The sequence below is a fragment of the Akebia trifoliata genome, chromosome 12, assembly GCF_017979445.1.
Source record: "Akebia trifoliata isolate Shusen 1 chromosome 12, ASM1797944v1, whole genome shotgun sequence".
In the NCBI taxonomy this organism is placed as follows: Eukaryota; Viridiplantae; Streptophyta; class Magnoliopsida; order Ranunculales; family Lardizabalaceae; genus Akebia; species Akebia trifoliata.
Genome location: NC_141386.1, coordinates 24,723,464 through 24,795,552, shown reverse-complemented (window position 1 = coordinate 24,795,552; position 72,089 = coordinate 24,723,464). Strand labels below are relative to the sequence as shown.

Below are 72,089 nucleotides of genomic sequence, written 5' to 3'. Positions count from 1 at the left end.
AATAGCTCCACGCCAACTACACATCCTGTGAGGAATAATGAATAGAGCAAATAGAAAGCAGACGAAGACTTTTCAAGGGTTATAGGCGCCATTGACAAAAGGATGTAGATTGAAATATAGAAAGCATATTTGAAGACACGAGATGAAGACATTTTTTTCTTTGGATAGGATTAAATAGAGGAACAAGTTTTATGCTTCTGACCCCATACAGTTTGAATAAGACAGTCGATGATGCTTTTAATATGAACATTTTATTTTCAAAAATAGAAAGTACTGGGTTCTTGAAAGACCAAGTTTGCTATGTTGTTGCAATTCACATGATCTAGAGCAGGAAGTGAACTAAATCACACAGCCAGATCATGATCCAAAAATAATGAGCAAAGCCATACCTTTATTAGCTCACCTTCACAGTAACCATCAAACTCTGCTCTGCAAAACAGGAAGAAAATGAAAAAAGACAGTAAGGCATTAACAATACCTACACGAAAAGCATAAAATCATGTAATAAAAGGTTTGACGGCACGTACGCAGCAAGTTCTTTCTGCACACGCACTGCCTCAACTTGGACAACCATTTGTGCCTTCTTAACAGTCTCATACAGATTTTGCATATTTCCAAAAATTCCAGCCTAAAAGCCAAAATGAAAGTAAGGTTAGTTGGCCAAAGAAAGACTTAAGCAAGTTCTTTTTGTACATGCATTGCCCTCCCTCCCTCTCATCTTTTCTTATTGATGTGTCATGTTTGCATCATACCATGATGGAATAGCTCATATCATTCCATTACCATGGTTCAAGGTTTTGTTTCGTCTCAAAATGTTTTGACCAATATGTCCCAACATCGGAGGTGACCAAAATGATATGTTGGGGTTTGCTCACACTGTCTTTGCCGCGACGTCTTGGTCTTTCAACTGATCAGAAATGTACTTGATACCAAGAATTTAAACCATGTTCATGTCCTGTCGCATCATCTGAAAAAACTACTTCCTAAATGGGGTTTTTGGAGGTGTTACTTCCAAATTTTTGCTATCAATTGTTAAGTTTTGGTTCTCCATAAACTTTAGTCAGCAAAAAACAAAAAATTAGTAGGGTGTAAGTTTAAGGAAGTTTTCTTGAGGATATTATCCATGATTCTGTTACTGGTGAATCAGTATGGTATTCATGGTGATCTTATCTCCATTTTTGGGATGCAGGAAGGTAGAAATCAGTCATAGAGACAGAAGAATAGATTACAAAGTCATATTCAAAGTCTCTCTATTCAAAATGTGCCATCATAAAGAAAGGAAATCTACCAAGTCATAGGAGAATTAAGAGGAATCACATTGGTCAGTCATGAATTAGAAAAACATCATTTTCAATATGCGAGGTTAGGGTAACAAAGGCCAAAGAATTGTTATAAAAAATTTGATCAAGAGATGGAAAATGAATGTTATTATCCTCCAAGAGTCCAAGAAGCATGAGGTCGAGGTTTCAAACTTCAAGGATACGAACACAGCATTGCTAGGTAATTGGTTATAGAGGTATGCTGCTGAACGTGACAATTTAAGGAGAAGAATCAGAAACTAGAAAACGGTGTTGCTGGGTGAGAAAAACAGTATGCAGGATCCAGTATTAGTTGAACTGGCCTTTGGTAGCCGTGTTAAGGGGCCATTTGTAACAATAGGGAATTTACAGCTATGGGCTTTGACATTCAGGATTTAATGATTTATTTTGGCTAGTTCCAGCAACGTATAGTTAGTTGATGGATTATAATGGGTGGGTTCAAATAACATGGCAATAGGCCACTTAAGTTGTGTAAAAATGTTAGACTAAGGGTACTTTTAAAAATAAAAACAAAAATTGTTAGACTAAGGGTATTTTTTTTATTTCTGTGTTTCAGACTCAACTGAATGTAAGAGTCATAAGATCTCTCCAAAAAGGTGAATTAGGGCTATTGCTAATTTTCTTTTGCTGAATATTATTGAAAAGCTTTCTTCCTTGAAGAGAATTTGGTTCTCTTTGATGATTTTCAGTTTTAATAGTTATCCTTCTTCTGTTCTTCCTCTTTAGAGTTGTTTTTGTTTTGGTTGCATTATTATCAAATGGTACTGGTATTCGGAAAGGCATCTCCAACAAACATCAGTCGCTCATTTTATCAGGTATTCACTTCATTCATGAATCTAGCTATGCTGTTTGATTTTAGGAAGATTGGTGGTGCAGAGATTCTCCATTTTGTTGGAGCTTTCCTTCCATATATGTTTTTTACAACCTCAAAAGAAGCACCCATGGCCAATGTTCAGTAAGGGAGTAAGAGATTTGCCTAGAATCTTGCTCTGAAAAGGAACCAAAATGTTTGGAAAGTCAACATCCTTGCTTATATATTATACAATATACATAATTGGAAATAATTTCTCAAACGCATTCCAAAATGATTGGAAAGTGTGGATGTGGACCCAACGGCAATATTCTCAGCTCTTCAGATCTTCCCTCTTTCCCCACTAAGGCTCTTTGGCTTCCTCTAGTTTTGTCGAAGGCAGCATTCTTTATTTGGATGACAATGTTAGACAAGATCCTGAAGATGGAACGCCTCATTTGTAGGGAGTTTTCAGATTCGCAACATGTGTGATAAGTGTAAAGAATGCTTATTTGTGTCATATATAATATTTTTTATTTTAGAAATCAAGTTTTTTTTCAGGGGGAAAAACCCTAAAATATGGGTCAAATGCTTGCCCAACTTGTTTTGAAAAGCCAAATATTGCCTATTAGGTTGATCTTTGCAGTAGAGGTTCACCAGAGGTTGGAACAAACATCCGTGCATCAATGGCCCCAAAGAGGCTGACAGACAAGATTTAGAACCTATAAGGGTGTGTCTTGATACTTTTATTAGAGTTTTTCTTTTCTATTTGTTAAGTATAAAATTCATGAATAAGAGGTCGAGGAGAGCAGCAGATACAAAGCAAGAAACAACAAAAAAGTGACCCAAGAAACTCAAGAGTTACAAACTCTAACTATTTCTCCTTAAAACCTAAAGGAGAGTCGAGCAGTTTCCTATGCAATGAACACTCAAACCCTGAGATTTCTAGTGTGATTCCAATGTGTAAACACACTCCTGTAATCCATCTTCTCTTTTGAGAATCCACTTCAACTACTTGTAGAGTTACACCAAATAAATCAATCTTTCTACCAAATTTTACTATTTAAATTGATGAACTTTGGTCAATTTTCTGAAGTTTTTTGTTCATGATGCAACTCTTACTTTCACCCAATTAAAACTCGAATTCAACTTATAGGGATTTACATTAATTTTTTAAAACCATGATAATACTACAGACGGATCCAAGTAGAGGCGTCAATTTGTGGTTTGACCAAGGTGGTTTTTTTTTCTTCACAATATGAACCAATCATTAAAAAAAAAAAAAACAGAATTGTTCTTCATTCCACCTGTCTTCATTAGCTTGCGGACAAGTTGATGTAAACCTTACCATTCTTGTACGAATTTAATTTATATGATGATTCTGGCATTGCAAAGATTTTTAGTATAGTTGAAGAGCTATTCAAAATATATCCATAGAGCGACCATGATTTTGAGTTTGCACTATTGACATTAATTGGACTATAAGTTTTTTTTTTTTTTTTTTTTTTTTTTTAAAGGAAGAGAAAGACAACAAACAAATGAAATTGAAAGAAAAGTTAAAGATCAAGGCTAGAATGGCACTCATGCATATAAAAATAATAATAATAAAGAAATAAAACATACAATTTAAACTAAAATAAAAGTCTCAAATTTGCAGTGTCTACTATTAAAAGTTAAAAGACATACATAGTATTGTACTAAATGAATGCCTCAACTAGAGCGAAAGGCTTAGCTTACCTTTGATGACGCATCATCACTCTTATCATTATTTTCCTTCTTTCCTCCAAATAAACTATAAACTTGAGAAGACCTTCGGGTATGGCCAAATGTCCTACCAGACCATGATAAAATTGGTAGACCAATTGGATTCATGTTTGAGTTTAGTTTATTACCTGCAAAGCAGCACAAGAAGGTAATTTGCAAATAAGTTTGGAATACATTATACAAGTAACATCCACAATGGCTGCCACTTATCATTTTGTCCAAAAAGAAAAAGAAGAGAATCGAAGTAGATGAAAGGAAATGATGTCCAATAAGTCCATCTTTTATTATTTATTATTATTACTATTGGTTGACTGGAAAGCGGCGTGCAATCCTACGGAGATGAGCAGCCTTGGCCTGAGAATGCTTAGATTGATGAATGTAGGCTATTTCGGGAAAGTGTCTTTAGGGGTTTGGGAAAGAAACTACAAGTTTTATGGAAATCAAGGTAGGATCTGGGTATAGATAAGTTCATGCTGAAATGCAACCTGCATTGGTCCCAATTGGACCACATGACCAGACCCAACATCCCTTATTTTGGCCTAATCAGAACATGTGTTTTCAGGCTCATAGTCCATATCAATATGGGTTTCATTACACCCGCAATCAATCCTATTTAAGCCCGTTTACAGCAATTTAATAGATCCATCATCTAAGTTTATATTTTGATGTTCTGGTCAGTTTCTAAATAAGAGTCCCCAGTTTCATGTATTTTTTTTTTAGTACAATTTATTAAAGACAAAAGGAAAAAGATATCTAACCACCCTAAAGAGATTGAGGAGTCCTAAAAGGAGAAGGAAGATAAAATCAATAAAGAATGCCTACACTACCATTTACAATTGACTCCCATCCATAAACGTAAGCTTTCCCAAAAGAAAAAGCATCTAACCTTCTTTTATTTTCCCCAATAAGTTTCACTTTGGGTTGTAAAACATCTAAACTCTATAGCTACGTTTGACCATTTATACATTAGGGCTTTGATGTTGAGTGTGATAACTTGAACCCTCTTTACCCTAAAAAAAACTCTCTGGTTCTTTTTCTTCCAATGACTCAAAAATTATCTTCTCTTTTTCTTGGGAAAGGCATGGGGTTAGCCTGGTAGGGAAGCCAGAACGATAATAACAAAATAAAATGGAAGGAAATGCCCAAGTAAAAAGCCCATGATGAGAAAACAAAAGTGTGCCAGCTCCTAAAAACATCAATCCTGGATAGACATAAGCCATATCTCCCAAATTGGAGGCGGGAAGCCTTAGACATCATACAACGAATTAGGAGATGGTTCAATGATTCGACTAGTACCTTGCAAACAGAGCAGAAGTCGGCAATAATCCTTTTATGACTAATAAAGTGATTCACCATTACTAATATCTTATTCAAAGCCTGTGTCCATATGAAAAAGCCACTCTGAAGGGAACTTTAAAACATTACATGACAATAGCCAGTGAATTTGAGCTAGAGGAAATGTCCAAAGATGAATAAAATGATCTTATGAAGAACAAGCCTTGGAAAAACATGTAGACAGCTATTTCACTTCATTTGAACAAAAAATGGAGAACCATTGATAGAATGAGAAGGATAGCCATGAAGTTGATCTTCTAATCATTTAGGTTTCTTCTAATTCCAAAAGTCATTCCCATCCTAGACCATAAAATTCTGAACTAGAAGACCTTTTTTTACCCCCGACAAGTTGTACTAAAAGGTCCTTTATATTGGAAAGTTGAGAGATCATCATTGAAAGGAGCCTCACCATACCAGTGGTCCTCCCAAAACGTAACTTGTCGCCCTTTCCCAACTAGAAGTGAACTCCTTCAAAATATTTAGGTTGTACATTGAGAACACCTCTTCAAGCACTACATTCATAGGGGGGTTGAAAAGCACCACTCTCCCATATGAGGTTCTTTATAACATTTGACTACAATAATCCTCCATAGGCTATATTGTTCTTCCCCAAACCACCAAATCCATTTCCTTAAAAGAGTTGAATTCATGACTTTCAAGATCCTAATCCCCAAGTCTTCTTTGGAGTGCTCATTGTCCTCCAATCGACCAATTAATATGTTAAGACATCATCTTATGCACTCTATTGAAGTCTTTATTAAGCTTTTCCAACTTCTCAATGCTCAACGGAATGGTTTGTAAAAAACATGTAACATAGTTTGATTTGCATACATTAGCCTATTTATCCTTGATCTTACTCTGCTCATCCTTGATAGTTTTAGATAGAGCTTTTATTGTGTGCCTTCTCTTTTTATTAATGAAAACACTATTTACGTATCAGAAAAATAAACAAATACCGCAGGTTTTCCTTTCTCCCAATTTGAAGTATTCATACAACTTAAGACAATGAAAGCAAATTTGATCAGGATATAAAATTGAGTTCAAAGAACTAATACTTCTCCACTGCCACAACAATAGGTGGGATGACACCAACGCTTGTATAGTGGAGGATAGCCACAAATGTAAAATGTACCTTAATTGTGAAAAGTAGTTGTCAGGGGGCACAAACAATTCAAGTATTATTGTTGGAAGATCGTTTACAAAAGCATGAGCAATGGATTGAATTCACTTTGCTCAAGACATTTTCATAAAATTCTCCAAATATTTTTGAAAAATGGGAGAATAAGGGGTTGCCCGATTAATTCACCGAATTAATCGGCATTTCATGGTATTAATTGGCAAATCTCCAAATTAATTGATGAATTGTTGAATTGAACAAAAGAATTTATTTATTTTATCAACCAAATCACCCCTAACCTTTACCTTTCTCCATCTCTCGAAACCTTAACTCTGTAATACACCTATTTTAGTGCTTAAAGAATCATTTTTATAATGCCCAAATTTTTTTGGAATCTTTTCCAAATTAAATTGAACCCACCACCCCCACCCCCACCCCCACCCACCAAACTATTGCTAAATCTGAACTTGGTTTCTATGATTTAAAGGAATTTGACTCTCTAAAAAACACATGTAACCCTTGGGTCTTCATCCTCCCAACCTAGCATACTTATCTCAATAGATCCATGGAATCAATTTGCAATTCTCCAAATAAATTGGTGAATCTTTGAATAAAAAAATATTTCCTTTTTGCAAGCTAAATCATCCCTAACCTCCGCTCTCTCCATCTCTCAAAACACTAACTTTATAATGCACCTATTTTATTGCTTAAAAACCAGTTTTATAGTCACTGAATTCTTTTCTGAATCTTTCCTGAATTAAACCAAATGCTACAATATGAGATTTAAGGGGATTTGACTAACTAAACAACACATATAACCCTTGGATCTTCAACCTCCCAACCCTAGCACAATTATCTCAATAGCTCTCTGCCAAATGGGAGAAACAGCATCCTTCCTATTCATTTTCATCCTATTTAATTAAAACTTGTTAGATAAGGTAAATATTTCCAACCCTCCAAGTGGCAAGAAATACGCAGCTTCCCCAGTGAAGAGATTTGAAACAACACTCCAGAAACATTTTTCCCTACTTATATGATCGATTTAAGAAAATAAAACTAAACAACAAATGTTCAATTATAGTAATACTTCGAAAAATGTAAATTAAAAGAAAAAAAAAAACACACACACACACACACATGAATGTTAGCGAAGTTCAATTTACTGTCGTAATTCGCAATCTTGTGTTTAAAAATTACTATGTAATTAAACTGAGAACATATGTTCAACAACCTGAGATATCCTACAATTCGTATTTGAGGATTTTGAGATGAAATTGAAACCCTAAAAGTAGAAATCGAAGTAATGACGAGCTAGAAAGGAAATCAAACATCAAAGAAGAGTGAGAAAGAAAAAAAGAAGAAGAAGAAGAGACTTACAGAAGGAGATTGAAGAGGAGCTAAGGCCTCGTCGCTGATTTAGTCCATGAAGGCTTGAAAACTGCGGGATTAAAGCACTTGAAGACGCCATTGAAGAGGATCGAAGCAGAGTGGATGAGACGTACGTAGACACGAAGAAGAAAAGATTTAGGGAAATTTTATTGACACACCGTACAATTCTAAGGGCCCTTCCATTTATTTTGGCACCTCAAAAAAACTAAATTATTGTTAAGGGCACTCCATATTTAATGACCCTCCATCATAAACTCAACATAATAGTCTCTCTCGTACTACATAGGGAGTTTCAAGCTTTGAAACAATTTCGATGACCTTACGATTCTGACTCTATTGATTCTAGCGATTTCAACTAGAATCTTAGCATGGAGATTATCGAGTAAGAATATTTACGTTTATCCTCACAAGTCCTTGGTTTTCTACTCAAAGGTTCTTTGTTTGTGCGCGTTTATCCTCATATGTCATTTGTATTGATTATGTCAAAAGTGATAATCTAACATGCTTAGATTTATGTCAAGAGTACACATCTCAAAACAGATGAGGCTCATGTCAAAAGTACATATCTGACATTGTGAAACAAATGTAGCAAATAAATTTGATACATACCCGATATATTCTTGAAACATTCAATGTTTTTTATTGATCTTTATGGATACCGATACATATCAATCAATACATTCTAATATTTTAAATCATGGTTGTATTTATCTCATTTCAATGCATTGAATTATAATCATCTATTTTATTAACAAAGAAAATACAACATTAAATGGAAAAAAAGAAATGTAAAGAGATTTAAGGATGATAAATATAATCTAAACCAATATTTAAAAAAATGATTTATGGGTTTCAAAGGTTTACCACTGAAGATTCATAAATCTTTAACATATTTCTGAAAAATAACAAATTTTTCAATTGAATTTCGACTCCGATTACTAGTGTTGAACCTTGAAATTTTCGACGTCTTGGTCACCAAAAAAGAGAATGTGTTCTATATGGAGAAGAAAGAACATGAAAAAAGAACATAGAATGGGATGAGTGTGAGGTGCCCTTAAAAGTTTTCATAGGGAAGTTATATTAATATGTCACCAACCTCAATCGGTGGGCCAAAAGTTTTTTAAAAAAATCAATTTTTTCTTAGGGTACTCTACGAACGTAACCATCTCCACAGCCGTGTTGTCATATCCGGTGAACTGACACGCCAAAAAGTTTAGGCTTAACGTCAGTCACACGTCGATTAGTTCTTCTCTCCCCCCCCCCCCCCTCTCTCTCTCTCTCTCTCTCTCTACCTCCTCCGATCTTTCATATTTCTCTATTTTTCTTCTTCTTCTTCTTTAATCTCTCTATGTTTTTCTCCTCCTCCTCTAATCTCTCTTCCTCTCTTTGTTGTTCTTCTTCTCCTCCTTTAATCTTCCTCATCCTCATCCCTTTCCTTTGATCATCGTCCTCCCTCTCCTCTGATTCTCCTTTTTGTCAGAGTCATCAGAATTGTTGGAGGGTGAGACAAGTGCCCATACACAAATTTTCAATTTTTAGAGATACCTCTAAAAATTGGAGGGTCCTTAGAGTTTTATAGTGTGTCAATAAAATTTTCTTTTTTTCATTTTAAAGGTTTTTTTAACTTTTGAAGGGCCCTTAGATTATTTTGGTGTGTCAATAAAAAATTTCAAAGATTTATTTTGTTCTTTCGAGTGTGAGAAAGATCAATTTCACAAATCTTTCTCTCTCTGAATTGATGAAAATACCCTTATGATATGTATGATGGTTGAAAATTCAATTTTCAGGAAAATACCCATGGGAAAATGAACTTCGTCACTAGATTGCATCCAATAAAGTATAAAAAAGATGGGAAAATTATTTAAAGGACCCTAGTAAAGGGACTTCTTTCTAAATAGTCCCTAAGTTTTGGGCGGTCTCTTAATAGTCCATTTAGTAAACTTTTCTTTTCTTAATAGTCCCTACACCTCATTTCACATTGTAATGTTTTTGAAATACCCGAATTATCATTTTTCTCATCTTCTTCACATGATTAAGTTTTACAATGGCAATTGTAATCATTCTCGATGATTTTTATCGTGAATTATGAATGGAGAATGATATATTCTCAATTTTGAACATTTAGTTGTATTTTTTTAATTTATTTAAATGATTTATAAAAAAAAATGAGGAGGAAAAATTCTAAAATTGTATACTCAATTGTATATTTCAAAACTATGATATATGCATTTTAGGTATTTTGAGAAGATTTACCCAGTATCGAATTCAAAAAAATGAAAAAAAAAAAAAAAAAAAAAATCTGAATCACATTTACAACGTTGAGTTCACCACTTTTTTTTTAAAGTTCAATACTTTTATTGTTGAGCTCACCACTTAGTGTCGAGTTCACCACTTTTTATTATTAAGACCAATATTTTTATTGTTGAGCTCATCGTTTTTTATTGTCGAGTAATGGTAATTAAACATGACTTAATAGTGTCGAGTTCATCAATAATTATCATCGAACTCAAAATATTAATATCAATTGTGATGAACTTGACGTTTTAAAATCATGTTTAATTACCGTTGAACTCGACAATAAAAATGTTGAACTCAACGATAAAAAGTGATGAGCTGGACACTAAGTAGTGAGCTCAACAACAAAAATGTTGAACAAGACACTAAAAAGTGGTGAACTCAAAACTGTAAATGTGATCTAATTTTTTGTTTCTTTTCATTTTTCAACTTTGATAATGGGTAAATCTTCTTGAAATACCCAACATGCATATATCATAGTTATAAAACAATCACTCAAATCAAAGGTTACAACATAATCATCAAAAAAATTAGAATTTCAACTTTGTTCTTTATTTTTTTTATAAATCGAAAAAAAAAATCTAAATATTCAAAATTAAGAGCATATCATTCTCCATCCACAATAAAAAATAATAATAATAATAATAATCATAATTGACATTGGAGAACTTAATTATGTGAAGAAGATGAGAAAAATGGTAGTTTAGGTATTTCAAAAATATTAAAACATGAGATAAGATCCACTAACTATTAAGAAAATAAAAATTGACTAAACAGACTATTAATAAACCATCCAAAACTTATGGACTATTTAAAAAGAAGTCCTTCTGCCAGGGTCTTTTAAGTAATTTTCCCAAAAGACAGTTAGTTTTTAGATTTTAGGGGCCTCGGATTAGGGGTGTCAATGGGTCAGTTCCAATTATGTTCCTAAGGAATTTAGAATCATAACCATTATATTTAGTTTGGTTCCGAGTCCGATTCTAAATTAAATGGAATCAGAATCAAAATCGCCAAAAATCTTAGGTACCCATCGATTCCAATTCTTAAGAATTGAATGAGAAAAAAAGTATTTCAAATCATTATAACTAATAAAAAATTCTTTTAAAAAAATTAGCATAGTATCAACAAAATTATTAACTTAGTTATAATTTGTTATACTATGGATACAAATTAATGATTTTTTTAAAAAAATAAAATTTTATCTTAGTTAAAAGTAATAAATTTTTATAAGAGTAACTCATTTTAAGCTCCAATCAATAATTTATATGAAAAATTGAAGAATGTTATATAACATGCATTTATTTTGAAATAAAAAAAAAAAAAAAAAAAAAAAAAAAAAAAAAAACCTTAAATCATCTATAGTGTGGAAATAAATGACAAAATAAATCGGTTCAGGTACCCATTGGATAGAACCCAATGGTTCTGGTTCCTATCGATTCGGTTCCATTTTAGACTGGCTCTAATCAATTCTTATAAAAAGGGAATCGGAACTAGGGTATTCAGTTCTAGTGCCGGTTCGATTTCAATTAAACGGGTACCTATTGACACCCCTACCTAGGATTAGGGGTGGCAATGGGTCAAGTCGTGTCGTGTTGAGGTAAGGGTATTATGAAAAGTTACCAAACCCAAACCCGACCCATTTAATAATTGTGTCAAAAATTTAAATCCAAACCCAACCCATTCATAAATAGGTATACCTGACGCAACTCATATATAACTTATATAATAAAATTTTAATCTTTATTAGAAAATATAAGTTCCATTTCCACTACCAAAAATAAAACATCATTACTAAAAATAAATTCACACAATCATAAACTAGGTTTAATGGTAAAAAATAACTTTCTTTTGATTTTTTTTTTTTCAAATTTAATGACATTTTGTCCTTTACAACCATGTGACATCTGATCATGTTTTTAGATGCCATAAGGTGACGTGGTCAGAAAACTTTCCTTACTAACTTAGTAAGGAAAGTGTTTTTCATTATTATTATTATTATTTGCTAAACAAAGTGTATTTCCTTATCACATGAGACATTTTGGCCTTACTTAGTAAGATCATAAATGTTACTAAGGGTCGTTTTGCCCACACGGATCACCACATTAGGAATCAAACACTACATACCTCTAGATTTCAATGAAAAAAGCAGATTAAAAAATATAAATATAAATAAATAAATCACTTAGTAAGGAAAGTGTTTTCTTATTTTCAAACAAAAACTTAACTTTATTATTTGAAAAATATCTTAAAACCCCCTCTATATTTTATAGAATTTAAAAATATGTATTACGAAGAAGTTCTAGAAAATTATAGCAAAAAATGGGTAATTTAAAAAATTCTAAAATAAGCATTGATATATTTAAAATCGTATTGTGAAGAATCTTTTGTCATTTTCCGTGAAACCATGCGAATTTTCACTTTTTCGGAGCCAAATCCATATTTAGAATTTCAAGACTTAAAGGCAAAGGCACTACTCTCAGGAGTCACTTATGAAGGTAGATCTCCCAACAAACGGAGAATCTTAGGCTGACCTTGAAAGAGTCTTACCAGATCCTCTCGGAGAGAGGGTGGGAAAGGAATAGCAAGTTTAGTTTGTCATGCATCAATATTAGTGGGCATGTTCTCCCCTCAGTCCCATTCATTCTCCCTCCAACATCTCATTCAAGATGGGATAGCTTATCAATTCATCTATCAATCCCTCCCCCAACAATTGATGGCATTAGCCAATCGATGTCCTTCCATTTATCCCTTACCCAGGAACTTACATCAATAACTTTATACGTTAATGCTAGAAAACTAAATGTGTCAAAACAAGTTAAGTGGGTTGATGCCCCTAACCCATACCCAACCCATTTAATAATTGTGTTAGACGGATTGACATTATTATGACCTAAACACACTAATTTCGTGTTGTTTTGAAGTCGTGTCTACGGGTTATGTTAAGATTGCCACCCCTACTTGGGATAATCGCGAAAGAATAAAGTTTATAGGTGGGAAAATCATTTTTATAGAGGGAAGGGATGGGAAAATATCTTTCTCACAAGGTAGAAAATTGAATGCCAAGGAAAATGCTTAATCATACGTTTGAAAATCATATTTCTAGGAAAAATCATTTTTTTAAAATTGATTTCCTTGCCAATTATGCAGACCCTTAAAATCTCTAGAACTTTTTCAAAGGGATGTTTTATTTGCGTCGATGGATTATGCTCAGTGCACCCACTTATCTATGTACATCCCACTCCAGAATGTGTTTTTAGTGGGTGCAGTGAGCACAAAGGGTGGATGCAACAGTCAAATACTTATTTATTCATAACTAGGATTCATTAAATTGTATAAGGACTAATAATTCAATTATACTTAAAAGTTGTAGCTTTAAATTTATATATCATCTATTGCCACACCAACTTTTGCTAATGCCACCCCAAGATGTGTGCTAATTCTTTGTTGATTTTCATATGAGTTGGCGTGGTGTTAGCAAAAGTTGGTGGGGCAATAGAATCTCTCTAAATTTATATGAGCTATCCCAAAATAATTTCTCAATTAAGGGACCAAAGCCTTGGTCTATAAATACTTACTTTGGACAAAATGGATGGGAAAGAAGGGAACACAAATGAAAGGCTATTAGTAGTGCGTGATCTAAGCCTCATCGACCTTCTATCACATTTTCTTGTATTAATCATATATTCAAACACCTATGTCAATTTCTTTTCTATCTATATTTTTAATGACCCTATTTTCTATAATAGTGATTCAAAATATTGTATACCAAGCCACCAATATGTTACTTTTGCCCCAAAAAAAAAAAATAAAACAAGCAAATTTCAAAATAATAAGAAATGGATCCTATTGATTTTTTATCCTGAATATTATGGAAAAATCACTTTTATAAACATAACAAAATGTGACACCAAATTCTGAGCTCATATGATTACAATTCTTATATATTGCACATATAAACCACTCTAAAATTATACTCTTTCTGTTTTTAAAAGTGTCTTTTAGGCAGCAAATAACAAGACTAAAGACACACCCTAAAAAGACCCATAGAATTGAAGCTTACAACACAATTTTGAGGTAATCTTCAAGGTTTTGGTAAAAATTGGAGATATATCGTCGTGTTTTCAAACTTATGAAATACTCGCTTGACTTCGGTCTTTCATGTGAAACTAATATAAAAAATCAAATCACCCTCATCTCAAACCTCATGACACAAATTCTTTAACCCCCTCGTAATGACTTTCAAAATTGGATAAAAAAAAATCAATTTACCTAAGATCTATGTAAAATATTCGATTAGAGATATGGGGAATGTGTTAGGCACTCCTCTCTCTCTTCACCTTAGGTGGTAACTTTAAAAATATGGTCATTTTAAGAAATGTAAGAAAAATTGAAAATTCGAGAAAGCGCGACGGTTTTGTACCTATAAATGTAAGAATCTAAAGGGATTTGATGTTGGCTTAAATCATGAGGATCACTTCATTGAGAGAGATGAATCATTCTCATATTTTGCCTTATGTGGACACGAGATTTTTGCTTCCGAATATCTCTCCCACTTGGGATTTTAGAGTTGCCACCATTCTTTTTGGAAAATGATGTAAATGGTCACCTAATTGTATTTTTTGAAAAACATGTTATTTTGACATTTTAGTGACTCTCGTACGGATAGAGTTTATTGGTCCAACTTTGGATCTAGGTAAAAGGGGTCCATATTAGGGAGTAGGGAAGGTGTTAGGCACCCTACTCCTTCCACCATTGGTGATAACCTCGGATTCAATAAAAAAATAAAAAAATAAAAATCAAATAAATTTGATCTATGCCCTCGAGTGCGAGGGACTTTGATCTTAGTTTAAACCATTGAGAGCACCCTTATTGAAAAAATGGCCCTTCGATAATTCAAATCTTTTGTGGTGTGTGCATAGGTGCAGAGAAAGGGGAGAAGTAGAAGAGGGAAAGTGGAGATGAGAGAAGGGGAGTTATTTATTTCTTTTTGTTCAAAGACCACCTTGATCTTTTTTTATCTTCAAAAATGACTCCTCTTTGATTTTTCTCGATTTCCTTGAGAGTGAGTAGAGGGTTGAGTTGATAAGTTGGGAGAATTGAGAGTGAGTAGTGAGTGAAGTGTTGAGAGAGAGTTTTTTTTTGTATTTTTGCATGAAGAAGAAATTGTGTGGAGAATTGGGGGTTTTTATAGAGTTTTGGAGATTATTTTTAGGGGTAGAATTGGATAAAATGATGAGAAATAGTATAATGGTGTGGGGTTTGTGAGAGGGGTGTATGTAAATTGAGGGTGATGGAAGGACATTTGTGAAAAAGGGATTTAAATGGATCATTTGTAATACAAATGGATTGGATCATTTAACTCATTTGGGTTGAGTGTTAGGTGAAGTGGAATGAGTGGTGTTTGGTTGAGAGAATGATGGTGTAAGAGGGTGGTTGATTGGTTGAGTATTTGATTAGTTGAAGATGACTGGATTTTGATTAAAAGAATGGGTTGTGTAAAAGATTAGTTGATTTGATTTTGGGAGGGTGAATGGGGTGATGACATGTGTCAAAAGGGAGTGTGAAAATGGAGTGTTAGATGAGTTGATTGAAAATAATGAGTGTTTGATTGGAGATGAGGGGCGTGAGTTTGATTTGTAAAGATGGATTTGTAGGGATTGATGATGGGTATGTTAGATAAATGTGATAGATTGATATATGGGTAGATGATTTTTTAGAGAAAGGTGATGGGGGTAGATGATTTTTTAGAGAAAAGGTGATGGGGGTAGGTTAGTTGAATGAGGGAGGTGAATTGAGGTGGTGACATATGTCCTACCTTTATGATTTTAGTTGATTGGTTATGATATTGGGCTTGGGTTGAGAATTGGGCTTAGGTAGATTGGTTGGGCTTGGGTAGGATAGTTAGGTAGTGGGTTGAATAGGTATAGTGTTGGGTTGAATCTAGTGGGCTTGGGTTTGGGTAAAATGATTGGGCTTGGGTATAGTAATGGGTTGAGTTGAATTGGTATGGTGATGGATTAGGGTTGGAAGAGGAGTGATGAGGAGTCTTTGGTCCATGAGCCACATGGGAAGGGCCTTAGGCCATTTATTGAAAGAAAGATAAGAGTTTTTGAAGGTTTGGGCTTTGGGGCCCATTCTGATTTTTATGGACTTTAGGGCACTTTGTATCGAGGGCCCATTCAAATTTGAGTGTCTACACCTTAAAAACACACTTTTTGAAAATATATAGGTCTCAATGGTTATGGGCCCACTCTCATAAAATGAGGAGGGCCAAATTACCTTTAACCTCAAAATATTTTTAGTGGTGGGTATACAAAGTGTTTGTAGTTTAAAAATAATTTTGAAAATGGTTTTCAACCCTTACACTTTCAACTGAATCGAAGCCTGATCTATCGAGAGTAGGGGAGAGTGATCAGTACATCCTAAAGAATTTTTAAACAAAATTAAAAAAAGGAAATGAAAAGATATGAGAGGGAGATGAAGAGGGGAAAGAGAGGAATTACTACATTATTTCCTACTTTAACCCATCTTGAAGCTTGAGTTTCTCTTTTTTCTAGTTTTTCTTCTCTTTTTTTTTTTTTTAATGTTCTTAATGAAGTCTTTGTGTTAGATCCCTTTTTGAAGAAAAGATGCGAAGATAATAGAGATTTGTGAATAAGGGGTTTGGAGTTGGAATTTTGTTAGAATTTTAAGTTGGAGAGGGGGTTTGATAGCATGAGTTTTTTTTAATGAGAAAGGGGTTTTATAAGTGTTTGGGATTGCTTTTAGAGTTAAAAAGTCAAAGATAGGATGTGGAGGAAAAAGACATGGGATTTGTGGATAAGTTGTGTGGAATTTGGGATTAGTGGAGGGCAAATATGGTAAAAATGGGTCAATGAGTTTCTTTTGATTTATACCCATAGATAAGATTCAAATAGGTTGGTTTAACAATCCATACCCTAAGTTGAGTGGTGGTTAAATTATGAGGTAGGTTGTTTTGTTGAGAGAATAATTAATGTAAGAAATTAAGTGATTTGATTTTGAGAGGGTGAATGTGATGTGATGGTGACATGTGGTAATCTTATGAGAATGAACTTTTGAACTCTTATGGAGCCTTGACTTGAATAAATGGATCTTGATTACAGGGATTGTGGTCTTAGAAGTGGTATATGATGGGCTTAGAAGTGGATGCAATGAAAAATAAAAAGTGAGTTTTTGAGCTCTTATAGAGCCTTGACTTGAGTCAATGGATCTTAGAGGAATTGTGGTTTAGGATGGGCTTAGAAATTGATTCAATGAAAAATAAAAAGTGAGTTATTTGTTAACCCATAGGCCAAATGAAGGTGTTGAGTGAAAATTTCAGAAGTTGGGCTCTTAGACCTTTTGATTGGCAAATAAAGTAAAATACACTTTTTTATGGGCCTTTTCGAATAAGGTCTGTGCATATTAGGGTTTAAGATAAATCCTAATGTATTGAACTTGTGGATACCCTTTTTTCTGCTCTTATCAAAATAAGACACGTGCTTCCTTAGGATAAAAAAAATCTAGATATTTCACATATAATTCATTGTAGTAAAAAAAATAATATAAACACCCACCATCTACTAAAATACAAATGTATATCCTCATTTAAAGGTTAAAGGGGTGAAGTTCAGTTAACGATGAGTTCGTAATTTGTAGATATCTGAGAATCATCAATAGTCCTGAACTCGATACTCGTGAATATCCGAGATACATAAAAGTTGTATTATATACATAAAATATATCAACTAAAATATTTTAGAATAATACATCAGTTTAGAACATTAGCAATTTCAACCAAGAAAGAGAGTTATAACCTTTTCATCATAAGTATCACCTCGACAGTGTATATATAGGTCGGGAACATTTCGATTAAATATATCTTTAAGAAAATTGCGAAAAAAGGGGGTTAATATTTTAATTAATTATAAAAAACACAATAATTTAGAATAAATTATAAAAAAAAATGATTTTAATACATTGGACTGCCCAATTTATTTTTATTTTTTTGAACTCGCTAGACAACATTTTATGCTTTCACATATGTCGGATCCCTTATTTATCTAAAAAACTGGTCTATTCAATGCTTATTAAGATAAATGCTTTCCTTGATAACTTAGTAAGAACTCAAATCTTACAAAGGGTCGTTGAACTCAAATAGATTATCAAATTGGCAAATCCAACACCACAGCCCTCTAAATTTTCATGGAAAAACTTAGGTTCATAAAAAATTAAAAAAAAATATTTTCTTTTGGGCTTGATCAAAGATTTTGATAATGGATAACTACCAAACTTCCTAATTTAAAATAAAAATTTAATGATGAAAATTAATCTTTTTAAATCGATGGAATTTTATCCTCTACGTCCTTGTGGGATCAGATCATGTTTTTGGATGCACAAGGTGAGCTTAATGTCTGTTAGTGAGACTTGAAATCTTTCTAGTTTAGTAAGGCTAGCCATACGCTTATTCGCTACAACATGACTCAATATGGAAGCATGAAATTGTTGAACTGTCCAACATTTTAAATCAATTTTTATAATTGATAATTTTAATTTTTTTTTTTTAATAATTTAAAAATTAACCATATTTTTTATAATTATCTTAACATCTTTTTAAGCTTGTAGTTATATAAATAAATTAAATGTGACAAAACATTAAACAGAGCTGGACTCTTAATGATTGAATTTTTGTGCCCCCAAATCATAATATTAATTAAGATACAAATCAAAGCTTACCAAAAGAGCCAAGGATGGAACATTCTATTTCAGATATTTTAAATATCTCATCTATTTTGGTTTAATATTTGAAATTCTTACAACTCAAACATGAGTAAATTCACTCAATGCGATAGACATCTCCCAAGAACACTTGAGTCTCTCACAATTAATCTATGGTTAAGATCACGCACGGTACACCTAGACCACACGGTTGGTGCCATCTGTCAACATAAGCTTGCTCATAAATATGTAGATTTAAAGGCAAAGAAGGGCTAAGAAATTTTGCTCTCTTCAAACTATTTTATATCCTATACTTCTTTGTCTTCTTCATCTACTTTTTATTTCCTCCATTGTTATTGACTTAATCCTCGAAGTGGATTTGGAAGACACCACCTCTCTCTCTTTTTTATAGCAGCCGAAAGACTTTATGCTCAACTCATTTGTTTCTCCTCGAGGATGAAGAACAAAAAAATTCAGCTAGATAATCCAATGAAGATCTATGATCATTTAAAATTTGAATTTCCAAAAGTGTGTGGCTCAAAATACCACTAAAGAACTTATTGAACCACTTCTAGATCATCTTCACCCCAGATCTTTAATCAATAGGCAAAAATCCCTAATTTTTCTTCCTAAATATCTATTTGCTTAAACCTTGTTTGTTCATGATCTTCGATGGTTGTAGGATAGAGAAATTTGAAGTTGAAAATAAGGTAGCAAATTTACCTTATTAGTTGAATATGAGCTTTTTGAAAAGTTTAAAAGCAAGGGCATTTCTATCATTTTATGTTAGTTCTATGGAAGATTGAAGTCAAGGGATATCTCGTCAATTAAAAAACACAAAAGATTATCAATAATTTTTTATCAAAACTCAAAGGCTAGGGAATATGTGAGGTCAATACTCAATGTGTCATTAGTTTGGGGTAGGGCCGACAATGGTTCGATGTTTTATCTGATATTCGATCTGATTTGATAAAAAAAAAAAATAGAAAGGATTCAAATTAGAATTTTGGATGTTTGGATCAATTTAAATATCTAATAAATTTTGGTTCGGTTTCGAATTACCCTCAATTCAATTCATTAAAAATCCAGACCGATTTTACCTAACACTCAAGATTTAACGGAGAGAGAAATAACAAGTCTTATTTTAAGCTCTCACTCTACTTAACGGCGGAAAAGAAGTTCATGAACTGCATAATTGTTTATCAAACACTACCATTCTCTTAGATCTCCATTTCCAAAACCCGACGAACAGGAAGTGATGAATTGCATTGGATATTGAGTTACTCGAAAGGGATGAAACAAATCTTGCATTCTTTGACCGTGTTTGCAGAGGATTGAGAGTCTTAGAGCTCAAAGCAATGCAACTGTCTTTGTAGCCAGTTTTTTTTGGCTATTTAGGTCTCTTGTCCTTCAAAAGTGCCACTTAACTAAGTGGTAAGGCTTGTTCAAATCCTGTTGAACTAAGCACTAACCCTTTGCCTGCTTGACAAAAGAAAAAAAAAAAAGAAGAAGAAAAAAGTCTGATTAGTTTTGGGTCTAAGTAAAAAACTGAATCGGATTTGATTTTTTGTTCAGGGATTTATTGATCTGATCGGATTTGATTAGATATGATTCATAGGGTAAAGTTTTCGGATCTATAGCGGTTTGATTCTCTAAATCTCTCTCTTCTAATAAAGAATAATGATAAAATGACTCCCCAACGTGGCATACTCAATCGACTTCAAAAACAAAAGAGTTCCTTACATTCCTATTTTAGGAGCTGAATCTCTCTTTGTTGGTTATAAATTTGGCAGGTCTTGGGTTGGATGGCTCCAGGGCGTTTGATTATCTGAATCTCTCTTCTGATAAAGAATAATGATAAAATGACTCCCCAACGTGGCATACTCAATCGACTCCCCTGATGTGACATGTGTTAGAATCATGCATCTATACTGCTGAGAATACTCAACTGCACAAATGCCACGTGGGGACTAATTTTATCACGATTCCTTATAAATTTTCTATCTTAAAAAAGGAATTAGATTATCTACACTCGCTCTATCTAGAATTCTAGATTGATGACCAGGAATCTAATTTGACTAGAATCTGGAAGCATTATATTAGTATGTCTGATGGAACATCATATCATTTCTCTTCGATTTTTCTTATTCTGAGACCAAGAAAATAACTGATAAAAGATTGGGGCAACCCAACGTCCCAAGCCAACCACCCCAAAAAGATCTTGTGTTCCGTTTCAGACTGATAACGGATTCAAGTACTGAAAAACAGTCACCATGGCCAACACAGGAGAAGAAAACAGGTAATGACGTACCCATCTGCTCATTTTTAATTTTCTTATGTAAATATTGATATTCAAAGAGCAACCTATCTATCTTCTTCTTCTTTTTCTATTTTATTGGCTTAAGTAAGTGGGCAAAGGCGGGGCTTTGATTTCTCCATGTGAAGTTTTCTTTTATGTGCGTGTGATGGAGCTCTGTTTCTCAATGATTTGCACTACTAATGTAAAGTGTAGTGTTCCCATTGATTGTAAACCAACTCTGTTAAGCAATTATGGGTCCACGAGGAGAATAAAAAGTGGGAATTTGAAGGTTTTAACATATGGGTTTCTTGAAAATTGGAAGAAACATGAAAGGAAAAATGTGGGTTTTTGTGGATTTGTGTTGAAAAGTTCATTTGAGAGGGTGGTCAAGGGGAAAACCAAAAATGGGTTGTCTTCAGATGAGGTTATTGAGACTCTCAAGTCTATAACTGACCCAATTGAGGCCCTTTCTTTCTTCCAATCCGTCGCTCGACAGCCCAATATTGTCCACACCACCGAATCATGCAATTATATGCTTGAGCTTTTGAGAGGACATAGGAGGGTGGAAGAGTTGGCTGTTGTGTTTGATTTGATGCAGAAACAAATCATAAAGAGGAATATGGAGACTTACTTGATTATTTTCAAGGGTCTCCGTGTCTGGGGAGGGATTCGACAGGCCCCTTTGGCTCTTGAGAATATGCGTAGGGCCGGGTTTGTTCTAAACGCCTTCTCTTACAATGGGTTGATTCATTTACTTCTTCAATCCGGGTTTCGTAGACAGGCTATGGAGGTTTATAGAAGAATGGTTTCCGAAGGAATTAAGCCTAGCCTCAAGACTTACTCTGCACTAATGGTAGCGTCGGGGAAGATAAGAGATACTGAAACTGTAATGGGTCTCTTGGAAGAGATGCAGAATTTGGGATTGAGACCGAATGTGTACACATTCACTATATGCATTAGGGTGCTAGGGCGGGTTGGGAAGATCGATGAGGCTTATGGTATCTTGAGGAGAATGGAAGAGGAGGGATGTGGACCGGATGTTGTTACGTATACTGTTCTCATTGATGCTCTTTGCAATGCACGGAGGCTTGATAGCGCCAAAGAACTTTTTCGAAAGATGAAATCTACTAATCAGAAACCCGACCGGGTAACTTACATTACTTTGTTAGACAAGTTTAGTGATTTTGGGGATTTGGAATCTGTAAGAGAATTTTGGGTGGAAATGGAATCTGATGGTCATGTTGCTGATGTGGTTACTTTTACGATACTTGTGGATGCTTTATGTAAAGGAGGGAAGATCGATGAAGCATTCGGCACACTTGATGTCATGAGAAAGAGGGGTGTTTTGCCAAATCTACACACGTATAATACTTTGATTTGTGGGTTTTTGAGAGTAAATAGATTGGCTGAAGCATTGGAGCTTTTTAATTGCATGGAATCTTCTGGTCCTGAACCCACGTCATACACATATATCCTTTTCATTGATTACTATGGTAAGATGGGATATTCGGACAAAGCTCTTGACACCTTTGAGAAGATGAAGTGTAGGGGAATTGTTCCTAATGTCGTTGCTTGCAATGTGTACTTGTATAGTCTTGCAGAGTCGGGCAAACTTGACCGGGCCAAAGATGTTTTCCGTGGACTTAAGAATAGTGACCTTGCACCAGATGCCATAACCTATAATATGATGATCAAGTGCTATAGTAAGGCGGGGAAAGTCGATGAGGCCATAAAGTTACTTGCAGAGATGACACAAAGTGGGTGCAATCCTGATGCTATAACAATCAATTCTTTGATTGACACTCTTTACAAGGCTGATCGAGTGGATGAGGCGTGGAAAATGTTTGAGAGAATGATGGAAATGAGGCTTATTCCTACTGTTGTGACCTACAACACATTATTAGCTGGACTAGGTAAAGAAGGCAAAATCCAGAAGGCCGTGGAGTTATTTGAGGGTATGGGTGCTAATGGTTGTCCTCCAAACACGGTGACATTTAACACACTTCTAGATTGCCTTTGTAAGAATGGAGAAGCTGATTCAGCTATGGAAATGCTCTATAAAATGACGGAAATGGATTGTAGTCCTGATGTTTTAACCTATAATACTATTATTTATGGGTTCATTAGAAAAAATAGAGTCTGTGACGCATTTTGGATCTTTCATCAGATGAGGAAAGTTCTCTTCCCTGATTTTATAACTCTGTGCACTCTCCTTCCTGGTGTCATTAAAGATTGCCGGATTGAGGATGCTGTCAAGATTGCCGAGAGTTTTTTCCTTCAAGCCAAGGATCAAATAGATAGGTCCTCATGGGAAGCTTTAATGAGAGGGATCTTAAGTGAAGCTGGAATTGATCAGTCCGTTCAATTTGCTGAAAGGTTGGTCTTTGGTGGGGTTTGCCAGAATGACTCCGTACTATGCTCCATAATTAAATTTTTGTGCAAGCATAAGAAAGCCCTCAAAGCTTATGAACTATTTGAGAAATTTACCAAGAATTATGGAATTCCACCGACCCTCGAATCATATAATTCTTTAATTGATGGCCTACTTGAAGCTCGTCTTTCCGAAATGGCTTGGGGTCTATTTGCGGAGATGAAGAACATTAGCATTGCCCCCGACGTTTTCACCTATAATATGTTACTTGATGATCTTGGGAAGTCCGAGAGAGTTGACAAACTTTTTGAGCTGCAAGAAGAGATGCTTTTTAGGGGATGCAAACCAAACACCATAACTCACAACATAATCATCTCTGGCCTTGTCAAATCTAATATGTTAGATAAGGCGATAGATGTGTATTATGATCTTATGAGTGGAGGCTTCTCTCCGACTCCTTGTACATATGGCCCTCTTATAGATGGCCTTTCAAAGTCGGGAAGAGTGGAGGAAGCAAAACAGTTATTTGAGGAGATGATGGATTACAACTGCGAGCCTAATTGTGCTATTTATAATATACTTATAAATGGGTTTGGGAAAGTGGGTGATGTGGAAACTGCTTGTGAGTTGTTCAAAAGGATGGTTAAAGAGGGAACTAGACCTGATTTAAAGTCCTACACAGTGCTTGTAGATAGTCTCTGCATGGTGGGGAGGGTGTCCGATGCTTTGCACTACTTTGATGAACTTAAGTTAAAAGGCCTTGAACCCGATTTGGTTGCTTACAACCTTATGATTAATGGACTCGGAAGATTACAGAGGCTTGAGGAGGCTCTCTCTCTTTTCCATGAGATGCAAAGTAGAGGGATTTATCCCGACCTTTATACCTACAATTCCTTAATACTCAATCTTGGGAAGGTAGGTATGGTAGAAGAAGCAGGAAATATGTATGAAGAACTGCAACGAAAGGGACTTGAACCTAATGTTTTTACTTATAATGCTCTCATTCGAGGGTATAGTATGTCCGGAAATCCTGATGATGCGTATGCAGTTTATAAGAAGATGATGGTTGGGGGCTGCAGCCCCAACACGGGAACATTTGCCCAGCTTCCTAATCAATCTTGATGTGTGGTAGGTACTAAATATTCCCAATTTTGTTCCCATGTACGTTAACTTTGCTGTTGTGTTCAGTTTAGGTGCTATATTTCAGTTCCTTCCTCATTCTTTCCTTTGAATGTGTAGTATGTCATCTCGATTTACTTAACAGATTTTTTATCCTGATTTACTAAACAGTTTTTCTATCTTGATTCTTGGCAGGGGATGCTTTCGCCTGAGTTGAGCAATTGATGAACTTTTGGTTTACATTGTTCATGAGAGGACTTAGTTGGAGCCACTTTGGGTCTGATTCACGTGTCCTCGGTGTTTGATGCAGCATCAAGATCCCTTCTTTGTGTTTGGAATGCTTGCTAATCATGATGACTATCAAAAATAGAAAACAGAAGGGTCACTATCTGTTATTTCTTGAAGGCATGGCCTGAAATTGTCCATCCTGTTGTCCCTGAGTATTGTGAATTTGTTAATTTTGTCAACGATGCCCGATACTTAAATTATAAGTGTAAATTCTGTATTTATGTCTGTGTAATTGCTCCATCTATGCTGGATAGATGACAAGGAATTTTACTTTTGAATTTTTTTTTCCCATGTTGGGTGTGTTTCAAAGCCAAAGGTATGTTTTGATAAACATCTACATATACTTATTTGCTTGCTTTTTGATGCTTACATATTGATTGTTGTATGCCCATTTACATGTAGCCCTATATCTATGACAATGTGTGGGCATGTTGGGATCTGCTGAAATCTAATGTCTATGGTGACTGATGTGAGGTATCCGCATAAAGTGAATGATAGAAAAGTCTCAAAAACAGGTAAATAACTGGGTATCATCGGTCACCAAATCAATTATCAGAAATGAAGAATTGAGATGATAGCAGCAAATGCATTAGAGGAGATCAAATATTGGTCTCCACATAATGTTTCATCTATGCTGTCCACCATTGAACACACATCCAGAAGTTTGGGTATGGGGTTCACTCTTTATCCCTGCCAGACCATAAGTGATTTCTGAATCTCAATCTTATCTGAACACCATCTGTGTTGACACTTGATACCCAACCATGACATGGCAGCGGTGAGTGACCAATGCAGAGTTTCTCAAACGTGTTTAGGGTAATCGGATTCCAAGTTGTTTTCAAGAAAGAGAAATAAATCTCCAGAGTGGGTCAATTGAATGGTGGGTCTCAATTGCTCTTCATATCTGGCACCTTTGTGGAAGAATCAGAGAGGAAAGCTTTTTGCCTCCTCTAATCCTCATAAAAGTTTCTCCAAACTATTTCCTTGAAGTTCACACCAAATGATTACTAGACAGGCATAAGCAGCAGTTCATGGAGGTGGCGAAGCTTATTACTCATTTAGGCACGCTAGCTGATCCCAACCCAAATCTTTGTGATAAGGCTTCGATGATTTACATTAATATTCTCATGGATAATGAAGATCAAAACACAAGGAGACAAACATTTTCCAACCTCGGCTTCAATATTTAAACCTCTTCAGGACCTTCCAGCAATCATAAACTGTGAATTTCCAAGTCTTTTTACCTGCATGGTTGTTTGATAGATGGCTTGTGGACTAACAATATAATCCTCATGTATAGTGCAGATCAAGACATAAGGGGAACTCTGAGTATTTTCCAACTTGAAGATCGAATACAGACTTGAAGCATAAGTGGGCAAGCCATGCACCTTTGTGGGGGAAGGTCTTGTTGAAAAACTTCTATGCAGGAATGGATGCAGTAGCTTTAGGTAAGTCAATGTAATCTCGATCTTTTGATATTCATTTACAAGAATATATGCACTAAGAAGGGATTACAGCTTCTATTAGTTTTCCTTACTGAACCAAGCACTTGGCTCATATCTTACTTAGTAATTCAGTGTATAGAAAAAAAATATTTTTTTGTAAATTTTGAGTGTAATTCAGGGTTGTAATTCAAACATTTAAACTAATTTTTTTATTTTATTGGTTGAAATAAAAATTGTTAAAAAATTGGTATAATTTTTTCAATTATATTAAAAGTGATATTTTGAATAGTACATGTATAATATGATGTAGTCCTTGTATAATACCTCAAGTCCAAAATACATTATTTCAATCAAAACTTTGGAAAGCTCGGTTGAATCCTATGTTTTATAAGAAAATGTGAAATTTCTTTTATTTCCCAAACTTACTAACTAGTGCCCAAATGTAGGGATTTGATATCTCTCATTTGAAGACCCTCCCCACCCAAGAGATCCGACAGATGAAAAATGAATCTATTGGGGGAGGAAATCTGGTTCACCTCTCATACCTCGAGATTTGAACATGCTCTGACACTTGAACTCTATGCCAATGGGTACGTGCCTAGGACACTTCAAAGCTCAAGTCAGATTATGAATAATGCAGTAAGTTTGTGGAAGAGGAATCAAATGAACGTTTTTTATTTTATAGGTGTATGTGTAAAGTTGGTGTTTTGATCCCTAGTGTCTTTTGTATAGCAAATTTCAAGGATTTGTACGAATTTCCCTTCATTTTTGCCATTTATCCTTGATTCCTTTCTATGTTAGTAGTGTTTGGTATTCCCCTAGTGACTCATTTTCAAGGTGACTCATGTTATTTGGGGATGAATATCTTTGTCCCCACAGCTACCCCTTTCAGGAGCTCGAAATAATGATTTTGGGTTCCAAGATTAAATTGACTACATTCATCTTTTTTTTTTTTTGATAGGTATCAAGTTAGTGGTTAGCAAATGAAGTTGGATTCAACGGGGTTTGAACCTGGGACATGGGAACAACACTCCCCATGTCTTAGCTAAGTTGGCATTTCAACTACGTTCATCTTTTCAAAATTCTGAGGCATCGTTTTGAATTTTCAAGACATGCCTTGGATTTTGAATTTTCAAGACATGCCTTAGATTTGAATTTTCAATACAATGACAGCCTCCTTGGTCATTCTGCCACTGTAATTGTTAGAGACACACATTTTCTCGATTAATAGAAAGGAGTCTAGGCCATTCTCCCTCATCCAAGTCATCTCCTCAAGGGGCCCAAAAAAAGGAGGAAAAAAGTAAGAAAAATGAAAATGACCGAAGAAAAGTAAGGCATCACAAAGTCCCTAGTAATGTAACAGAAACCCCTTGTTGGCTTTCTTTATTTCCCTCCTGGAAGCTTTGGTATCTCTTTCTTGCTTGACCATTTAGTCTAGACATCCAGCAACCGATCAAAGCTTGTAAATACTATTAGGGATATGTTCGTCATTCCCAAAACCCTATCGACTTACCTTATTGTTTGTAGCTCCTGCAATGTTCTACTCTGGTGAGTTGATTATCCTTGCTAGGTTGACTAGAGAGGCATGAAACATTCCTTTATTTGGGCTCTCTTTGTTTCCCTAGCCATACCTTCATTCGGGAACTTCATTTATGTTTTTGATTGGTTAGCCTATTTTTAATGAGTTCAGTAACTTGGTGCTGACGGGATTTTTACAAGAAAATGAGTATAGAATTGCTTTTAGAATCATAAATTTGAAAGGTTGAGGGACATCACATTTCCCTATATGATGTGTTGGCTCAGTACCATCTACAGGTGTGCCCCTCTTGAGAAAACCACCATTACTTGGTTGAAAGCTAGTGTAAGGTGCACGTGTTTATGACTTGATCGACTTTGACAACAGTTGGTTTGAAGGCCCCATGATCATCTTGGGGGCATGGGAATTTGAGGATGTACCTCTACTGCTCGAGAAATAGTCCATCTATGGGGAGATACAACTTCAAAGGTACGTCTTTTACTCATTATTTTACTCATTTAGTTTATTTCTCCCAAGTTCTAGCTCTGGCTTATGTTTTGTGGTGCCCCCATCTTCAATAACTTCCCGTCTTCTAGAGGTCGTCATAGCACTTCATGCATTTCATTGCATCTCAATAGAAGGTTTTTGATTCCTTTTGCATCTTTTGGAATTGGATGCTCCCTATCTTGTTTAGAATTCGAAAGTTGTTAAAACGAACAAAATTGAAATGAGATTAATTAAAAATTCTATCAAACACCAACCAACAAAAAATGGGGTTATATCTATATATCACCTTGTAATGTAAACTTTATATTTTTATTATGAGAGTTCAAATCCAAATAAATAATTCAAAAACCTTATTAGAGAATTCTTCTTGATTGGAACATTTTATATCATCTTTGGTACAAATGGGAATTTATGATTTAACTACAATATACAAATTTTCAAATCAAGAGCTCTCGATTCTAACTAGGATTCACTTAAATGTAAGGATTGATGTGAGATGAGTAATCCCTAATCCCCGTGCCTTCCCATCCCATCCACTTCTCCCACAAGTCCCAATCAGGATCACACATGCCTCTCATGGCCTCATCATCGTATTCATCACCATTGTTTTGATCCAACGGTTCGTCTAACCCAACCCCATTAGATTCTTCTGCCATTAAATTGCTCATCACTACCTGCAAATTGATAATAGAACAACAACAATTAGAAAAGAAATGTAGTGATTTTGTGTGGTCAATCATGTGGTTAGGGTTGTCAATGAAATGGGTCCAGATTGAATTAGGGTTGGGCTCAATCCTATGTGAATCAGATCGGACCCTTGTTGGATCGGTTGTTTTCCCCCTCCGAAGCTCACATTAGGATCCAAATCCGATGCGATAACAATTGTACTAGGTGTGGATCGAACCAATTTGGTTCCATATACAATTGGATTGGGACATTGCTTATCCAGAAACAATCTGATAGGTTATCAAATCAGATCCTTATCTATACCCAAATCCTTGATCGAGGTCAAAATGAATTGGTTTTGGTCTGATCCGATCCATTGTGGGGCCATACCATTATTGACCAGAGAGATCTAAGTTTAAATATTATTCAAAATTTTCAAATATTGGATTTGACTTCGGAGTGATAGCCCTAAACATACCCCTCCACATTTTAATGAATATTTGAGATATCCATGTATTTTAAATTGATGACATGCCTCTAGACCTTGTTTTACTCTGAAAGACCAATCGAAAATATTCTAAACATCCTCATTTTCGATCTCTAGGAAAAAAATTCATTGACTTTTCTCGATTAAACCTGTCATTTTAAACTTGTAAGGTAAATTTTTTCTCTCATTTCGAACTTCAAGATTCTCTCTCCTTCAACAATCGAAAGCCAAGGACAATATATGAGTTTTGGGATGTAGATGTGAAATCTAGATTAGATTTATTTGTCTCGATTGATAATTACATAATCCTAACTAGATTTATATAGAGAACATAACAAATTCTAACCTATAATCTCTTACTCTTATTGAGATTTGATTAGGTGTATCGCAGTACACCTTATTACATTACTTCACATCAATACTCTAACACCATCTCTCATACTAATAGTAATCAACGATTAACTTAAGTTTATTGAAATCTATTCCTTCAGGAGAAAAATCATCGAAAAAGTGTCTCCGATGCCAATTGCATGTGGGTGATGATACACAACCGCTAAAATCTACTTTGCCAAAATGTGTTGTTAATGCTTGCCTAAGAAAATGATGTTGCAAAGAATAAGGAGCAAATAACTCAACTCAAATAGGTCGTGATCATTTAGGTAAGATCGAAATCTGTAGCATTTTAATCCAAAAATGTGGTCTCGAATGAACTAGAAAAATGAGTTCAATGTTAGCTCCATGGGCTCGATCATTGGCAATGACCTCTATTGAGCCCAGGGGCAGAGTTAGGATTTTGTCCATCTGGGGGGCAATCAAGAGTAAATTTTTTTTGTGAGGATAACTTAGAGTGAAAAAAATAATTGTGGGGGCAATTAAGATTGGAAAAAATAAAATAAAAAATTAGGGGCAATAATGACACATTTTTTTATCCACCGCTAAAATCTGTCTCAATAGCTCACTAATTCATAGACTTTGAAAATTCTTGTGGGGGCGAGTGCCCCCACTCTAAATCCCGCCTTAAAGTTCAAAATTCAAAATCGATCCCTATTCAGAGGCTCTTTTAGATTAGGGAAGCTTTGGGCAGTATAATATCTATAGGTTAATGTAATCAGCTTTAGTCTTGGATCTTCATGGTTCCTTTAGTCTTGAATGACTTGAACACAATTAGGTTTTATGGTGGACCAAGAATAAATGAGGTGGGTAGGGATATTAAATCTAATGTGCATGAGAGATTCACTGGATCGAATCCAATTCTTCTCAACAGGAGAAAATATCTCCCATCTCCCAATCAAATAAAATACGCCCAAAATTTGATCGATTTCAAGCCCCATTTCAGCTAACATGAGGGATTTTAGTTTTGATTTATTTGTTAATTATAATTTTCTTACTAAAACAGGGGTTATTTTAGTTTAATCTGGATGTTAGTTTCTTGTCTTATTTTTCTTAATTTGTAGGGAAATTTACTTAAACGACCCTGGCGGAGGGATTTCCTTTTAATTAGTTCATGAGTTTTGGGTGGGAATAATGCTCAAGTGACTTCAAGCTGGAACCTCATATCGCACTTCTTGACGTGAAAGTATATAGCAGTCATATATGAATTTTATTGGGATACGAGTGAAAAAGCATATATGGTTCCTATCTACTTTCACGTCCAAAAGTGCGCTATGAGATTCCAGCTTGAGGTCACTCCAACACGTCTCATTGGAAAATTGCTTGATAGTCCATTTAGTAAAACTTTCTTTTCTTAATGGTCCCTCAACCTCATCTCAAGTTATTATATTTTTTAAATACACGAACCACCCCATTTTCATCTTCTTCATATACTTAAGTTTTCTAACAACGATCCGATAATTTCTGATGATTTTTTTTTTATCATGAATGATGAATGAAAAATGATATATGTATTTTTTTTTTTTTATTTCAACGATTTATAACAAAAAAAAAAAAAAAATGAAGATCGAAGTTGAGATTCAATTTTTTTTGCATTGTCGAGCACCACTGTTTATATATTGTTGAACTCACCAATTTTTATTGTTGAGTTCGACAATTAAAAAAAAAAAAAAAACTCGACAATAAAACTGTTGAACTCAAAAATAAAAAGTGGTGAATTTAACGTTGGTAAAACCCATCGATTTTCATTTTTTGAGTTTTCTAAGTAAAATACATGGAAAGATCAGCTAAAAACTTGGCATAACAACTTGTGTAGATGATTTCTAACCAATAGATCATCCTTGACCGATTTTCATATAAAAATAAAGTAAAATAATTGAAAAAATCCTAACTTTTTACATACATCTTCAAATACTTGAAAAAGACCTTTTCTTCCTTCTCAAATTCTTTTCATCGGAGTGGAACCTCCGAAACACAACTAGAATGTTGAAAATCCAATTTTTTTGGACAAAAATGGTGAGTTTAAATGATTAAGGCAATTTTGACATTTCAATCGTGAGAAATGTCTAGAGTAGGACTCAGGGACTGATTACAAATAAAAGTTATACTAAATTGGCTATTAACAGAAGCCCTAAAACTTAGGGATTTATTAGAAAGCCCTCCTCCATAGTCTATTAATTAATTCTCCCAACTTTGTATGTACAATTATGTTTTTAATGTTATTTTATGTTAATAGTAAAATCCTGTAACTTCAGGGGATAGTAATTAAATTTGGAGGGCTAAAAATAACAACTACTGTTTTAGTTTACATGAAAGGACAATCTAACCCAAGATGGTTCCCAACACCAAGCTAACCCAACAATACTTCTCCAGTATGATGGCCAAATGTGTATCCAGCCTATAACACTTCTCAAACAACTAACGAGGCTTCCACTTCAACTCCCTCTCGAAGCTGACTCGTACATACTACATACAGCCTAAGTTGAATCACACTCCTTCGGTGGTTCATACATTATAAGTTGTTTACTCGTGAATGACATTCAATAGTAATCAATGAAACATTGCCATAATTAATCGAAATAATGGGTTTTAGAACCTCCTGAATCCTAGAATCAATATAAAATGGAAGAACATAGAAGCCTTCTCTTCGTCTTCCCCAATGGCATGAGTAGAAGTTTAGGGTTTTCAAATGATTAGTTACAATGATGGGTCCCAGGTATACGTACTAATACGAATAGGATCCATTTGACATTTTTTTGTTAAAAAAAAATGGGTGTAAATGTCTCAAAAAGTAGGTGCAAATATTCTCACTCTTATTTTAAAGATCTTTTGAGGGATGTCTTGAATTGGAAGAGTTAAACTAAAAGTTTTAAAAAAGAAAACGTTACATGAAGTGCATTGTTCTATAGAATTCACTAGATTACATGGAACTAATAGAATTTTCAGTCAAAATTGAATAAACTATTTTTGAATTAAAAAATAGTAACATGTCTTTCAAAATAAGAAGAGAACGAATTAGAAATCTATAGTCCAAAGTTTGAAACCTATAGTCCAAAGTTTGAAACCTATAGAATCTCACTCCACGTACCTACTAGTCCTTTATAATCTATAAATAGAGATAATCATGTTTCTTTAATCGTTCTCTCGCCTAGATCAAACTTTTTTTTTTTGAAAAGTAAAGAACATTATTAAAGGTGAAGAAACCAACCATACGCACGAGGAAAAAAAACAAAGATCAACATATTACTGATTCTATAGAGATTAAACATGACTACTTTTACATTTTATCAATTTTTTTTGTTATATTTTTTGGAAAACTAAACTTATATAAATACACACACACACATGCAAACAATCCCTTTAGCTCAGTGGCTTGAACCCTTGGTTCAGGGTACGACAACTTGAGAATAAGCTGGAGACACATGGGTCAATGCTCCACCCTTTGTTTTTCCTCTTTAGTAGCGCAAGATAACACATACGACATTATCCGCAAAGGGACCATTCTTTGGGTTTTGTTCTCCCACTTAAGACTCCAATTGAGTTCTCACCAAAATGTGAAGACCAGATGGAGGCTTGCACCAGGTTGATTGTCCAGTGTAAAATATGATCAAACACTTAACATGGAAGGGGGGCAATCAATGGATCCACCATTACCTTATGTCCATCAAATATACACCAAAATGGATGTGTGGGGGTGGGATGGAGGGCAACACAATGAAAATCTAGACCAAAAGCATAACAAAGAGTAGAGATTTTGAGTGTCACATTATAAACAAGGAAATCCAAGGCACCATCAGTAAATCTTAAACTTACAAGAGCCCCACCATTCAGATGGTGACTTATCAGTCACTTTGGCCGGATCATCTTATAGTCCCTCCAATTCCTCTGCTCCTACCTCTGCAACATTGTCCAATGGTGCTTCAATTGTTTTGGCTTTCTCCTCTTCCTCGGCCACTTCAACTCCATCTACTTCTCCACCAGCATTTCCCATCGTTTCCCTCTTCACCTCTTCAGTTGCATTATCTGCTTTTTCAAGACTTGCCTTGACTGTGTTCATGGTAGAGGTGGCTGTAAGAACCCCACCATTTTGCTTCAATCCCCGAAGCCAGGCCAAATGTTTCTTCCCTCTTCGATGTTCGGCCATCACAGTTTCACTTTGGCACCCTACACGACATGGTTCACACCACAGCTTGAACTTTCTCTTCTTCAACTCTTCTGTCATCTGCTTTTTCTGCACAGACTTTTTTGCTTGCACTGGCTTCCCATCCTCTTTGTTCCCTTGTTTCTGTTTTGGAGTGCAACTGTTCTTTGCCTCCTTTGAGGGCTTATCAATTTTCTTTGGCAAAGGAGTGGAGCCACCAGTGTTCTTGCTTGCCGTTCTGTTTGTTCTCAGCTCTGCCTCCTTGGACTTGTGCTTCTTCCCTTGGAGATGATCGTGCAGACCTTGCTCACTCGTAGCAGACACTTTACAGAGTGCGCAACTCCACTCCTTGTGAGGTTTCTTCTTCAAGCCGACAATAGATGTGTCACTAGCTACCAATGATGCTGATTTCCTTTTTGTTCCAGCAAGATTAGGGCTCACGGGCTTTGCCTGCAATGGAGAAATCAAGAACACTACTACCTTTTTTTTTTTTGTTGATAACCAAGAAATTTTTTCAATAATTATGAAAACTCATCCCATCCAAAATATTCAATACTAAATGGAGTTTGTGGCACGCCCTGAATTTTTGTAAGAGCTCTAATGCTTAGGTTTCAGAGGAATATGCAAGTCCGACAGTTCACAAATTTGTAAACTAATTTCATGGAAAGCAGCCTACAAACATGCACTGATGTTTGCATAAATAAACCATAAAAAGTAGTAGTGGAAGCTGAACGAATGGAAAGCAAAATCAATATTTAGCAAAAAAAATATGGATTAACTTTTCTGAGAAGAAAATTGATGGGTGTCATACACCTACTTTTGCATAAATAAGCCCCTCAGTACCACATGTTGCTTAGAACATTGTTCAGGAAACATGAAAGAATTCATATGTTTGTGCATAAAATGAGCAAATTTCTACATCAAAGTTAACTGCTAAAAAAACACACAATAAACAAACAACTAATGCCATTCAGGAGCTCTGTAAATAACCATGATAGAGGTGCACAAAGTAAAGGGTCTGTCCTTGAACTCCTGGAGGGTGCCTCTAAAGTTCACCAGCCAATTTAGTATTGTTTCCGCTGAAGATCAATGGTTGGAAATAGAGGTAGAGCGAGAAAGGGGGAGAAGAAGATCTGGCATAGGAGGAGCTTCCCAAGAGTAGATTGATCCTCATTCATGTTTTATAACTCCCTGTATTTATAGTAGGCTCTCAAGGATAAAACAAAAAAAAATGGAGACTTGTTATAATTGTTATATATTTTTAAGGATTTAAAAAAAAAAGTTAATTGAGGCTTACGCCTCACCTCAAGAACCCAAACGCCTCAAGTACGCCTTAGGAACTTTAAAACATTGACGGCAACACAAAAGAAAAGAACAGAAATCTTACTAAGTACATAGGGACTCCCATCTGAACATAAACTCCTCAAAGAAAATCCCTTTAAAAGCAACATCCATCTTGCAACAGTAAAACAACAATTCTAAAATTAACAAAATCATTGCATGGTGAGGCCTTTCCACCCTCGAAAATATTCTCCTATTCCTCTCCTTCTAAATGCCCCAGCAAAGTGCAAAGGGGAGCAAGGCCCGAAGAGTTAATTTCCTACCAATGAAAACATTCCGACTCCAACACAGAAAAAGAGACTTAATTGAATTTTGGAGAACCCAACTAATTTTGATCGGCTGCAGAAAATGGGATCAAATATTTGCCACAAAAGAATTATGGATTAAAATATGATCAACTGATTCCCCACTAGCCTAGCACAAAGCACAAAATTGGGTGGTATGAAACCCCTACTAATGAAATTATCAAGAGTTGGTAATTTATCAGAGACTGCTAGCCAAGCAAAGAAAGAAGAAGATTAAAATGGTTCAGATCAAGAGTTGTCTTTTACGATAAGTATAATTTTAATTGAAGAAGGAAGAATTACAAGAAACAAAAAGAGAAGGCCGCGATAGCCCCTCTTAGGGAAGAAAGCAAAACGAACCAAATAAAAGCAATACATTTTTTTTTTTTTGATAAGTATAATATATTTCAAAGAGAAAGCATGATAGAAGGAGGCCGAGAAAGCCTCACAAAGTACAACAAAGAAAAAGAGCAAACAGCATCAATGGTTACATAAAGAGTTCAATCTAAAAACAAAATCATCAAACGAAGTTCCCACGAACTCTATATTTTGTTTGGACCATAGGTATAAGAAGCCCAAGATATCCAAAAAACCTGCATAAGAGCTTCTAATCTTGCCATTGAACACCCTGTTATTTCTCTCGTTCCAAATCCCCCAAGCTATAGCCAAAGGTAGCATAGCCCATAGGTAATGTTTTCTGGTGTGAAAGACATTACTGGTCCACTCTTCCAACAACGAGGAAAACTTACGAGGAAAGACCCAAACCATACGGAATAAACCAAGGAAACTTAACCAGATATTATAGGAAAAAGGGCAATGAATTAAAATGTGATCAACAGATTCCCCTTCCATCAAGCAAAGGGGGCAGTAATTGGGAGTGATCCAACCCCGAGCAATCAAATTATCCATCATAAGAATCCTTCCAAGGAAAGCCAACTAGACAAAGAAAGAGATTTTAGAAGGCACTGACCTGAACCAAATAAGGGAAGTCGAGATGGCTCGCTCAGCAATAGGAGTGAGCCACTTATGGAAGGATCTGACAGAGAATCTCGAATCCTTAGCTCTAGTCCATTCCTATTTATCATGTTCACTTTCGTTGAGGTGAAACGTATGTAGGAGATCGAGGAAAGATGTAACCTCAGTTAGCTCCCAATCATTAAAATTTCTCCTGAACCCCAAATCTCAAGTAGGACCGGACTCGTTACGAATCAAACACTGTTGAATTGAACGATTCTTCTTATAGAACAGACGTATAAAGACGAAAATTGAAACGCCAGAGACGATGATCCGCACCAACAATCTTCCCAAAATTTGATTTTGTCCCCCACACCCGCTTTGAATCTAATCCCTTACTTGAAATCCTTGCTAACTTTCAGAATCCCTTTCCAAAGACTACACCCATACGAGGCTTTAGACTCGCCGCTGTACCAACCTAGACTCTTATTTCCATATGTAGCCATAATAACCTTCCTCCACAAACTACCCCTCTCCTCGCCAAACCTACAAATCCACTTTTCTAGAAGCGCTCTATTGGCTAATCTAAGACCCCTTATGCCCAGTCCCCCGTTCTTCTTGGGCATGCAACGAAATGACACTTCTTCCTACCGCTCTTGTCATTCCACAAAAAGTTCCTCATAAGCTTTTCCAATTTAATTTTGACGGACCTCGGAAGCGTGAAAAGAAAGAGAAAGTAGACCGGGATACTCGTTAAAGTACTTTTAATCAAAGTCACTTTCCCTCATTTCAAAAGATAATTAGCCTTCCACGTACTCAACCTTTTTTCCAATCTCTCAATCACATCGTCCCAGATTTTGGTACTATTGTAGGGTGCTCCCAGTGGTAAGCCCAAATAGGAGGTGGACAAGGTATCATACCCACAACCCAGAGTTGTAGCCATCAATTGAATATCATTAACCTCTCCTACCCCAAAAAAGTTTGCTTTTCTGCAAGTTAGTATGTAAACCTGACATAGCGTCGAAGTAACACAATAACACCCGGAGCACCCTCACTTGATCCCTTGAATCCTCCAAAAAAGTTAGGGTGTCATCCACAAATTGAAGGTGAGAAATCAAAGATCCATCATTCATCTAAATCCTGACAGCTTACCTAAATCAACTGTCAGGTTATGTTTTCGTCCCTACCAATGGGTTATGATTAACCTCTTGTACATTACCTACTGTCGGGTACTGAATGCCTTTCTTAGAATCTTTGGTTGAGGCTGCATTCCCCAATTTGTTGAAAATATCCCTTCCTCTTTTAGCTACGTCTACCCACTTCTCCAGAACAGGTCCCTGCTTCTCCCCTCTCAAACTAGTCATAGTTTCATCCGGTTCAAGGAGAAGCTTCAATGCTAGACCGACTTCGTTCCATCCAAAACCCTTTCTTCCTTCCAAAAAAACAATTGCTATTGTTTTGGCCCTGTTTGAGAATTTCTGAAATTTCAGGAATCTTCCCCCTCTATTGGAATCTCTGGTTGCCAGGAGGAAATTCCCTTCAAAAGAAAATGTCTCTGAAAGTCTTTTTTGTTGTCCTTGCTGTTTTTAAAACCTTACAAAGCCAACGTCTTTTTGTGAGCATATTTAGTTGAGAAATCTATCGTTTTCCTATTTCCTTTATCTGAAACCCTTCGCGATTCTTCACCCAACATCTTTTAATCTTGTAGTTCTTAACTTAGATCTTCAGGATTCTGCTTCCCATATCAAACCACCTGCTTCTATAGATTTTACAGATGCTTTTGTTGGATTCTTATTATCCAGTCCTACAAATGTTCATGACCATGTTATAAATTAAGTTTTCTACTGATCACTTTAGTCTGAAACTTGCCCAACATGACTGATGCCATGTGATGGTATCATGTTAAATTTAATAATTGTGCATAATACAGTAGTTAAACAATTAAAATGGCATGTTTATTATAACATTCTTTATGCCCACAAGATTGGCTGCAACGTAAATATTCAGGAAAGAAGAGACACAATTATTGTAATTCTTATGATAAGAAGACATAGCGTAGAGTTTGTCTTCTTCATTAAATCAGTCCATTTGATAAGGTTTTGTCCATCAATTTTACTCATTTGCTGAATCAGATCATCCATTGGGTTTTCCTTCCTATTTCCTCCATTAACAACCTCTATTGCAATCTTGAAGTGATTATGTAAAATCAAGATTAAAAACTCTAATTTCATATAATGGGACATAGAAAAAGTTCTTGGCTTAATTCCTGCACATATTACAAACTTAAAATCATTTTCTAGCAAAACAAAAAAAAAAACAAAAAATTAAAAATTGTAACGTTAAGTTTTAAATTATGCACTTGGGGTGGAGGGGGGGGGGGGGGTTGCAACACAAATTTTATTTTTATAGGTGAGGGATACTAATTTTGTTTTCTTGTTAGTATTACCTCATCTCCCGAGTCCACAAAATTGAAAACCCTAACCTTTTTTTTTCTTATTTTTTTGTTAGGCAATGAGACTTTGCGTTGGAACTTGGCATCGTGTAGGAACTCAACTGAGAATTTTCACCATCATCCCTTGCACAAAATTAGTGTTTTAAAGCTCAATTTTAAATGATAATGTCTAGATTGCAATTGAGGTTGTTAATGGAGAAGATGAAAAGAATAAGATTTAGAATAAAGGATGAAGGATTCATGAATGAAATAATTCCTAACGAAAATAATTATAATGACATTTTAGAAACTTAAAGTCCTTACAAGGCATTTTAGACATTTTGAATAAAATCAACATTTAATTGCGAGGAGAAAATATTTCTATCTCACGAAAGGCCAATTTAGATGTTTTGGGGGCGAAAACATGTTGCTAAAGCAACCTTAGTTTTTCTCTATAAAAAGACCTTACTCCCTAATTTTAGGGGCTCTCTCTCTTAATCTCTTTCTTCATCTTTTATCTTTAGGTTTTATTTTTATTTTTGTTGTAATTTTGGAAGATAAGGATGATTTGTTCAAGGATTTTAAGGAGTTCGTCAGTAATAAATATAAGTGTTTTTGTTTATTTTTGCTATTGTGTCTCCATGATCATGCTTGGCTAATCTCCGGAAATTGATGAAGTCATATATATTAAACTAGTTAGGTATAATTCTAGTATTTTTGTCCTTGCATGTGTTTTTAAAGGATTTTAATAAATTTCTCTTCAACAACCTTCGATCCTAAGTATTTTTCAATTATTTTTCCTTATCCATCATGCTCGGCATGATCCGTTACTATTGGAAAAAATATTCATTATTTCGGATACTCGGTGTGATGTAAGATCATTGGGCAATAAAGTATTTCAAGGAAAGGAAATTTTGATCAATTAATTAGATCTATTTCACGAGGCTTTTAATGAAAAATATTCCGAGTCAAGAACCTTAGTTGGATTCTTGATTTGAGTTGCCTGTCAAGAATTTGAATATTAAGATTATATTTAATTAGGTTATTTTGATGGATTCATTCTCTCTAGGTTTTCTTAAATTGCAAGGTTTTCTTGGTTTTAATCAATTTCAATTATTTTCGATACAATTTAGTGTTTCTCCAAAATTACACCATTTTCCCTTTGATTTTCTAAAATCTAGATTATTAGTCCCCCAATCCTCAGTGTACCGACCCTATTTACCAATCTAAAGTAGATTTTTAATTTTATATTTGTTCTTGTTCTTTTTAGAGACATATTTATACGACGAACAGTTAGCAATGCTAACTTTTGTCATTGTCCAAGGAGGAAGATCAAATCTTGCACTTTGTAGGGGATATTCCTAGTATCTTCATTTCGCACAATGGGGGGGGGGGGGGGATAAAATTCCCTAAAAAATTGTTAATGAGTTTGGGCTAGGCTAGCCTAGCCGGCATGACATGGAACGTTACTTATGACATCTTATTGACGCCAATCTATTATCCAGAGAGCAAATGTTTTTTTTTCTAGACATGCAATGTGTGTATATGCTATCTACTTTAAAGAAAGAAAATGCACGAATATAAAAAATCTCCTTATTATAATCGAGTACTTTTTTTACTCATATGAATAACATTGGGTGTAGCAAGGGCATTAATGCATTCTACCATGAGTTTTTATTACATCGACAACAAATCTCAAAGAATTTGTTGTCAAGTATAAGCAAGCATTGAAGAAGATTGTAAAAAATGAGTAATGTAGATTCAGATTTAGCAAGCACCTGGAATAACTAGTAAACTATAAGTGATATAAACCCTTATAAAAAGAAAACGAATTTTTGAACCACTTTCATGCTCATGTCACATCGAGGTACTGCAAAACTAAAAAATTTGCAAAATTCAATACTATTTATCATAATAAAAAACTTGATTTTTTTAGGTGTACTTTCAAAATGTCAAAATTCTACGTGATTTTTGTCAGGCGACGGACAAAAATATATCAACATGGGAAGAATGCCCCAAATATGCAAATATTTACAATGAGGCTTGTTTTAAAATCATTTGGATTGTGAGAGGCTGAGAAACATTTTATTGAAGATCATCATTCTCATCATGCAGTTGAAAATCAGTGTTCTGAAATTAAACAAATGAATTACAAAAATAACAAGAATGGATGCAAGGCCTGCGTGTTAATTTCTTCTATTGTATTTAACTTCTTACTAGTCTTGATTAGGTTTATCTTTTAGACATTAAAGCAAAATCTTCCTGCATTGGGAATTTTTTTTCTAATTTTGTGTATTTTTCCATTGTTCATCATTTGTGAATCCATGACCCTAAATTTGTTAGCCTCTTATCTTCATCTCCAAAGAATAAAGTGGGATGACACACTATCAATGTCAAAACAAAAAAACTCCTATAGAAAATATCAACAAAATATGCCAACTCATTTTTATTTTTTTTTGGCATTTGCATTTGCATGTCTCTTCATGTATTCAAATTTAATTTCACAAAAAATTCCTCACTCATAAAATTTAGTTTTCTCTATATAGATGTGATCTCCATCATTGATTCTTCTTTCTCAAACTTTACATCGATTCACTTTGAGCCATTATTCATTGAATTTGTTAAACAAAATTGTAGTATACACTTTTGTGACATGCTTCAGAAGGAACTCGCCATCATTGACACAACAATACCTGTGCTCTGACTCGAGATCTTCATCACTTTTATTTTTTACATCTTTTTCAATGATTGCTTGTACTTAACAAATTATCTGAGATTTGTTGTCAATGTAACAAACCATCAAAGAATGCATTAATGCCCTCATTGCACCTAGTGGTGTTCATACCATAAAAAATACTGCGATAATTAAGACTGCAACCGGGGCGGATTGATACAAACTCAACTCGGGCTCAACCCAATCGATGGGTGAGCCTAGGACAAGTTATGTAGAAGATGAGTTGAGCCTAAGTTAGACTATCTCAACCGTAATTCAGAGTTGAGCTTTGTTGAGGGATTGGGAATATATAAATATTTTTATATTGCTTATATTTTTTATTTAACTTTTTTTATTTTATCTAATTATTTTGGCTTGTGTACATGTGGGCTTTAGTTAGTATGGTTTGTTGATCAAAATGAAATTAGGGTCATTCAACGAGCTCAACCCGCCCAAAATTACCTAGCTCGGGCTAACCCAAGCTCAACCCAATCGTAGAAGATCACGTTTGGGTTAGGGAGCCCAGGCCCAGCGGTCAGGTAGAGTTGAGCTCGTGTTGGGGATTCTACCAATTGGGTTGAGCCTATGTTTACCCTCCAACCCGCCTTGGTTGCAACTCTAATGATTATACATAGGCACCCAAGACTCATATTTGAAACTGTTATTGAAGCCATTCATTTCTCCATAATCAAGGTGTTTCGAACTCCTCCACAATGTATGTCAACCAAATAAACTTTTTTATTTTACCTTTGAATTCAGATTTTTAAAGTATGTTTTTTCTTTGGATTGTTTCAACTAAATCCTTAGCTACTTTTGGCATGTATCAATTTGACCTCATCTTAATTCTCCTTACTGGTTTATCACAGTGTAAAGTGTCTTGATTATACTGCCAAAGGTGACCAAGCAAAAGATGACATGTGTCCATTGGCACACCAAACCTTTTATATTTAGGCTCATTAGAAAAGAAAACCAAACACATAATATTTACTAGTACTTTCTCCCCCTTACTTGAACTCCTATTTACAGTACAGTCAAGGGTGTTTCTCTTTTTAAACCTCAACTTGGTAACCATTTCCTTTGCCACAATATTTTCATTATCGTTGTTTTGTCTATAACCACATTACAAAATTTTCCTAGCAATGTGCCCAAAATATATTTCACCATAGTCGTTGATCTTCATCAACTTTAAGTAATGTAAGCATCACCTTTCGCCAAATTAATGTTACACCGGCTTTGTTGACTCCCACTTGATCACCATCATTATTTTCCTCATGTTCAAAATAGAAAGGATTCACGTCTTCTTCTTCAATGATATAAGGATAATGCTGAAGTAACATTGTGGGGGACATTTCTAACGTGGATGTGTGTCATAACCATAGATGTTTTTCATTGAGATCTCACTCGTATCTTGATCAAAAGCATATATGGTTATGACACACATCCACGTCAGAAAGTCCCCCAACGATGTTACTCCAACACAACTCATGAGATAATCCTCTTCGCCTTCAATAATAATGTGATTTGATAGCACTTCATTTTGTTGTTGCGAACACTTACAAATTCAATGTCCCAACTGTTGTCATTTATAACAAATATTACCTTGATTTCATCGGTCTCTATTGTTGGTAGTTCCAATGGTCCTTCGGCCTACTTGTCCAGAAACTTTATTTGGATGATCTGGCACCACTAGATTTGCTACAATATTTCTCCTCATTATAAGTAGGTAAGGGTTACTTGATCGAATTTTGTGAATTGACATATCTACTTTAAAGGCCAATTAGTGTGCATCCTCATCCCATATGTATGAGGTGTTGATTCTTTCCCATATATCTTGAATAAACAGGGTCAGATACAACGCTAAGTAGTAGCATCAGTTTCTACAACTCTACTCTACCTTACAATTTATGGAACTTCTAAATGTAGGCTACCACATCTAAATCACGTTTCAAATTGTGGCAATGCAGTACAATTGCTATGGCATAAATCAATTCAGTAGATATGTGTTCATCTTCACCTAAGAATTTATCTTGTCCTTTCCCTACTGAACTAGAAATGGTTAGAGATCTAACCATCATCAACAAACATAAACTAGTCAAGCAAGAAGCACCTAGCTTTACTCAATGCAAATCAGATACTTCAACAAGATCGAAAATCATGTCCATTTATGAAACCAATTCTAGAAAAAAAATCTGGATTGTGTTTCCCATCAAACTGAGGAATTTTTTTCACTTTAAGGGTTCTTGACAACATCCACAATTATACACAATATTCTGGGCCTAATCCTCTTGTAACACTCTCAACCATTAAAACCACGTCCTCCATGATTTCTGTCGCCACGTCCAATCCTCAATCAACATAGATATCATGTCCCCAGATGTTTAGGAAATTTCCTCGCAATAAGACTCAAACTCGTGGCATCCAATTATTGTTCCTGTGACTTAGTGCAATATTAAGAATCACCTTGTCCTGATATAACATCTTCAAGTCTCCACGGTTTGTCTGGCTGTTGTGACTTGTAGTTGATTCATTTAATTTTAATAATTCATGAGTTTCTCAAAAATGTGTGATAGGGGACCACCACCACGTCCAATCCACAGTCTATTTTGGGATTGTGTCTAGTTTTATTTTATTTTTAAACCCCTTATTAGATGACCCACGTAAGTAAAGGGTAAGTTTTAATTTTCTAAATTAGTTAAGACTTTTATTTAGAATCCTACCCAAGATTTTCTTTTTTTTAGATTTTTTTTTTTTTTGTAATTTTAGTATTTAGGCTATTGCAGGACTCTTTATTGGAATAGGAGACCATATATACATGTTATTTGTTATTTTCGAACTAATGAATGAAGAAGAAATTTTATTTTTTTACAATTTTTCTCCTAATGTGGTGAGGCCATTGAAATCCTTGGTGTGATGTCAAGGCCAATCTATCATCCTTTTCTCTGTCCCATCTTTTCCTTCTCTTTTCTTTATTTTTCGAACTCTTTTACTATCATACCATGATGCCATTGAAAATACAGCACCCTTTGTGCAGGCCAAACCATCTCTTTGGACCTCAAATCCCTTTAAACTAAGCCATAATTTCTCCATAACTATGTTGTCCCTCTACCCTAGTTTTAGCCATTTTAGAATCTAAAACCTAATCCCAACCCTTTGCTCCATAAAACCTATTAACCCTTGTTGCAAAACTTTGTATTTTCTCTCCCATCCTACATCAGATATGGTATCAAAGCTCAAGTTTTAAGGACTACACAAAGTTGTTGAACGCTCCAAGGGAAGTTAAAGATTTGGGCTACAATAGAGTTACTATAAAGGTTTAGGGTAAATCTAAAAGTATTTGGGTTTCAAGGTTTAATTATAAACGATACATTGGTCTCACACCATGATCCAATTGATGGGAACATCAAAGCTTAAAGGGTAGATTTTATGTCTATTTAGTTTTCTGTTTTGGACTTCTATTTTATGTTTTTGGGCTTATTTTCATGTTTTATTAGTCCATCCATGGTCTTCGTATAATGTTTGAGGGTAGTTTAGTAACTTTAAAGTTTATATTATTTTATCAAAAAACAAAAAAAACTTCAAAGTTTATATGGATCAGAAATTTAGGAGATTAATTTGTGAAAATTTGAGTTTTATTAATTTCTTTATTTGGTATTTTAGTTTTATTAGGATTCTTAAATTGATTTTCTTTACATATGAATTGTATAAGGATTTATTGACGAAAAGAGTTTATGGAATAAATAATTTATTTCCTAAATGGAGTTTCTTTGTGTGAATTCCCCGTCATTCTTGATGTGATTCCAATGTTCTATCCTTCTATCCCTTATTTTTCTTTTCTAATCCTATTTTCTCTTAATTTTCTCGAACTTGAATTCTTAAATTCTTGATTCGTCAATTCATGAAACTTGAATTCTAGAAACCTAACAACCTTAACCTTTAGCCCTTTCTTTTACACTATAAACCCAAACCCCTAACCATAATTGCAAAATGCTATGATTGCACTAGATTCCCTAACTAACCCAGCCCAAATCGTTAACCCAATACCAAATCAAATTCTCTATCCCCCTTATTTCATCTTCTTCCCTTACCGTCCTGCATCAAATTGGTATTAGATTCTAGGTTCAGGCAACAAAAATTAACAGATCGTGTTAAGGAGAGAACGACTCAACAAAGATGTTCTTAGAAGAGCTAACAACTAAGTTGTCGAACACACCATTTTCAGGCATTTGTTCACTTTGTTCACGATGGTTTTATAAATAAAAGTGAAGAGCACAAACAATTACGTGAACAATGGTATGAAGAGCTTGTAAAATAGAACTTATGTTGCAAGTGTAATTGTCTTGGACACTATAAATAGGAGTGTCGAAACTGGAAAAATGAAATATATGGGATCGAAATCCATGAGCCTAAAATCAAGGCGAGTAATGAAAAAATCGAGGAATAAATCCATAAGCTTGGTTTCAACGAAAATGAGATTAACAAGTAAGGCATCATTATTGGTTCTTGAAGAAAAATCTATGTTTGAAGAGTGAAGAATCTGAACAATTGGCACAGGGAATTGTTGAGCCAATACATCCTGTGCTTATTACACCGGAATTATCCATTGGAAGACAAAATGTAGATAAAGTTTTGGATAAATCAATGAGTTATGCCAACTTTGGTTCCTGTTAGAAAATGAGAGTGCAACAATTATTTATTTTATTCAATAATTGCTCCATCTGGGAAGAGATCGAATTGGAGAGTCTCCAATGAAGATTCAACTTCGAGATGAATTAAAATGGAAGACCCCACCCCTGGGATGCATTGGTATATGTAATGGAACAAAGTAGACTAATAATGGACGATGACTATCGAGACTTCATCTGCTAGGGAATTACAACAATTTTATCTCGCCAGTGGCGAAATCTTCCTAGCAGAGGAGAATTAATGGGGATATCAAAGCTTGAAAAGTAGATTTTATGTTTATTTAGTTTTCTATTTTGAACTTTATTTTTATGTTTTTTAGGCTTCTTTTCATGTTTTATAAGCCCATGTGATACAGGACGAAGATGGAAGAAGATAAAAGGAGCTATAGGGAATCGAGTTTGGGATTTCGATAACGATTTGGGCTACCATAGGGTTACCTTAAAATTTTAGGGCAAACCTCAAGGATTTGGTTGCGGGATTTAATTACAATATTTTTGTAATAATGATTAGGGGTTTAGGCTTATATGGTAAAGGAAATGGTTAAAGGTTGAGGTTTGTAGAATTAAGAAAAATTAAGAAAGGGATTTAAGAATTAAGAAAATTAAGAATATGAAAATTAAAAGAAAATCAAGAAAAAAAAAAAGATTAGAAAAAAATGATAAAATGATAGAAATTTGAAATCACGCCATGATGGAGCTCACACCAAGAAATTCCATTGAAAGAAACTAAATTTTTTATTCTACAATTCTTCGTAAAATAAATTCTAATACAATTTAAATATAAAGAAAAGAATCCTAATAAAACTAAAATACCAAATCAAGAACATGATCCTAGAATCCTAAAAAAATTAGACTACTAAATTAAAGATAAATTACAAAAATACACTAATCTTCATAACTTTATCTCTCCTAAAATTCCAAATCTAATAAACTTAGATAAAAGACATACTAAAGTTACCAAATTACCCTCAAACATTGTACTAAAACCATTGGCTAATAAAATATGAAAATCAAGAAAGTCAAGAACAAAAAAATAAAAGAAAAAAATAGAGATACAATTAGAAGAGAAAGAGAAGGGATAGATCTTTCGAATCACACCAAGGGTCTCTTGGAATCACACCGGGAATGATGGAGAACTCACCCTAAAAACCCCATTGAAAAAAACTAATTCTTTATTCATCGATAAATCATAATACAATCTATAAATAAGGAATATCAATTTAAGAATCTTAATAAAACTAAAATACCAAATAAAAATTGAGAAACTATGGAAATGGATAATAGTATCCCTGTGTATTTCCTTTATCTTTTCTTGCTGCCTAGGAGCATGGAGTTGAAAATGGATAACTTGTTCAGAGACTTTTTGTGGCACGACGGGGAAGGGAAAAGCAAATTTCATTTGGTGAGTTAGAATAATGTATGTACAACAAAAAGATTGGGGAGGCTCGGATTTAGGAGGTTAGGAATTTTGAATGGAGCTTTGCTAGGGAAATGGCTTTGGAGGTTTGGAGTGAACCGGGAAGGCTTATGATGTAAGGTGATAGCAGCGAAATTTGGGGAAAACACTCGCAGGTGGGAGAGTGGAGTTTGGAAAGGCATTCTAAAAGTTCTTCCACAATTCAAGAAAATGATTTTTTTCTCAGTAAGAAAGGTGACAAGGTTAGATTTTGGGAAGACTCGTAGTGTGGAGTGGGTTCTTTAAAGGAGAGATTCCCATTGCCTTTTGCCATCTCTAGAAAAAGAAACCTCCCAGTGGCTAACTTTCATGGGTTTGATATCGGTGGTACTAGTTGGAACTTTGGGTTCAGGAGGCTGCTTAACGATTGAGATGTGCCAGAGACGTTTATGTGCTAGGAATTTCAATAGGAGAGGATTTGAGAGTTTGGGACACTAATAGTAAAGGGTTGTTTTGGTGAGAGACTTCTATAACGACTCAAATAGGAGTGGGGATCCAACCTTCCTATACGTGGTTGTGTGGGCCTAAGGGTGCCATCTAAAGTGGTTCTCTTCGTGTGGATAGCTATGAAGGAAAGGATTTTAACAGTCGATCAATTGAGAAAAATAGGTCTTTGTGGCCCAAACTGTTGTTGTATGTGATCGTTAAAAGAGGAATCGGTAAATCACCTTCTATTGCATTGCCGCTTGGCAAAAGAGGTGTGAGCTCATTTTTTTTATTTGTTTGGTGTGGAATCTTGAGTGTTGGGAACTATGAAAGAGGTGTTCGGGGAATGGATTCAATTGGAAAATGGATTTTGATATTCCAAAAGGTTGATTTAGAGTCTAACTCCGTTCGCGATTACATGGGGTGTTTGGAATGAAAGAAATGCTAGAATTTCGAAGGAAAGGAGCAGACATCTAATGAGTTATGTTTGTCGGTTCTTGGGCTCTTGTTCTTTTGGTGCAAAATCTTTAAAGAGTTCAAAGGGGTATTCTTCAAGGACTTTTTAGTTCACTAGTGTTAGAGTACAAGTGTTTGTTAAAGTATAACTGTTTGGGTATTTTGGTCTTTTCATATTTGGGCATATTTATTAGCCCTTCTCTAATGTATTCAGCTAATATTGAGTTTCTAATAAGAGAGACAAAAACTCTATTTAGGGTTTTACATTTGTTAACATGGTATCAAAGCTTCCATCATACGGCTGTTTGCACTCTTACAGTTTAGATTGGATATTGATAGCATCGATTTAGATAAGAAACTTCAATTTCTAAGGTTGTTGGACCTTTGTAGATCAATTCTAGAGCTGTTTGCACCTTTGCAGACTAGAAATTTCAGATTCTAAAGCTGCTGCACCTCTACAGATCAGAAACTTCAGATTCTAAGGCTACTGGACCTTTGTAGATCAATTCTAGAGTTGTTTGCACCTTTGTAGACCAGAAATTCATATTCAATTCAAATTCTAGGGTTGTTTGCACTCTTGCAGATCGATTCAATCGATCAAACACACTAGATTGGGACTTTGCAGATCAGAAATTCTTCCAAGGAAGAAGATTCATGGTATTACGCCTTTCTTTTGAAATTTGTTCAAGCATCAAACTCTTGTTCGATTCTGTATTTGCTTTTTTTTTTCTTTCCTTGGATCGCCATGTCTAGTGAACGAGATGATTCTCTTCAATCTATTAGTGTTCAACTTGATGAAAAAAATTATCCTTATTGGAGTTATGTGATGAAGAACTTTTTGAAAGGAAAAAATGATGTGGGCATATGTTACTGGAACTATGACCATGTCCACTGATAGAGAAGACGTAAAATATCCAGATTTATTGGCTACATGGGAAGTCAATAATTCCAAGATTATCACATGGTTCAATAACTCTGTTGAACAAACTATTGGTACTCAACTAGCCAAATATGATACAGCTAAGGAAACTTGAGATCACTTGGCCAAGTTGTATACTCAATCCAACTTTGCCAAACAATATCAGTTGGAGACAGATATTAGAGTAGTTCGACAAGGAGATAAGAATATTCAAGATTTCTATTCAGTAATGGCTGACCTTTGGGACCAGTTAGCTCTCACTAAGTCTACTGCTTTTAGTTCCTTTCAACCCTATTTGGCTTATAGAGAGGAACGACTTGTTCAATTTTTTATGGATCTTCGTGATGATTTGGAGGCACTTCGTGGCTTCATTCTCCATCGAAACCCTCTTCCTTCTGTTGATTCTGTAGTTAGTGAGCTTCTGGCTGAAGAGGTGTGCCTCAAGTCACAATCTGGTAAGGGAATTTTCTCTATACCCACACAAGATGTTTTGGTGGTTCCTTTTAAGTCACCTCCCAGTACGCAGAGTCAGAATCGATATAGATCGAGAGTTGGCATTGATGCGTGTAGTTTTTGTAAGCAGAAAGGCCATTGGAAGGCTCAATGCCCTATGCTACTTAGTTGAGGCCAGCAACCTCAACATCATCAGTCTCAGTATAAGCATGTTTCTAAACCCAAACAATATCATACTGAAATAGCTGCTTCTCTTCCTGAACCTGTCACCATGATTGTCCCTTCTTCTAGAGATCCTCCAGCTTCCACTTCTGCATTGTTAGGACTTGCAGAGTAGTTCCAGAAATTCTTCTCCACTCAGGCTCAAGCTTCCACATCTTCTTCGCATGCAGTTTTGTCGTCATCCGCACCCTCAGATATATCTTAGTCTACCTGGGTCTTTGACTCAAGAGCTTCTCATCACATGACATATGATTCCTCATTATTTGCTTCTTTATTTCCATCTTCATCCTCTGTTCCTATTATGACTGTTGATGGCACTTCTATGTCATTAGCAGGTGTCGGTTCCATTGTCACTTCTCACTTGACTCTATCTGATGTTTATTGCATTCCTCAACTTACTCTGAATCTTATTTTTGTTGGTCAGTTATGTGACTCTGGATATTTAGTTCACTTCACACCTACCTCTTGTGTTATACAAGACTTACATTCGCAGAGGCTGATTGGGACAGGCTGTAAAGAGGGGGGATTATACTTGTTGGAGGAGCTTCATGTTCCTGATATTGCCGCCTCTAGTATTGATTTATCTTCTTTTCACCTTAGTTATACTTCATCTCCTTTTACTTATGGCACTCTCACCTTGGACATGTTTCAAGTTCTCGTTTGAGATATTTAACCTCTACTGTTATTTTGGGAAATTTGCAAATTCATGATATATCTTCATGTAGTGGTTGTAAACTAGCTAAATTTTCTGCCTTACCTTTTAATACTAGTATCTCAATTTCATATGCTCCTATTGATTTAATTCACTCTGATGTTTGGGGACCTGCCTCTATTGCTACTAAATGGGGTTCTCGATATTATGTTTCCTTTATTGATGATTATACACGTTATTGTTGGGTGTATCTCATGAAGCGTTGTTCTGATTTTCTTCACATCTTTAACACTTTTCATGCACTTGTCCAAACACAACATTCAGCCACTATTAAATATTTTCGTTGTGATTTGGGTGGAGAATACACTTCTAACAATTTTTCTAATCTTCTTACCTCCGATGGGACCATTCATCAATCTTCTTGCACTGATACTCTCGAGCAAAATGGTGTTGCTAAACGCAAACACAGACATATTATTGAGACTACTCGATCACTTCTCTCTGCTAGTGTTCCTAGTGTGTTTTGGGGTGAAGCAGTCCTCACTGCTGTTCATCTAATTAATAGGATTCCTACTGCTCTTACTTTTGGAATTTTCCCATTTGAGAGGTTATATGGTCAAGCCCCAGATTATACCTTGTTGAGGGTTTTTGGTTGCACATGTTTCATTCTTAAACCACAAGCTGACCGCTCCAAGTTATCTACTCGTTCTGCTATATATGTCTTTATTAGCTATGGTGAGGGCCAGAAAGGTTATCGTTGTTTTAATCCCAGTACACAAAAGTTGTATGTTTCCCATCATGTTGTGTTCCTAGAACACATTCCTTTCTTTTCTATCCCCACGAACTCTCATGATTATACCAAGTCTGATCTCATATACATTGATCCTTTTTCTGATGATGTTGATGTATTGCCTATTGATTGTTTCACCCACACATTACCACCTCCCTCTTCTGTTTCTTCTACAGGTTTTGATGCACATCCTCTTCCCTCCTCGGACTACCAAGTTGCTTCTGAGGCTGAGGCTCCTATACATGATCCAACTTCTTTTGATCGTTTTCCTAACGTTTATCCTCGTAGGAACACAAATGTTTCCTCTATCAGTAATAATCCTCTCTTAACGGACTCCCCAACAGACTCTCTAGATGTTGATCCTATTCCTTCTCGCTATCCTCAACGCACTCGTAATCCTCCTCCAAAACTTGTTGACTATACATGTTATTCTACAAGCTTTTCTTCATTTTTAGCATCTATTTGTAGTCTATTTGAGCCCACTTCCTACAAAGAAGTTATTCGTGACCCCTTTTGGCGACAGGCTATGGATGAGGAACTTTTTGCATTACATCAAACAGGGACTTGGGATTTAGTAGCCCTTCCACCTGGCAAGCGCGTTGTTGGTTCTTGTTGGGTCTACAAAATCAAGAGTTTGTCTGATGGTTCTGTTGAGAGGTATAAAACTAGGCTGGTTGCAACCCAACAATATGATTTTGATTATAAAGAGACTTTTGCTCCCGTAACAAGAATGACCATTGTTCGTACTTTGATTGTTGTTGCATCCACTTCTCAGTGGCACCTTTCTTAGATGGATGTCAAAAATGCCTTTCTAAATGGGGATCTGATTGAAGAAAATTACATGAACCCTCCTCCTAGTGTGTTCCATAATCCTGGTGAAGTATGCCAACTCAGGAAGGCATTATATGGTCTCAAACAGGCACCTAGGGCTTGGTTTGCAAAGTTCTCTACAGTAGTAGGTTCACTTGGTTTTTGCTCTAGTGCTCATGACTCTGCCTTATTCATTCGCTCTACTTCTGCTGGCCGCATCCTTCTTCTTCTTTATGTTGATGACATGATTTTGACTGGAGATGACTCTAATGGGATTTCTCAATTGAAACTTCAATTAGGCCACCAATTTGAGATGAAGGATTTAGGTCCCTTACGATATTTTCTTGGCATCGAGATAGCCTCATCTTCTAAAGGCTATCTCTTCTCTCAGTCGAAGTATACTTCTAACATCATTCAGTTGGCTCACCTTGCTGATTCTCGGACTGTTGAAACCCCTCTTGAGCTTAATGCTCGGTATACTTCCTCTGATGGTTCTCTTCTGCCCGACCCGACCCTATATCGCACTATAGTTGGCAGCTTAATCTATCTCACTATCACTTGGCCTGATATTGCTTATGCAGTTCACATCGTCGGCCAGTTTGTCTCATCTCCTACTAATGCTCATTGGGCTACTGTTATTCGCATTCTTAAATATCTTCAAGGGACCTTACATCAAAGCTTACTATTTTCTTCCACTTCTGCTCTGGAGCTTAGAGCCTTCTCTGATACTGATTGGGCTAGTGATCCCTCAGATCGCAAGTCTACCACTGTTTTTTGCATTTTTCTAGGCAACTCTCATTTCTTGGAGAAGCAAGAAGCAAATTATTGTTTCTCGTTCTTCCACGGAGGCTGAGTATCGCGCCATGGCCTCGACTACCGCTGAGATTGTTTGGTTACACTGGTTGCTTGCAGATATGGGTGTTTCTCTCTCTGCTCCCACTCCTATGTATTGTGATAATAAGAGTGCTATTCAAATTGCTCACAACTCCGTGTTTCATGAGCACACCAAACACATTGAGATTGACTGCCATCTCACTCGCCACCATCTTCAATATCGTACGATCACTTTGCCTTTCATTTCTTCTTCTTTATAGTTAGTTGATTTCTTTACGAAATCTCACACCATTCAATGTTTTCGTTTTCTTCTTAACAACCTCTCAATCTTCTTGCAGCCACATCGTGAGTTTGAGGGGGGGTATTGGAATACACGTGTTTGTTAAAGTATAACTGTTTGGGTATTTTGGTATTTTCATATTTGGGCATATTTATTAGCCCTACTCTAATGTATTCAGCTAATGTTGAGTTTCTAATAAGAGAGACAAAAACTCTATTTAGGGTTTTACATTTGTTAACAGCTGGGAGGTTGTTTGTAATATGTCAACAGCCTAGCTTGGTGTGTTTTGTGTTTTGCTTCCTTCTTGTTTCTTTTTTCTTTCTCTTGTGTTTTTCTTTTTGGTGTAGGTCAGCTCGACTTCCCCACTCTGTTTGTGTTTTTTCCCTGCTATTAATCAGAAAAAAATTAATAAAACTCTCATTTTCGTAACTTAAATCTCATAAATTTTAACCCTTATAAAGTTAAATAAAAGACAATAAAACTACCAAACTACTCCTAAACAGTATACTAAGACCATAGGCTAATAAAACATCAAAATAAGCCCAAAAAACGTATAAATAAAAGTCTAAAGCAAAAAATTAAATGAATATAAAATTTACTCTTCAAGCTTTGATGTTCTCATCACCATGGTCTTATTATAATGTTTGGAGGTAGTTTAGTGACTTTAATATGTCTTTTGTTTAAATTTATAAGGGTCAGAAATTTAGGAAAGATTAAAGTGTAAAAATTAAAGTTTCATAGATTTCTTTATTCGGTATTTTAGTTTTATTAGGATTCTTGCATTGATTTTCTTTATAAATGGATTGTATTAGGATTTATTGACGAAAAGAATTTATATAATAATGAATTTGTTTCCTTAATGGAGTTTCTTTGTGTGAGTTCTCCATCATTCTTGATGTCATTCCAAGATTCTATAATTATATCCCTCATCTTTCTTTTCTAGTATTATTTTTCTTTTCTTGATTTTCTTTTAATTCTCTCGTTCTTGAATTCTTGAAACCTACAAAACTCAACCCTTAATCCTTAACCTACAAACCTCAAACTTTAACCCATTTTTACCCTACAAACCTAAACCCCTAACCATAATTGCACATCTTTAACCCAAATCCCAAACTAGATTCCCTAACTAACCCAGCTCAAATCTTTAACCCAAAACCAAATCAGATCCCCTATCCCCCTGATGTAATCTTCTTCCCTTATTGTTTTGCATCACCAATCACTAAAAAAATTCAATAAAAGAGTCGTAAAAATTCATTTATTACATAAACTATTAAAAATCAATTACAATGCCATATAAATAGGATCTATCATGTTAGACTCAAAATCTTAATCCTAATGACTTAAACATTGACACTTCTTTTCTTGAGAAACCAATCCCATGAAAACCTAATACCCTATTAGTATTTTGGCCATAACTCTCTCAAAACTCGTCAAAAACGACGCCAAACTAACATAATACAAGAAGTTTTAACCCCTCAAAATGAGACTTAAAGAAAAATGATGTAAATAGCACTTAGACTCGAATCAAACTCCTAAATTAACCTAAAGACAAATAAAAACTAAAAAAATAACTAATCTAAAATAATCCCAACAAAAAAATGATAAAAAAATAAATATATAACCAAACAAGTGGAAACTTAAATAGTTACAAAATTTTCGTTGGAACTTCTTACTGTTGGCTTGATTTACATCCAGCATTAGCATCATGTGCAACATACAATTTTGTCCATCTTGAGTCTTTTGTATTCTTGGTTTATGGTCTTGAAAGAGTTCGAAGAAGTCTTCTTTGAGGATTTCATAAGCAAATGGGATTGGGTTTGTGGTATCAATTGTAATTAGTCTAGTTTGTATTTGGTTTGTGGCTTGGTTGGTCACCACAACTGGCCTTGCCTTCGTTTAATGAAATCTTTTACTTATCAAAATAATAATAATAATCAATTTAATTCAAAACTTCTCAATTTTTTTTTTTTGACAAGTAATGAGAATTTATTTAAGGAAAGTGGTCGAGAAGACCAACCAACAAAACAAACCAAGCTAAGAAACAACAAAGGAAGATACCCATTCCCATCTGGCAAGAAAGTCGTCAAAAGACACGCCCCTAAACTTGGGAACAACCTTACTCCAAAAGAAAGTACAAGAGAGGATCGAAAAAGACACGGTTGAGACTTCCTCGTCCTTCCCTTCAAAACACCTATTGTTACACTCCTTCCAAATCCCCAAATAAATGGCACAAGCCACCAAAACAATTTTTTGCCTCAAAGAAGGAGCAAGCCCATTTTTGCCAATCTATAAGAAGCGACAAAACTGAAGCAGGGAAACAACCCTCCACTCCAAACAATCCCAAAAAGAAACTCCAAATTTGCCACATGAAGGAACAATTAATGAGCATGTGCTCAGCAGTCTCCTCCTCCCTCATACAAAGCAAACAGATGTTAGGGCCTCAAACACCTCAAACCATCAGTTGGTCCATGGTAAGTATCTTGCCCCAAGTAGCACACCAAAGGAAGAAGCCCACTTTAGAGGACCCTCTTAACCCAAACTGCCTTAGCCGAGATTCAGAACACTTCAAGGACTCATAGAAAGAGCTAACTGAGAAGACACCTGAGCTACTGCAAATCCACAAACGCCCATCCCTTGCTTCAGCTGATACCTTGACCACATCAAGACTAACCAACAATAGGGCCACCCCTTCCAGAACTCGAGGTCCCAACCACTCATCCCCCCTTTTAGATTCACAAAAGACACCACCAACAAACCTTTCTTTGAAGACAACAAGAAAAATGAGGGAACCTGCCCATAAGAGAAGACTCGCCACACCAAATGTCTTCCCAAAAATGAACCCCCTCCTCCCTGACCCTACTATGACTCTGATACACTTGCAAAATTCCGGTAAAACCTTAAGGATCCCTTTCCAAACCCCACAGCCGTACGGAGTACTCGAGGTTGAAATAGTAAAGTTGAAATTTGAGTTATCATACTACCTACCATCACTAAAGTTGAAATATGGTAGAGTTCTCCATTTATTATTTTCTGTTTCTATCAAAAGTCCTACTTTTGGTAGGATTTTCCATCACCCATCAAGAATTCTTTCTTTTACTTGAGAATTTATAAATAAAAACACCTAAAACACCCCCCCCCCAACAATCCCAAAAATCAAAAAGCAAACATAAATTGAACAATACTTGACAACCAAGGAAACAATTAAGAACAATGCACCCTAACAAAAACAACGAAAAAGGAAAAAAAAAAAAAAAAAAAAAGAGGAATTGAAGCAATATGAGATCATTTACTCACCAACAACATAACTTTCCCAACTTGTCCTCCCTTGCTAACCTGAGGAACCACTTTCCCCTCGGCGGCAACAACCCTTGAAGGCTCTCGATTAAGTTGAAATGGCAACCTTTCCAATCCCCCGATTTCCGGGGGAGCGACTGGAAAAGACAATCTATTTTCTGAATTATTAGAACCTTCTGCATGATGTATAGCCCTCGAATCAGAAAACATCGACGATGGTGGTGCCGGCATTGTCGACACAAACGAAAACCCCTCAGCCCTTCGAAACGCCAAATCCCTCTCCATTGCGAGTTCCCTCCTTACTTCCGCCTCCAATGCCTGCTTCCGTACTATTTCTGAGGCAATAATTTCTTCTCTAATCCTCTCCTTCTCAAGCTCCCTCTGTATCGCTTCTCTTACAGGATCTGAACTTCTCCCAAATTCGACTCTCCCGATGTCATTGCTGATGTAACCCGCTGATCCCAAAAACAAAAACAGAAAAAAAAAAAAAAAAAAAAAAAAATCAAATTTTTTATTTTTTTTAAAGAAAACTTGGATCTTAGTTGGATTTGAGTCGACCATACCACGCAAGGCTTGTTGGGTGAAATAGCCATCGTTGGATGAAGAAGAGAAATACGAAGAAAATGTCTTCTCTTCGTTTGCTCTGAATCTGAAATCCATGACGAATGCAGGAAGATGAAGAGCGAGTAAGAGAAATTAGGGTTAGGGTTTGGAGATGGGCGTGCAAGTTGGTACTTGGGAGCAGAGGAAAAAGTTGCAGAAGAGAGAGAAACAGAGCTAAAAAGAAGAAATTTTTAGAGTTTTTAGAAAGAATCTTGCGGATCGTTAGATTTTAGACAGTAGTCCTCTATCATGATTCATGAGTCAGGTTCTTAAAGTCATCATTTATCATCTATAATTGTAACATGACTGATTACGTGAGTCCGGTGGTAAGTTTAGTATATAACATCTACTTTAATACAGACCAACTAAATGTGAATGATGACGTCATATAAGGTTTTCCTTTTCATTATATCTAAAAATCGGATAAGATATAATAGTATATCCACATCATTCTCATATAATAATCTTTATAAAAGGGTGATTTAGAAATGTCCCTGTACTCTATGGTCAATATTTCAGATACCACCCTATATTTTTAAATTAATAACATGCCTCCCTTGACCTCAGTCTTCTTTTAAGAAATTAATGAAAAATGACATAATTGAACGTATCTTCAACATATAGTCAAAAATCTTTTTTTTTAAATTAGTCATCTTCGATCTTTTGGATAATTTTTTTTTTTTTTCATCTTCGACCTTGAGATTTTATATAATTCCAATTTTCAAATTTTAAGAATAAAAACCGATCTTTTGAGAAGTAGAAGATGTTGAAATTTTGGATAGACATATTAAGAGTTTTTTATAAAGGGCGAAGATTGGAAAAAATCATTTGTAGTTTAGGTTGACCCATTTATTATAGAGGGCATTTAGGTCATTTACTAATAATAGTTTACAAAGAATAAGGGACTTAGGATGTTTGAAATCACCAAGTTATTCAAATATTCACCAAAACTTGGCGGGGAAGTTTACCATGAGAATTTCGTGTACCATCTGACTTTGACAGTCTCTAGGTCATCATACCTGATGCTTTTTGCCTTGGGCTCCTCGCAAGTCATAAACTTGCTAACTTCTCATCTTAGTTACCTACTTCATCAAAACAGTGCGACTACTCTTACTAAATGAGCAAGGATTCCACATTTACTAGGGTCCTTGGGCTAAAAACATGATCCGATGCTTTGGGGTTGAAGAGGACAAAATTCTATGAACATTAAAATATATATATTTCACAATGGAACTTTAATTTTAAATTTAGGAGTTTCGTGAATGTTTAATTTTTTTTTTTCCTTTTCGGATTTGAATTTTTTGATAAAATCTAGAGGACATTGGAGTTCGACTATTAATATGCTAATCAATTTTAGTAAACCAACCCTTAGTAAGACTTAAAATCTTTACTATGGAAAGTATTTTTCTTATCCAAATCGGAGTTTTAAATACGTGATCTAACTAGTAGGTTGGATTGGTATGGACAAGACTTAAGGTTTACATTCAAGTAAATCCAAACTAAATTTTTGGGTTCGGGTCAGGTTTTGTTATAATTGAATTCGAATCAAAAAGTCCGGTTTAGATTCGGTCTAGGTTTTATATGAAATATAAAATAGAAACTGGACCGAACTCGAAGATTTCAAGATTTTATCAAGTTTGGGTTCGAATCCGAAAATCAAGAAAATTGTTTTTTAATTATAACTTATAAAATATATAAAAATTTATAACTTATAAAAACGTAGGTAATATGTTTATATTTTCAAAAATACCAACAAAAAAAAAAAACAAACTTATATTATAAGGTTTAAATTATAATAATACTTATATTAGTTATATAATTTATATATTTTAAAATAAAATTTAAATCAACATTGAAACTTCAATCACCAATTTACAACTAGGTGGACATCTCAAAGTAAATTATTTATAATTCTAGCATACTTTTATTGATGTAAATTGTAAAATTGCATTGAGTACATTACATTGATTGTAAAATTATATTATAACTTGTAAAATTAAATTGATCACAACTACAAAAATGGGGAGATATTACATCACAATAGTATGAGTACATCCCAACTAGGTTGACTCGTCTATCTATCATATGCATAACTCAATCCAAACAAGTTAGACAAAAAAAATCAAATTTTCAATTCCTCTAATGCTTGTTCTAATCGTTCATCTTCTCGTTGTTGCTCATTTTTCTCAATGAACCATCAATTTTTCAAACAAATTAAAGTATCCTCCATCACCGAAATCAAACGACTTTGATATGTGAATAGAACTCTTCCACCTGCACTAACACTAATTCAAAAGTCACGATAGAGTATAGACACATAAATCATTAGTAAATCATGTAACATCACAAATAACACGCAATATTGTACATTATATCCCTTCTACCAATCTAACACATTGTGAGTATTCTCAACCCAAATTATCATTGGATTAGAATACTGTAGATACATGGTTTAATGAGTACGATGGCCACATCTATTATGATTTGGAGTCGCCACCATTCATATTGTAAGTGGGTGTGAATGGTCACACGATGTACATTTTTTGAAAAAATGACATTTTGGCATTTAGTGACTCACGATGGATAGGAACTAATCAAACCTTGAGATCGGGATAAGTGGCTCGGTTGGAAAAAATGGAAGGTATTAGACACCCTTTTCTCCCTACCATGTGGTGATAACATCAACTCAACTCGATCATTGCGATTTAAAAAAATGCGAAAAATAAAGTGTCACGTGTCGTGCATTTGTACCCTAAGTAGGGATTTGCCTTCGGTTCAATCATAAGATCATCTCATTGAAGAAGATGATCCTAATATATATGAGCCTTGGACATAATTCATATTTGAAAAGTGTGGGCTAAGGTCATGGATCCATTCTCATGGGTTGAGAATGATCCAATTTCCAAATGCCTTAAAATCATTTTAGAATAAAATTGGTTTTATTTTTTTTTAAAGGGTTACAACCCTTATATTTTCAATCGGACCGAAGTCCAATCTACCAGAGATAAGGGAAGGGAGCATTACATCTTAAAGGCCTTCTAAAAATGAAAATAAAAAAGAGGAAGGGGTAATAGAAGAGGGGGATGTAGAGGGTAGAAAAAGAGAGGGGGGGAGGTGTACTTTGAACCCACCTTGATGCTTCACATTTTCTTTCCTTGCTTTTCTTCTTCTTCTTTTCAATGTCTTCTAAGGTCTTTAATGATTTGGGAAAATGTCCCTTTTTTTTTAATTGAGGGAATAGAGAAGAGATGATAGGGGAATTGATTGAATGTAGTATTTTTTTGTTGTGAGACTTGGGTGGTTTTTTGTAGTGAGAGTTGGTGAGTGAGAATTAGTAAGACTTGGTAAGAATTGGTAACCCTTTTTGGGAAGAGGATGGGGGTATTTATAGTATTTGGAGAATACCTTGGGGTATAATGGGATGAAGAATTGGGAGAATGGATAATGGCATGAGTTTTAGGGGTGGAGGATATGAAATTTGAGGTGGAAGTGAGGGTAGTTGTGTAATGAGGGAAATGGATTGTATTTTGACCCAAATGGTTTGGATCTTACCCAAATTCATTTGGGTAGAGTGTTTGATGAGGTGTGATGAGTGAGGGTTGATGGAGAGAATCGGGGTGTAAGGTGTTTAGGTGTTTGATTAAGTGTTGGGTTGATGGAAGAGATAAGGTGTTTAGATTTTGGGGAATAGGTAATGTAAGAGGTTGTTTGGTTGGATTTTGAGAGAATTGAGGAGATGAAGACATGTGGCAAATGGGGAGGTGATGAGATTGGTTGATTGGTGATGGTGGTTGTTTGATTAAAGAGAAGGGTATGGGTTAGTTTGGTGATAATGGTGGGAGGTATGGGTTGAGGTGATTTTATTGAAGTGTTTTAAGGGAAAGTGATGGATTAGGGTGTAGGAAATATGGGTTGTGATGTGGGTGGTTGATGGTGTTAGAGAATAGGAATAGATTGAGGATATGGGTTGTGATGTGAGTAATTGATGGTGTTAGAGGAGGGTGATAGGTTAGGTTAGGGTAGGGTATGGGTAGAGGTGATTTTAGAGATAAGTTATAGGTTAGATGAATTGTTTAAAGAAATGTGATGTGGTAGGTGATTAGATGAAGGAGGTGAGAGGGGATGATGACATGTGTCATCTTTTGATGTTAAGAGGGTGATTGGTTGATGTGGATAGTGGTTAATGGGTTATGGATTATGGATTAGAAGTGGATTGGATATGGATAATGGCTTGTGGGCTTTTAGTGCAGTGGGCTTAGGTTTTAGGAAGGTTGTAGGATTGGGTAGGATTTGTTTTGGATCAAATTTTTGAGGTGGGTTTGTTTTAGGGTTTAGGTGATATGTGATTAATTTTAGGTTAGGTGTAAGGTAGGAAATTGGTTTTTAGAGAATTAAGGGTTTATGGGCTTTAAACGGGTTTAGGGTATTTGTGGATTTGAAGTGGGATAGTGGGGGTTGAAGAAGTGGTAGGCATCCCAAGTCTCACTTTTTTAATTTATTAATTTTTTTGAAGTTTTTGAAATCATTGATTTGATAAAGAAATGTCACATGTTAGCAAATCAGACTTTTTAGGCCCGTTGGAGAATTTTATTAAAAATTAGATATTTCTGGGTATAAAAGTAGAACGATGAAGGTTAGGAGGATGTAGGGTAATTCAAACCCCTTTGGTGGGTCCCTTAGACCATTGGGAGGTCTTAGGGGCCTTGGTTCGATCAAAATGTCACATTTTAATGTTTTGGGCCCTTGAGGCAAGTTGGCCAATTTTGTCGAAAAATCGATATTTTGAGTGGAGCGGGGTAGACGAGAGTATACCGAGTCTTTCCATGTGGGTCCATTAGATCATTAGGGGGTCTTAAGGGCCTTGACTCGATCAAAATGTTATTTTTCACTGATTTGGGCCCTTAAGGCCCAATGATGAACTTTGTTGAAAAATCAGTACTTTTGGGCCCTTTCGAGTATGGGCCCGTTCAAATTAGGGTGTCTACAGCTGCCCTTCTTTATAGGAATTGCGTACAAAGAACTGTAAATAATAGACTAAACCCTTATTTGTACAGGTCGAAAAATTTGTAAAACACGACTTGGAATGACTTTTGTAGAAAATGGTTACTCATACACAGGGTCTGATAGAGTTTTACCTTATTATTTCCTTAATCTTGATGGCGCGGAGCTCGTTTGAGATCTCAGATTTGGTGAAAATTTTGAAAATCGAATATTTTTAGTCGCGTTTTGACAAATATGAGCTGAGTGCAACTCGAAAAAAGTTTTTGAAATTCTTTTTGATTTTTTTGTTTTTTGTTTTTTTTTACTGATCCGTACTTGAGACACTGATGGGTTTTGGTTCCATTTTATCTGCATTTGAAAGACGGATAGCACTTATGTTTCTTTCACCCGTATTTGGGGCACGGATATGACAAAATCTTCTTTATCCGTGCTAGTGACACGGATAAAGTAAACTTTGCTTCACCCGTACTGGTAACATGGACCAGTACGATTTCAAATATTTCAAATCCTGTGCGCCCTCTCATTTTCGACTCTTCTTCAATTTTCTTCGATTTTTCTGGCGATTTATTTTCATTTCTCTCTGATTTCCTCGCCTTTCATTGATTTGGATCTTGAGTTCGGCCTTGGGAGCAATTTGGAGTGTGTGTCGTACCTGAGCGCTCGTTTAAAGCTTTGAAGAGTTTGATTGGACTACAACTTTGTATCGAGGTAAGTCTTTTCTTCTTTTTCCCTTTTCCTTTTAATTTTCTTGCTTACTTCATATAAGAACATTTGTTTCGTACACAAACAATGCCCCTTCTTTGTGTCACCCATTTTCGTTTGATTTTTGCTTTATATGCTCCTTATGTGAAGTTTCCATAATTCTTCAAACGTTTGCATTTATTTTTCTTCTTTGAGTGTAATCATGATGTAAATTACTTTGCCGATCTTTATGTTTTCCAAGAATGTGTAGTTGTGGGCATGATTGATGACTTGTGAATTTGAAGATGGATTTGTGTGGTGTGATGGTGGAGAATGGTAGTGGACGGAGTTTCCTAAGGATGTATGGATTTTGATAAGGTAGTGCTAGTGCTGTTTTGGGTGATAGGATGGGTGGATTTTGGATTGCTATAGTAATTCGGGATTGTTTTGATGAGAATTTTGATGGGGGATTGGACTGTTTAGGTGGGTGATCCATGATTTTGTTTGGATAATTAGCCGTTGGGATTGGAAGTAGGTGGGTGTTTGAATTAGATTGATGTGGTGTCGTTTTGCTGGGTTGTGACGGGGGTTGTTCCGTAGAATTTAGAGGTGATAGGGTGTAGGGGCTGACTTGCAAGTTTGGGGCACGGGTAGTGAAATTTGAAGGTTTTGAGATTGGGATACTTTGGAGTGTAGTCGAGGTCGTATATGGCAGTGTGAATTCGGGATTGTTTGGGAATGGGGCTATTGGCAAGTTCATTAGAGTCTTGAGATCGTTGAGGATAGACTGTTTTAGATGAGATGTTAGGCAGGTTAGGTATAAAGGATAGGACTGTTTAGGGTTGGTTTTGGGTGAGACATTAGGTAGTTAAGGTATGGTTTTGGGAACTGTTTTGAGGTAGGGATTGGGTGGTCTTGGTTATGGGTTAGAGACTGTTTGGGATCTGTTCAATGGTAGATTGAGTTGGACTGTGTTGAGCTGTTTGGGTTGAGCTGGCTTGTTAGGCGAGTTAATTTTTTTTTTCTTTTCTTTTCCTTCCTTTAGCATGCTCTAACTCTGAAAATGTTTGTTTATCATGCTTATTTCCCTTTTGTCTCCTTCTTTCTTTTTGTCTCACTTTGCTTGTCTGGGGCATGAATATTTTGATTTGCTTTGGACACCTACGCTTTTGCTTATCTTCAACTAATATCTTGACATGATTGTGATGATTCATGGGTAGGGGTTTGATTAGGTAGGATGTGTATTACTTGGGTTCGAGGTGGGTTTGCTTAGGTTGACTAGGTTTTGATTGGCTTGACTGGATTTGACTGGGTTTGACTAAGTTAATGGGTTGACTAGATTTGACTAGGTTTGATTGGGTCTAACTGGGTTTGACTGGGTTAAACTAGGTTTGACTGGGTCGACTGAGTTGACTTGGGTTGACTGGGCTAAACTAGGTTGAATAGGTAGGCCGAGTTAAACTAGGTTTGACTGGTTCGATTGAGTTGACTAGGCTAAATGGGTTGATTGGGCTAAATTGAGTTGACTTGGGTTGATTGGGCTAAACTAGTTGACTGAGTTGACTTGGGTTGACTAGGTTAAACTAGGTTGAATGGGTAGCTCGGGTTGACTAGGTTTACTAAGTTACCTCGAGATAGGCAAATAGAACCCTTTTCTCCGTCTACTCAATATCTTATTACCTTGTAAATGAGTAGAGAGCGGGGAACCCGGGTAGCAAGACATTCTTTAGACAAAGAGGAGGAGGCGAGACCCAGGACTCGGACCTGTTTTGCTTTGGGGTCCGACGTGGCGATAGAGTATGGCTGGCCAAGGCAGCCTTTGTGGATACCTAATTCATGCAGTCGAGCGGAGGAGGCCAGTAGTTCTCAGAGTGATCCGGTTGAGGACCTCCCTAGTGGTAGTGGTGGGAGAGGCAGACGTGGTAGCCGAGGTCAGACAGATAGGGTCGTAGCTATGGGCAGAGTAGGTAGGGAGGCTCCCAGGGTCGAGATCCCTGCGGAGGAGAGCGAGAGGGTTCAAGATACCTCTCTTCTTCGTTGGTTCGCTTAGACATTCCTACCCCCTATCCTTCAGCCAGTTTCAGAGGGATATGAAGCGCATTTCTTTACACTTGACCCATGTTTTCGGATGACATCAGGACACAATTTTCTACTGTTGGTTTCGGCGAATTCTTGCAGATCCTAGCTCTCAGAACAGATCGACCTTTGTTCCTAGCTATGGTGGAGAGGAGGTTTCCAACGACTCACTCATTCCATATGCCTGAGGTGGAGATAGGCATCAGGCCTTCCGATTTTGTAGCTATCACGGGCATTGATATGGACAAAGAGCCCCTACCCCTGACTATGTTAACCGTTCAAAAGGTAGGCGAGCTATTAGGTATTACCCGAGTCCTCGCCTCTATGGTGGGGAAGATGGGCAGGATTAGTACCGAGGTGCTGATGGGGCTTTTATTGATTGAGGAAGAGGATGGGGCTCCTCACACTTATAGAAAGAGATCAACCCGATTTGGAGACAGGGACTTCGACATTATTTCCCGCATCTGCTTCCTTCTCCTCATCGGCAGTTACTTTTTCTTGGAGGATGATTCTTTCGTCTCTACCACCTTTCTTTCTGTTATGCACGATATTGATCGCATCGGAGATTTTGACTGGGAAAGTCTGATTTATGGCACCATTCTTACTGGTCTTGATCGGGTAGTGGAGGGCATCACTGCACCTCGTGGGGCTGGTATCTCCACTCGATTCTTCTAGCAGTTCATTGAGGTAGACTAGATCCTGACTTTGCTCTTCGGTTGTTTTTTTTCCCAATATCTCATTCATTGTTTGAAACTTTGCACTTCCTTCCAGATATTTGTTCATGTTTACTTCCCATTCTACCTACCCACTTGCCACCACCCTGATGAGGGTTATCCATTGGGTGCCTTCTGGGCCACTAGAGATGCCAGGGCTATTAAGAGCAGTCCTAGGAGTGCCCGAGCCCATATTGATCGATGTCGTCTCCGAGACGTGAGTACTAAAACCTTTTCTCTCTATTCTTTTAAACTTGAAGTTATCTGTTCCTATTATTTGACTATCTCTTTTGCAGATCTTTTCTGCTACTTTGCGAGATCTACCCCGCACCGTTAGCGGGAAGTAGGATGTGAGTAACGCCTACAGGCGTAACACCAGATGACAACGTTACCCCTATTTCATTAGAGAGTAGAGGTACACATTTTATCTAGGGGAACGTTTGTTCTTCCAGCACGACAGGAACCTTCGGATCCCTGTCGCTCCACCTGAGCCTATCTCGGGGGCTATGACGGTAGATGAGTATCTCACCCAATCGAGGGGCGTTGATACTGTTGGACTGGTGAGGGCTGGGGACTATCAGGTTTGGTTCCGAGAGGCATCCATTGGATGCATCATGCCTGCAGTCACTGCCCGAGCTGGGATCACAGAGATCGGAGGGGTCCTGCTACAAGAGCATGCCATTACGGTACGTATTCTGTCCTTGCCTCTTTTCCTTAGGACTTTCTATTTTTTATTGTTCTCATTTGGTCGGTGTTCTTACTTTCAGGCTGATGATCTACGTTGTCTTCGAGAGGGCTACGATGTGATCGAGGCTCAGGTGGCAAGGACAGTGGAGATGGAGAACCGGTGGAGAGCCTCTAGAGCCGAGGTGGAGAAGCAGGCGGCTCGGATTGAGGAGCAGGAGGCTCGCTTAGAGGCGCAGGCTGCCAGGATTCAGGAGCTCGAGCTAGAGATGGCTCTGCGAGAGTCTCGTCTCCAGGCTGAGATGGTATGTTATTTTTGTTTCCTTTCTTTTCCATTTCATAGATTGTAGTTCGTAAGTATTATATTTTGATTGGTTCTCTTATGATCTTTTCAGGATTATCATCGACGCCGAGAAGGAGCGAGTACCTTTGCATGCCCTCCGACACCTCCTAGGGTAAGCATTTCCATTTTAGTTGTTCATTTCCCTGCATATTCTGTATATATCTCTGCATGTATCTTGATCTGTTTTGTTTCTTTATTTTCAGGCCTCCCCCTCTACTGGTCCTTTTGTTCCGGGTACTGATCTTGCGGGGACTACAGAGCAGGATGTTGTCCTGGATGCGGATCTCTTCTTCATGGATTTGGAGGGATGCTTGTGGATGCACGGTCTACCTTTTTTCGGGGTGTCGGGCTCTGGTGTAGTGGCTCGATCATCTTCTGGAGCGATCCCAGAGACTTAGAGTGCCCAGGACGATGCTCCCCCTTCGATCTGATCGTTGATGTACCTTGCAAACATGTAGATATTATATATTAGTTTTTGGACATGTGTATGTAAACATTTTAACTTGTATATATATGCCTCATGTTTATCATTTCTCAGCATTTTATTGTTTCACTGTGATCATGTGTGTAATTGACTCGGGCCCCAAAGGGTTTCTCGGGAGTGATATTGATTATCAGGGCTTTTGAGCCCCTTGAGTGTTGGTAAGCAGGTAAAAGATGTGATTAGGGTCCAAATGACCCTTTGAGTGTGTTCTTGAGTGGTATGAGCCGTTTGGGGACCCATGGTGAGTGAGGTGGTTCTTGAAGGCCTGGTCTGGCCCAGTATGATCCTGGCGAGTTCCCACATGCCCGGTATATATTTTGAAAGCTTTCAGGAGTCTTTATCGAGCATGTGGGAGTCTCTATCATTCTCCAAGTGATTTTAAGGCTTCCAGACACGAGATGACCGTTACGTGGTCTTGAGTTTTCAAAAACTCAAATAATTTTGGGCCCAAGGCTAAAAACGTTCTGGTCCGTGTTTTTAACACGGATAACCTTACCAAGCTTTCATCCGTGCTAGGAGCACGGATAAGGCTTTTGGAATTTCTTTCGTGCCTTAAGCACGGTTAAGTTACATTTTCCTTTATCCGTATTTGTAACACAGATAAATTGGCTTTAATTTCATCCGTATTTTAAGCACGGATAAGTCAACCTTGACTTTATCTGTGTTTCAAACATGGACTAGTACGATTTACTCCATACTTTAAGCTTGTTTCACTATTGATTTTGCCATAACATTTCACTTTTCACGATTTTACTTCCCTATTTCACACTTTGGGTAGATTATTGCTCTCCTTCTTCCTCAAAGCTTATTCTTAAGCTTCATGGAGGTGTCTTCTATTTTTCCCCACTTGAAAAGGTATGGCATTGTCGATCCTTTCTTGAGTAGTTGGATAGATAACATGGATAATGATGAGAAGACTCAATGGTATTTGAATAAGTTGGGATTCACTCTTTTCTTGCCAAAGGTACCATTGCAATGGGGCTTGATCGAGGCGATGCTAGGGTATTGGATCCCTGAGCTCAATCTCTTTTGATTTGGGGAGCATGAAATGACTCCCACCATTGAGGAATTTGAAGTGTTATTGGAGCTTGAAATATCGAGTGCGGTTGTGATTCTACCCTTGCGTGATAGGTATCGAGGCGAGACTTCCGACTTCTTGGGGATAAACCATAAGTTTTTGAAGATTCCGGATGGTGGATCGGTTTTAAAGACAATGTCCAAATTCTTCTTGATCGAACGCCTCATGGATCCTTCGAAGCCGTTGATTCATTTTAATGCTCTCACTTTGATGGTGGTGAGTCAATTCTTGTTTCTAGGTGGCAGAGACATCATGGACCTTTCTCTCATTCACGTGATTCAACATGTTCGAGAGGGATGCCGGTTGGCACCGATGTTTTTGAGCGAGATGTTCCAATCTCTCATGGCTTGTGCTTCTGGTCGTGATCGAATTTTTTTGAGGATGTGCTCCACTCTTGCAGGTAAATTCCAGCCTTAGCTTAGTTTTAAATTTAAACTTAAATTTACTAGTTTCCAAAGTTTAGAATGCTCATGTTATTGTAGCTTTGGTTTATGGATCACATGGCTTCAACTGAATTTGTTAGTCACCCATTTTGAGTTAATGCCGATCTCGTACTTATGATGTCGAGACGAGTTGCTCCCCTCATCTCAGGTGGCAAAGAAGAGTGGTATTCCTTTATTGGCAACTTTGATGATGAAGAAGTGAGGTGGGTCGATGCTTTCCAACCTCGAGGGTCTCCCGTGATTGCATTTGATGGTGTCCGTTTTCTCATTTTGATTAGTTTTCACGGGGCAACTCATTATATACCACTTCGGGTTCTTCGACAATTTGGTTATGATCAGGGTGTGCTCATCCATGAGAATTTCGATGAGTTAACTGGTCCTTTATCGACAACACTTCTGAGTCGACTTGTAAAAGAATGGAGTCGAGTTGAGGTTCTGAGTCGACCCATCTTCGCAGCATACCTGTTCCCGACATACTTACATTGGGTTCGAGAACTCGTCTCTGGGAGACCCTTAGTATCGCTAGTTTCCCGAACACGCCCGGGTGCTTCATCCTTATTTGATTATCGAGATCGAGTTGAGGAGTCTCAAACTGATCATCAGGCTATCTGGTTTAAATTCGAGAAGGAGATGTAGAAGGAGATTGCTCGACTAACATCTGCCCTTGCCCAGTCTGGATCTAGTGATAGTGGTGAAGTGGCTAGGCTTTGAGCTGAAGTTACTGAGTTGAGGGACCGACTTGCCCAGTGTCCTCATTTTGATGATTTTACAGCATATTTGGTAGTCGTGATGCTTCAGATGCTGAAAAAGTGATGATGAGTTAGGCTGCCCGGATTCGTGGTTTGGAAGAACGTCTTGACTCCTTTTTCATTTCTCACCATGATGTTTGACTAACTACGTTGTATTCTCTCTTTTTGTATTTTCTTTTCATTATCTGAATGTATGCAAAATATTGAAAGATTAATACAAAAAAAATAAATTTTGTACTTACTTAGCCTTAGGTGTATCTATTGCTCTTGAAAACCCGAAGTTTTGTTGAATGAGACCTAGATTTGTCGTCATTGGCCAAAATAGTAGTTTTCGAAATATAATGAAATGTCTTTATCAAATGAGTATGATAAATTCAACGTTTGTAGAATCTTTGGCTGTGACGATCCTGGTATTTTTGCTAAACACAGGGGATATAAACGTCAATTGCTCTTTTGGTTCCTTTAGAGTCATCCCCAGTACCCTAGTATTGGAAGACTATTATCTGTTTAGATCTCAGGATTTCTTGGAAAGATTTTACCGTTCACAGTTTATACTCTTGCAGGCTAGGAGTTTTTTTTTTTTTTGCTTTGTTTTTGTTTGCCCTTATTGCCCCTAGTGCCAATTACAATTTTCACCAGATACGATTTTCACATTTTTGCGCATCTACGTCTTTTTTGGGATTTTCATCATGCTGGTGGCTTTGATCTTGCCATAGTCTGATCTTTTACTCATAGCATAATTTCGAATTTTCACTATGCCCTTTCAGACTATGCTTGTATGTTTGAATTTTTACATTACAATTTTTGCTCGGAGTCTCTATGTCTTTGTGGCTTGGTGACTCAAGTTGAGCTGCGAGATTGGCGACTCTACTCTTGTAGTGGCATTCTTTCTTGAGTAATAGATCTAGATTCTCCTCTCGAGCTTGTTGACGACTATTCATAGTTCGGCAACTCAAGTTGAGTCGCGAGATCGACTACTCTACATTTCAGGTACTCTTTTTTTCGAATATTCGACCTGGATTTCCCTCTCGAGTCTTCCAACGACTAACAAGGCTTTGAGGTCCGGACCAAGTCGCAAGATCATTGGTGCTGCCATTGTCATGGTGTTGCCCTAGAACATTCCCTGATAAAAATGACTTTTGTTAGGACGAACGTTGGCTTAGGCTAATGGTAGTGGAAGGATACAAAAAGGTTAAGGTCTGGGTCTTAGTTTATTTAAAGTAGGTTAGACATGGGGTTTGTTTATTTTTGTTTCGAAAATGTGATCTATGTCTCCTCCCAACATTTCTCGAACTTGTTTAGGTTGGAGTTTGGGTCGAGCTCAAGATCAAGTGTCTGAGTTTTTGAAAATTTTGATTTTTTTGTATTTTTAGCCATTCACAGTTTATCCTCATGCGGGCCAGGAGTACTTTGATGCTTTTGACTTTTCTGTTTATCTCTGATTTTCTTTTCTTTTGTCACTTTTTTTTCGTAATTGTTGACTTATCCTAGTCTTAGGTTAAGAAATGAACGTGATGGCTCAAAAGGGTTGACTATGGTTAGATAGTTTGTTCAGGATAGCAGAGATGGCCTTTCATCATCTCAGGATCAGTTTTTAGGCATAGTATTTCTTGACAGTGTCAGCATTGATCGGTTGCGGGAAGACTTGTTCGTTCATCTTCGTAAGGATCAAAGTTTTTCCTGTCATTACCTTTTGCATGATAAATGGTCCCTTATAGTTTGGTCGAAACTTTCCTCTAGCGTCTTCTTGAATTGACAGAATCTTCTTCAATACAAGGTTTCCTGGTGAGAAATCTCTAGGTTTGACTTTCTTGTTGTAGGCACATGTTATCCGTCGTTGATAGATCTGTCCATGGAAAATGGCTACAAGACGCTTTTCTTCTATTAAATTCAATTGATCAAACCGAGTCTGAATCCATTCAGTTTCATCTAACTCTACTTCCTTTAAGATCTGAGGAAGGGAGTCTCAACCTCGACGGGTAAGACTATTTCCATTCCATACACTAATGAATACGGAGTTGCCCCAATCGAAGTTTTGAATGAGGTTCGATAAGCGTGGAGTGCAAAAGGCAACATGTCCTGCCAATCTTTGTACGTAACTGCCATCTTCTCGATTATTTTCTTTATATTCTTATTGGCTGCCTTCGACTGCTCCGTTCATCTTAGGTCTGTAGGGTACAGAGTTGTGATGAGTGATCTGAAAATTTTCGCACATCTTAATCATATCTTTGTTCTTGAAGTTCTTGGCATTGTCAATTACCAATCCGCTTGGAAGCCTATA

At 36.2% G+C, this 72,089-nt stretch overlaps 3 protein-coding genes across 6 annotated transcripts in view; 1 reads left to right on the top strand and 2 right to left on the bottom strand.

The window, feature by feature from the left end:
* Nucleotides 1-7,873, bottom strand: part of LOC147389129 (nucleoid-associated protein At4g30620, chloroplastic-like) — a 13,047-nt gene extending 5,174 nt beyond the window's left edge. Inside the window, exons 1-4 of one of the 2 annotated variants that reach the window (XM_086418306.1) lie at nucleotides 7,703-7,873; nucleotides 3,847-4,001; nucleotides 528-628; nucleotides 390-429 (exon numbers count right to left, since the gene is read on the bottom strand). In XM_086418306.1, coding sequence (XP_086274432.1) covers nucleotides 390-429; nucleotides 528-628; nucleotides 3,847-4,001; nucleotides 7,703-7,793 — 387 coding nt within the window. In that variant the 5' untranslated portion in view covers nucleotides 7,794-7,873. The remainder of the gene's footprint in view (nucleotides 1-389; nucleotides 430-527; nucleotides 629-3,846; nucleotides 4,002-7,702) is intronic. The other variant, XM_086418305.1, reaches the window with a different exon arrangement.
* Nucleotides 7,874-20,770: 12,897 nt separating this feature from the next.
* Nucleotides 20,771-28,546, top strand: PGR3 (proton gradient regulation 3). 3 transcript variants are annotated; one of them, XR_015170617.1, is made up of 3 exons: nucleotides 20,771-21,026; nucleotides 24,712-26,252; nucleotides 26,696-28,546. XR_015170617.1 is itself a non-coding variant. In XM_086418412.1 (3 exons), exon 2 carries the CDS (start codon nucleotides 21,193-21,195, stop codon nucleotides 24,517-24,519), a length of 3,327 nt encoding a protein of 1,108 aa, XP_086274538.1. In that variant the 5' UTR covers nucleotides 20,786-21,026; nucleotides 21,133-21,192; the 3' UTR covers nucleotides 24,520-24,525; nucleotides 24,712-25,119. The 3 variants fall into 3 exon arrangements, 2 of the variants coding, with proteins under 2 accessions (XP_086274539.1, XP_086274538.1); XM_086418412.1 differs by lacking the exon at nucleotides 26,696-28,546 and adding an exon at nucleotides 21,133-24,525 and having other exon boundaries at nucleotides 20,786-21,026; nucleotides 24,712-25,119; XM_086418413.1 differs by lacking the exon at nucleotides 26,696-28,546 and having other exon boundaries at nucleotides 20,785-24,529; nucleotides 24,712-25,119.
* Nucleotides 28,547-33,436: 4,890 nt separating this feature from the next.
* Nucleotides 33,437-57,816, bottom strand: LOC147389127 (uncharacterized). The gene is made up of 3 exons (XM_086418250.1): nucleotides 57,517-57,816; nucleotides 56,954-57,408; nucleotides 33,437-34,406 (listed from the first exon to the last, which is right to left on the bottom strand). Exons 1-3 carry the CDS (start codon nucleotides 57,611-57,613, stop codon nucleotides 33,681-33,683), a joined length of 1,278 nt encoding a protein of 425 aa, XP_086274376.1. The 5' UTR covers nucleotides 57,614-57,816; the 3' UTR covers nucleotides 33,437-33,680.
* Between the last annotated feature and the right edge of the window lie 14,273 nt (nucleotides 57,817-72,089).

Bases quoted from the DNA above. Each gene is read 5' to 3' on its own strand.
- PGR3 (XM_086418413.1), top strand. From the start codon at position 21,193: ATGGAGCTCTGTTTCTCAATGATTTGCACTACTAATGTAAAGTGTAGT.
- LOC147389127 (XM_086418250.1), bottom strand. From the start codon at position 57,613: ATGGATTTCAGATTCAGAGCAAACGAAGAGAAGACATTTTCTTCGTAT. The intron at 57,409-57,516 runs GTATGGTCGACT...TTTTGGGATCAG, and splicing joins CACCCAACAAGCCTTGCGTG to CGGGTTACATCAGCAATGAC. The intron at 34,407-56,953 runs GTGAGTAAATGA...TCTCCATTGCAG, and splicing joins TTGGGAAAGTTATGTTGTTG to GCAAAGCCCGTGAGCCCTAA.